Source organism: Chroicocephalus ridibundus, chromosome 5 (genome assembly GCF_963924245.1).
Source record: "Chroicocephalus ridibundus chromosome 5, bChrRid1.1, whole genome shotgun sequence".
NCBI lineage: Eukaryota > Metazoa > Chordata > Aves > Charadriiformes > Laridae > Chroicocephalus > Chroicocephalus ridibundus.
In genome coordinates this window covers 5,011,543-5,083,631 of record NC_086288.1, presented here as the reverse complement: position 1 = coordinate 5,083,631, position 72,089 = coordinate 5,011,543, and the positions used below count along the sequence as shown (strand labels likewise).

The following is a 72,089-nucleotide window of genomic DNA, read 5'->3' as shown; positions in this document are numbered from 1 at the left end:
GGCGAGACAACTTCTGGCCAAACCCAAAATTCTTAATCCCCTGAGAAAGTCTTCATGCATATATCTGATTCAGCGAGGAAGTTAACACCACACACAACGGGATTTGCAAGGTAACCAGGTCAAGCTATCAATTACTTTGTAGAGAGGAACGCAGAAGAAGCAGGAGCACGGCAAAGCTCCAAGTCGCTACGTTTGGGGGAATACCAAACTTTTTTAACAATGTGAGTGGAAGTATCAATGTTTTGTTACCAATATCTACTTTTTCATCTTTAAAGCAGATTCCCAAGTAGTGGCATCTCAAAAACTCACAGAGCTAGACCCAAAAAGGAAAAGCCATGCAACAGAGCGCCGAAATACAGTTTAAGAATGCAACGTGAGAGATAAGAGAACGTCCCCTAGGGACTTATTCAGCTGTAGAGTGGCAACACCCATGAAAGTACAGTTTATGAATAGTCAAATTCAGTCTACACCTTTGAAACTACAGTTTTATTTGCTTTCTTCCAACAGCTGAAAATCCTGGGCAGGGCAGGGCAACTGCAGGGTAACTGAGCTATTCAGAAGTTTGTATTAAAAAACACCAGCCTCCTAAAAATGCTGTAACATTTATAGCTAGAGCATTAGAAGCCTTGCTGAGCTAAACAGAGATTACTTTTCTTTATCACCTCTTTCCTCTGCTGCTTACCTACCCACCTTTAGCGTTAAGGATTTATCTCAGTTATAGCTTAAACCACAGATACCAAACTTGACTTCAGATTTCCCACCAGCAGCTGTTACAGAACACAACAGCCAAAAGACATCAACGTCCTCTCTCTGCTTGGTCCACTGGCCCACGCGGCAGCAGAGGAAGTGACAGGCTCCAACACGGGATACGTGGAGGCTTTGGAAGGAGGCGGGATGATTCCAGTGGCAATTCTGAACGTGCCGAGAATGCGCTCAGCCTTGCAAAGAGGTAGGGTCCAACACTTTGCATATCGTACAGCAGTAGCAAAGTAATTCTTTTTTATGAGAAGGAGCTTTACCAATATTCAAGGTCACCATCAGATGTCAGAAGAAAACGGTAAACTAAATGTCCTTAGTCAAATTTTCAGAGCTGATTAGAAAAGTTAGATTATCTCTTCTTATTCTAAGCCACATTTTAGTCATTTTTAAATAAGATTTTTTTTTTTTTTTTTACGATTTGGAGGACTCCTCACCAAACCCAGATCTATTCCCAGACTAGTACTTCTACGCCAAACTTACTATCCCAAGCCTGTTATTCTTTAAGAGGTATATAAACAAGTTATCAAACTTTGCCTTAAACATATATAATACCTTAAATACAAAGGGACCTGGTCATAAAGACCTTACATGAGAATCTAGTTTGTTGGGGAGAAACAGGGGAAGAGTCGTTTGTTTTAAACTCACCCAGCATGGAAATTGTTTTTAGTTCTAAACAGTCCCCGTTTCGCAAATAATCTTTACTGTGCATATATTCCTTTAGAACATCCAGAGTATTTGAAACTTCAGCACTAGAATCTGTTTTTAGAAAACTTTATGACAGTCATAACAGTCCTGTTAAAGTGAGCGATGGGAGGGAGGTTGAAGAGGTGGCCGGGGATGGAATGTGCTGTCCTCTGGTGCTGCAGTGCCATGGACTTGTGCAAAGCTTTGCAGCAGAATATGAGGAGCTAACTTCACTCAGCGCCCTTGAGAAAGGAAAGAGGAGTAGGGCAGCAGAAGCCCCTGGAATTTTTTTGTTACTTTGGCGTCCAGAGGATCATTTGGACTTTGCCCACCCAGGAATGAGTCCAGATATACGAAGAGACAGACAGCTGTCTGTCTATATAGACGGATATATAAGATATAGTATTGACGTGTCAATATTCTTAGCTGCTTCTCTGCACTACGGAGTTAACTGAAAAACAGTTAAGGCAAGGCCAGAGATGCAGAGCTGTAAAAAAAAAAATAAAAAAAAAATCGCACAGCATAGACCCGAAGAAATCGAAATTTTAAAGACTATTTAACATCTCTACCTCTGATCCTTTGCTGCTGAAATCAACTCTTTGTCTCGACCAAAGGTACTTGTGTTCTTTTTGTGGGCTGAACCCCACTAGAGGAAAACCAGGGAGGCAGCTAGTAAACATCCTGCAAGAAGGGGAATTCGTTGTAATAAGGAAAGAAAAAAAAAGAAAAGAGAGAGGACTGAGAGCATCAGGACCCAAGTTTTGCTGTCATAAAGCCTCTTCATAAACAAAATTCCCCGTAGTATAGCTAACTGGCTGGCACCACCAAAGCAGTCAGTGGTTTAAATGGCTCCACTCCCACCCCCGCCATTTACTTTAGCTTGCACTGAAGTCTCCCTGGTGAGCGCTGAGAAACGAGAAGCATTTGTAATAATTTAAAGTATTTAATCTCACTGTTGTGATTGCTCATCCTCTCGCTTTCTTAGCGTACCTTTCAAAATGAACAAGTTTTGAGGAAGCTGCTAAAGATCTTGTCCATATTCACATTCATTTGCAAGTCTTCTTCAGGGTTGCTAGTTCACAGCTGTTCCATGGAACAATTTTATATGACCAGCTGAATGAGATCACATTAACACTTTTCTAAGGTTAAAAAAAAAAAAAAGAAAAAAGCCTTTTCTCGCGTAATATCACAATGAGATACTGCTATATACCCTCTCTTCTTTCCGAGAGGAGACAGAAGCACCGTCAGTTTGGGGTCTGAGTGTGAAGTGCTTCCTTCAATGAATGTGCAAAATCAGTTCTTTGAACTTCCCAAATTCGTCGTATGTTAAAGAGAAGTCTACTGCATAAGAAGCAACACGAGCATGAAATCACAAAACCAGGCGCCCGAGGCAGCAGTACCACAATACTCTTTATACAAACAACTGCACTAATGAAAACGAAACAATAGTCTTCGTTATCTACAAACAGCCCGGCTAGATAGTGCTTTCTGGGGTTTTCCTAATCATAACAATAATACCTATTATTTCCTATGGATATGAATGAAGTTTCCCCTTTCCTTTACTGATTAATATATTTAACAGAATGTTAAATATTAGTTAAACATTTAGTACTATTGCGATGACCGTAAAACAGATTTGGAAGAATCAATATAAGTAATATTTTATAAAATAAATTGGCAAAAGCAACCAAGAAAACCCACTGCAATTCTCTGTATGACCCTTTTAGTGAAACGATAACAACAATACAGCCAAAGCTGCAAAAGATGCATTTGAAAAAATAAGAAGTCTGACTAAACCCTGACTTTAGAAGAAAGGTTGAGAGCATTCTCTTGAAAGGGAGGAAATCTGTACAGACTCTGACTTTAAAGGAAAGGTTGAGGGCATCCTAGGAGTGCATGTTTGTGACTTGTATTAAAACCCAGTACGTTACCTATTACATCACTCTGTATGCTATTTGGATGCTGTCACCAAACAGAGCAGCATAGCCACATCTTTAAGACCTCAACGATAGAAATGTCAATATTGGGTTTATGTTCATAAATAGAGTTGTGTTCTTAATAACCTTTCATTGAACAGGGATAACCACCAGATACTTACTCTATACAGCCATAGCTAGGGTAAAGTCAAGGATTCTCAAAGTCCTGCTTGGGAGGAACAGTGCTGCGTAAAGGGAAAGTGGGCTTTTAATAGCTCATATGACTGGTTAATGAATGACACTACAATAAGTCTGCTGTTTGTAAAACCTTGAAAAGTGTAACTTCCTGGTATCTAATATGGAGGCCACAGCGCTTCGTGAAGTCAGAGACAAGGTGGAGCTACAGCAAAAGGCTTTTAAGCTAATTAATAAATCCCATTAAAATAGGAAAATATAAAATAGTATAAAATGGGTGGGGTTTTAGATTCGTGTTGCTTATTCTTTAGAGGCCTAGACAATGCATATAACTTCTAGCAACAGGAAGAACAATTAGAATTCTCACTGTAAGTTACTGAAAGAGACAGCTTACAGAGCTCCACAGACAACCGCAACTAAGGAGTCACTTGCATTGCCCTGACATCAGCCCTCTTCATCGAAAGAGCAATGTCATTTGTTCACGCGATAAGCATCACAAAAAAGCGTTTCTCTGTAAATATACAAACTAACTTTTAAAAAAGGACTTGGCAATGATTAAAATACAAAACATATAAAAAAAAAGGTGAAACAAAGCTGTATCTTGATTTCGAACTAGATTAGAAATAGGTTTTCCAAACAGCACTTTAAAGCTCTCATGTAGTCAGCACAATGAACAGCCAGGTTTTCCATACATCCCAGCTGTCTTCGGATGCCTCCAAGCCGTGGAGCAGGCTGATTTACAGCTCTTGACAAACTTTGCAGTTCCACTCTCCTCATCGTTCAGCTGTATCCTCTAGACCTGCCTCCCTGCTCCTGTGCCTCAATCTTCTTTCAACAGGGCGCAAATGAAGTGTTACGGGGGGCTGGAGTGCCCTCTGAGCCTGTCCTGAGGTTCTCAAGGTGGCAGCCACAGCATGCCCTACGCTCAGACTGCTTGAATGTGGTCCCACGTTTCCCCGCCATCCCAGCAACTGCCAAGAAATTCATGATTCTGCCCTTTAAAGATCAAGGGACCAAACTATACAGCTGGACAAACTATTGACTTACGCACAGGTTCAGAAAGGTGAGATACTTTAACCAGAAGTTCCTAGTCCTAGTACTATTTTAACTATGCATAATGGCTAAGTCACACTTCCCGACGCTAATGCATCAATTTAGTATAGCTATGTCAGACAGTCAGATCTTAAAGCATTAAAGCATAACTAACTTGGTCCTGCAATGTCACAGTTCACGAATCATTAACAGAGTCAAAGAACAGCTGAGGTTGGAAGGGACCTCTGGAAGTTATGCTCTGATGCCTTTAGAGGCTACTTTGGTGCTGTCCCAGGCTCTCTCACAGATCTGACACTGACACAGTAGACTTCACAGCCTCTCTGGCCAACATCTGCCACTGCTCAGTCACCCTCAGTAAAAACAAGTGTTTCCTGCTGCTCATAAAAATCATAGAATGGTTTGGGTGGGAAGGGACCTTAAAGACCACCCAGTTCCAACCCCCCTGCCCTGGGCAGGGACACCTCCCACCAGCCCAGGCTGCTCCAAGCCCCCTCCGACCTGGCCTTGAACCCCTCCAGGGATGGGGCAGGCACAGCTTCTCTGGGCAACCTGGGCCAGTGTCTCACCACCCCGAGTACAGAATTCTTCCCAGTATCTCATCTAAATCTCCCCTCTTTCAGTGTAAAACTGTTGCCCCTTGTCCTATTGCTCCACTCCCTGACATCCTGTGTTTCAGTTTGTGCCCATTGCCTCTGGTCCTGGCACTGGGCACCACTAGAAAGAACCTGGTTCTGCCTTTTCTGCACCCTCCCTGCAGGTATTTGTAGACATTGATGAGAACCCTCCTGAGCCTTGTCTTCTCCAGGCTGAATAGCTGCAATACTCTAAGCCTTTCCCTTCCAGGAGAGACGGTGCAGGTTCTTAACCATCTTCGTGGCCCTTCGCTGCACTCTCTCCAGTATGTCCATGTATCTCTCATACTGAAGAGCCCACAGCTGGAGGCGGTGCCCCAGGTGTGGCCTCACCAGTGCTTAACATGTTGGAAAAAGCTGCTACAAGGTTGGAAATCTATAACATGTAAAACAACAAAGGCGACTTTTTTAAAGCGTTCCAGCACAGAGAGGGTTTTCTAATACCATGGAAAATTACCATTGTCTGACTTAGCTTAAAAGAAGATCTTTGACCACATTCCCAACCCAGATTTTAAATACGGTTAAAAGAAATTGTTCCTTAACTGTACAGTTAAGGAGAAGAAGTCCGAGATATAACATTGTAGCATAAAGTTTCTTCCCCATAAAAGAACTTCCAAAATTCTGGATTTTTAGTTTTGGTCATCTTCTATTTTAAACAAATAAATGCCATTTAGTAGTCAGAACATGAGGTAGTTGCATATCTAGAACTATCTTCTAATGTTGAAAGCAGATACTGAAAAGGTCAATTCAATAAAGTTTATGTAGACTTGGATTGTCCGGGTACCTCTACTTGATGTTGCACACTGACAAGAATCACTATTCAACGTGCAGATGGTGATACAATCTCTACTTTTGAACTGAACCGTTTGCATTTTTCTCCTCAATAGCTTTTCTGAATGACACTGCAAAGCTGATGGCACTCCTTCCCAACTCTGCTAAGGAGAACATTTAAAATTAGTAGTTATCTTTTATGCCTCAGAGATGAGCGGTTAAAATGTAGGGAAGAAATAAGTGGTTTTACATTCGTTTCAAAGGCACTAGGTTGAGACAGCAAAAGATCAGGTAATATGAATGAGGTCACAAAAATCTGGCAAAGGAAGAAACCGTAACTATATCTCCTGAGTTCTGACCTGGAGCCTTTTGAACTTAAGGTATGAATTTGTTGATTTTACTGACTATTTACATACATAAAGGCAACGTACACAAAAGTAGGCGGAGCATGCTTTTTTAGCAATAGAGATTATGCATGATAATGTACCTTCTATCAGAAATACATTAATACTTTCCTAAATTATGATTTCATTGCAGTAAGATTTTTTTTTGGGGGGGGGTGGGGGGGGTGGGGGGTGTGTGTGTGTAAGTACAATTCTTACGTGAAATACTTTCAAAGTTATATTGCTGGAGCAGTTACTTCTAAAATAACTTTCTAAAGTTTCTTCATAGACTACAGTTTTGCAGAGAGATGAACCGAAAAGCCAATATAAGACCAGTAAGGTTAATTCAGCCTTGCGAACAGGGTACTTATGACACAGGGTTTTGGTTTCACTTGAAAAATCCCGATACGGATCATATACTTCTCTTACAAAAGATCGCAATGACTAAGCAAACGGCAGCACGCTGGGAAGACAGTCTCTGCTACAGCTAGCCTGATTTATCACGTTACTCTAATTATCTTAACTTACTCATTGTTAGGATCACTTTTCTGTTGTGGAAACTTCAGGCAGCCTCGAGCTTGGCAGACTTTAGTAAGTATGCGAGTACTAACTCCATACATAATTGAACTTCCAAGTCCAATGCTTTTCAAAAACATTTGTAGCAGAGCACAACGTCAATGGATATACACTGGAAATGTGTAATGCTGGGGATTCCCGCTCATATCGTATGAGCATTCATACTAATTTCTTACGAATCAAACCACTTTGCTTTACAGAATGTCTGTAAGATTCTCACAACGAACTATTTTCAGATTTCTCCTAAGTCAGTCAGAGTAAAAAAAATAAAAAATATTACACACTGACTTCTACAATAATCCCAGTAAAATCTTTGTGTGTTGACTTCCTTGTAGCCCAATAATTTGGACGTTGTGCTCACCTATTGTCTTACTTCTATCTACAGAACCGCATTTGCTCAGCTGTTTTATGCTCTTGTGGTGAGGCAAAGCAGCCTTTTACCTGACTCCTCCACCTGGTTAAGGTGGATCTGTAACAACTTTGGTCGACAAGAATGAAAGACAAGAGGTAGAGAGAATGGGCTGATTTGTCCCGATCTTATCATATTTGTTATCAGCGAAGCTCTCTCTAAAGCTCCATTTGATATCAAACGCTGTTAAGGATGACACATATCCCAAAGGATTTAAACTGCCCCCTCCGCCAATATTTTGCTCTGTAACGTTTATTATGTATGCATGTCCAACGTACAACATCTGTTGAGATACATTCACTTATTAACAGGTAAGATATGACTTAATGATGATTCATACTCATCCCACGATAAGCCTTAGCATGCATCTGAGCTTCATTTCACATTTTACAGACATTCAATAAGCAGGAAGATCCCTATCTTATCTATCAGCGGACTACCGCAGAGTTAACAGTTTGACATAATACACACATCGAAATAAAGCCCAGAAGTAATTCTTATCCACCTCAAAATTCGTAAAATTATACAATAAGAGGACAGTGCCAGGATTCAGATAGCACGCTCTCCTAATATATTGCTTTTGGAAAGTGTTCCAGAAGTAATATATTAGAATATATTAGATTACCCTTCATCAGAGGCCCCCAGTTAATCTCTTCTGTCTTTTCAAGATGTATCTCAAAAGACAGACACCAGCCAGCCTCCTGTCGAGGAAGGCAAGGAAGTAGCTATTCTCGCCAGAGAAAACCTACTAGGAAATAATATTTTTTGAAAGCTTCCTATAACTTTTTAGAGATTACTGTGATGGAACCATGATGGTGCGTGGCATTTGTATTTTCATTTTGATGTGTAATCAATATCCCCCTCCCACTCCCCACACTCATACAAAGAATAAATAGTGACTCTCTGATTCCTGCTCTCCAAGCCCTCACAATACCTTGCCACATACACAAATTACTTCTAAAGTATATTCACGAATCCAGTGGTCTACAAGTAGGGAAAAGCTAACGCCTCTTAAACTGATGATACTTTAGTGAGATATGCATCTAGCCTAGATGCACACCAGCACACTGACTTCCACAGGCCTGTCTGGGGGAGAATCCAGCCCCACCGCTGTGAATAGTTTAGGGTAACGTCGATTGCCAAGGCAAATATCAGGCTATGACATGATCCGGGGACTTTTTTGCCTAAGAGTAAGCACATCAAGCATGAAGATTAAGAAGAGAATTATCTTTATCAAGCATTTGTTATTATACCATAAATAAAGAGAAATTAACTATTTGTTCAGATCTTCCTCGGGATTCAAAATGAATTCCTCTCTAGAGCTGACTGGCAGACTGGATGACTTGGAGGGTTATTTAAAACCCAGAGAAAGTTATGCGGTACCCAGCGCCCGATGCCCTTGAATATTGTACAGGAAATCTGAATGCTCAGCATGGCTCACATCACATGAGCTTGTTACTGCAAGATTCCTTACACAAGATCACGTATCAACAACCCTTTCCTTCCCTGACAAGTCTAAGAGGTAATGTTTAAAACTATGGATTATAAACAGAAATTTTGCCCCCGTGCAGAAAGCCAGAGTTAAGCCTGTATTTAAGACTCAGTCCTTTCGGTATCTCACAAAGAAAAAGTCACTATCAATTTCATGGTTCTATGCTTAAATTCTCATCCTAATTTCACCAGAACATTTCAGAGCGAAGGGGAGAGAAAGATTGAACATTTGGGTCCAGATCCATCTCTCAGGTTTTTATATCTATATAGATACATAAAAAAAATACTTACATATACATTTATAATTTGCAACTGACAGAGGAATCATAAATAAGCAAGTTACAATCAAAGACATAAAAGCAAGATGGGTAGAACTGGAAGAAAAGTGAAGAAAAACCAAACCAAGTAAAAAGCATGTGGCACAGAGATATCTTGAGAATAACAAAAAGAAAAATAGCACAGGAATGGAAAAAACCACCCATGGACAACGCACAGCATTTGAGAGTTCTATTTGATAGGTTTCTGAAAAGACATTTCACAGTGTTTCCCACACAGCTGATCTGCCTTGAAGGAGAAGAACGGATGAAGATACTTTCCTCATTTATAGCAAGATATTACCACCAACTCTGACTAAAGTAATTCTGAAAAAGAACGTGAAAAATTATAAAAAACCCAAACCCTTGCATATGCGTATATGAACGCATGCAAGCATCTCATGCCAAAGACATAGTGACCATGGACCCACAACTCATCTGGAGAATTCCATGCTGAAAACACCGTGTGACATATAATCTTACATCAATAAACCCATTTCAGTGTTCTGTTCCTGAAATTACTGCAAGGAGGGAACCGCATTCCCAAAAAAATTTAGCCAGCTCATCCCGCACAAAATACTTAGGTTGAACCCAGTAAAACTTTTAAAATAATATTTGTGTTCTCCCTAAAAATTGCCATGCGCTTCTGAGGCAGCGCCTCATATGGCTAATAGGCTCTTTGGAGCAAGGTATGCAGGTGCTTGCCCAAAGAGCTATGCCAATCAAAGATTTTCACAATTAATTAAGATAGTAATTCTGTTGCTGTGGTGGGCTAAGGCTGTAAGAGAGGTAAGGCTCAGAGGAAGAGGTGAAGTCTTCTATTAGGCAATCCTGTCACCTCTGTGAATTCACAGAGACAGAAGAATACCAGAATAAGATGATCGAGCATGCAAAAAATCTCTTTCCTAACGTGCAGCTTTATAATGGGGCCCTCAGGAGAGTCGTGCCCTGTATGTAAAGAGAAATATTAATCTAGCTAGGCTATGTCCCATCCTCATTAGAATAAATCTACAGACTACTATATGTACGTGTTTTGCAAGTTAGAAAATTAAACGATTTGCATACAATGATACACAGGCGAAGTGTCACCTATCTGATAAGGTATTCAGGGTAAAGAAGCAGAAACTGAAACTACTGCAGGAGCTTACAGCAGAGATATTTTTGTTCCTATATAATTTCTTCCAGCACAAACCCTGATTTCTTGCTTGGCACAGAAGCGTTTCCAGTGCATCATACAGCAGCTAATTTTGGTATTTCTGCAGGTTCATCCGCTTTTGAATGGAAACGTGGAGATATATTGCATAACAGCTCTTTGTCTCTGAAATATCAATAAATGCTATTTTTTTTTTTTTTTAATCAGTCTGAACAAAACCATCACTAAAATCACATTTGGGAAGATCTTTGCCAATAAACCTGCTCTTCTAAAAGCTATCAGCTTAGGTAGTCATATCAGTGGACAGTCAACCTTTCTTTAGCGTAGCTGCATTAGAGTGGAATTGGACTCATGGGAGTGTGTCACATCCTTCCCTTCTAATGGAAGATTAGCAGCATTACAGAAAATAAAGAAAACAACTTAATCTGACAGCCATTACAAAGAACAATCCAGGAAAGGAAAAACAAAAAGAAAGCATCGATACAACTGTGGTTGGGAAATTACGTTATTCATCAACCACCACACCATGGCACAAGCATCAGGTATCGCAAACACTACCTCAGAGATGAAAATCAACTCAGCCATAATAAGAAATTGCACAAAATTAATTGACTGACTTGCAAGTGTACGGAACTGAAGAGAGCAACAGTCTTCACTCCACCTCTACCTTGTTGACACACAAGGCCTTAAATGACTTGCTTTTATTTAGTCTTTAACCTGATCAGAATCTGCAAGTATATGAGACATTAGCTAGAACAAATGATTCCGCTTTACAGGCGGGTTTTTGTCTGGGGTTTTTTTTGGTTTTGTTTGGGTTTTGGTTTATTTTTGGTGGTGCGTAAAGAGCAGAACACCAGTTCCTTGATTTTCAGGGCTAATCTGCATTGCTACAGGCTCCAAATGAGCTCAAACTTGACCAGGTAAATATAACTTCTAAAACCCAAGGGATTAATCTACACCAGGGATTTCAAAGCATTAACTGCAGCTTCCCACCTCATATAGCTGGTATGAAAATTTATTATTTTCCTAGCACATTATTTGATACTGCAACACTACATAACGCAGGCCTTTAGATGCAATTTTTTAAATTTGTGTCATATTTTATCTTCCAACCTTTATCATTCATTTTTTTTCTAATGGTGTGACTATTTACTAAAGGCTTCATCTACTAGGACGCTGCAATTTTTGGAATAGAAATTAGTTTGGGGTTTTGTTTTGGTGGTTTGGTTTTTTTTTTTTGCAAGGCTCACATACTCGCGTTTTACTTGCATTGTTCCTGCCTCAGCAACGTTCTAAGTAGAACACATTTCCACAAGGGGTTCTGCTTACTGTGCTCTCGTCTTTCCTGTTTCAGTCCGTAGATTTTCATTCTAGGTTTCTTTTCGTGGCATATACTGTCATGAAATTGGATGCAACGCGATGCAATTTACATTGCTAATGCCATCAGTCAAATGGTGGTGGTGCTATGCAGTGCATACACAAAATAACTAAACATAGAAAAAAAAAAAGAGATGGTTGTTTTGTCTTTATTATCAATCCTGTCCTCTCTCTATAGTCAAAACAGTTGGTCCCTCTTGCTTAAGCGCGTCTGTGAAAATAAGTTGTCCGTTTAAAAGCATCTTGGCTCTACTGAGTGGAATGTTTTCCTGAAGAGTAAATCACATCACCTACAGCCCCAAGAAACAGAGTTTGTTGTTTTCTGAGCCAAAGTAAATTTCCTGGATAGCTGTACTTTCTGGCAACTGTATGTTAATGATCAAGAACCATCCTCTGAGGACGGTGCTTGGCAGACCATTACTGAAAGGACATGAGAATTAACATAAATGCAGGCAGGCTAAAGTCTATTGCCTAAGTCGGCTGGAATAGAAAGTGTGTCATGTTGTACAGTTCAGCTCTACAATATGCACAATAAATACACAATATAAATTTGAAAAATCTCAACAGAGCTTTATGGTCACTTTTTTTCCCCCCCCATCAGAGCTACACCACAAGTGAAAAGTGTTAATACCCTTCTTGTGAAACAATTGTGATACTATTGTCAGTCCGTAGCTGGAAGTGACAAATCCTCTGTACTAGACAGAGCTCACATGTTTCCAGATTCATAATGAAACCTTCTCCTTCCCATTGCAGGGCTATTTTTGTGTTCATTTCATTTTCAACCCTAATTTCATACGTGCTCACTATGCAACTTAAAATCATTTCAGCAACTCCTGCCTACAGTTCACAGTTCAGCTCAGTGCACGATCACCACATTAATCACCAGGCTTGCACACTGTTTCACAGATGCCTTAAGGTTTGTGTGATAATTCACACCTAATTATAATTCGGAGGCAAGTTTTTGAGGGTTATTTCCAATTAACACTTACAGCGCATCACAGGTTGCAAAAGAATTTCTGAGTCACTATCAGTATCATGTCCTTACTCGTCACATATTGCAAAGACACTGTTTTATTACCTGCTTTGCTGACTTGACCCGAGTTATTCAAGCCCCTTTTGCCTCCGTCCCACCTGTTCTGGCAAGAAAGGAGCGATCCTTTCTGATGGCTAAGCGAAGAATTAAGATCTGATGATAACTCAAAGTTTCATGCTGCAGGGATACACCCTCTTTTATGATTTCAGAAAACTTGATGAGATTTTCATCCCGCAGCAGATACGAACTGGCCTGTTAGTAATGCTCCTCCTGCTATTTATTTTAAAGACAAGTAACTGCACCTTACTCAAACAGAAGGAGGTACCTACAGCTGTCCTTCATCCTTTTCACATTTGTGCCTGGAAGATACATGGCAATACAATTTTACAGTATTATGGCAGAACTCAGCAAAATCTTTATGCCAACAATCAATCCTATGTCTAAATTAAGATATATATGTACATATATATATCTGTGTTATACCTGTGTTGTAGCAAATAGCTGTGGTAAGCGTGAAACTGAGGAGTGTTTTGGCTCCCTACATTTTAGATGTATTGCATGCAGCACGATAATTAGAACACAGCAACTTTTTTCTTTCATTATTGATTCTTGATTATACCAGAAGCGTGGCATCGGTTGGTTCAACACTGAACGCGGGTTAGGCTGAAAACATTTCTAGAGTAAACAATGTTAAAGCTCTTATTTTAAACTTAGTAATTAATGCCATTTTCCTGGGTCAAAAAATTACAGGATTTCAAATGCCTTCCCATTAAAAGAAGCTCAAGCTCATAATTTCTTCTCCAAACGCTCAAAAAAAAGCAGGTCATACCATACTGTAGGACTAGTCTTTCACGATTTATATGTTAAGATGTTGCACTTAAGCATTTGCATACTCACCGATCATCAGAAAACACTTTTTCCTTGATATTTTTAATGGAATTGAAAGACACATCTGGTACTCTATAATATGGTGACGATGAGAAGGGAAGGTAGTGTTATTCTGGGAGGGAGAAAGATTTTCAACAACCCGTTAGTCAGAGGAAGTATTTGATCCAGGCAAGACAGCAAGGTGCAACACCATCTGTTTATCACCGTGGTTGTCAGCGATAATGACATTTAGCTTTTTATAAACATTTCTTCTGTTTTGTTGGAAAAACCCTAATTTTTTGGTATTTAAGTAGTCAAAAGATTGTTCATTTCATAGGGCTGCATGCATTTGTGTTTTGCTCAGTGACCAGAACAAATCAATTATTTGTGCAGGCATTATGATGTTCATACTGTTGAAACCTGCCTGTCATATGAATACAATAAAGCAAGCATTGCCAACCTTGTCGCAAACATGTGCCAGTTATTTCACAAATTCTTTGATGGCTTGTCCTGACTTCTCAATGAAGCCTCCATGCATAAGCACTGTCGTGTTCAGCTGCTTTTAATTCACTGACTTCACATTCGTATTTGCCATGATTTATCATTCACACAGTTCCTTACTTTCTGGTTCTTGGTCATTTCTATCCCTCTATCCTATAGCACTTGTTGTTACAGTAGGTGGCAGAAGCTGTCTCTCCCCTGACCCTGCCATCCGTGTCCTTATTTCACATCCTGCCTCTCAACTGTGCACGCATTGTTCCTTGGAAGCCACCTTCCTGATATGCGTCTTTTTCCTGGGGAGATCGCGATATCCTTGCATCTTATTTACCACTTTATTGTATCAAAAATATACATAAATCACTTTAATCAAAAAAATCCAGAGAGTTGACAGAACAGAAGCTCTCCTCCATCTAGCCCTGCTGCAGACTAAGCTGCCTCTAGAGCAGATTCATGGTTCCATAGGCACAGTACCACCTGTTTATCTGACTATAACACTGCAATCATCTTCTATACTTATCATAGAATCATATAGGTCACTTCTTGGTGACTGTTACATTTGACTTACGTTTCTGGTAGAAATACGCAACACGGAGGTGGGATGCAGCCAATTAGTTTTCAAATCATGGAATCATCTAGGCTAGAAGGGCCCTTTAAGATCACCAAGTCCAACCATCAACCTAACACCACCACTAACCCATGTCCCAGATGTGAACTAGGCTGGGGAAGGAAGCTGGGAAAATGCTCTTGAGCCTTATTTTTAGCAGAGGGAAAAAAAAAAAAAAAGAGAAAAAAAAGACAGAGGTTTACCCCCAGAAAGAAAGCACTGAAGCAGAAACAGAACCCTATTCCTAAATCTCCTTGTGAGTTTTTACCACTAGATGGTGCTTTCAAAAAGAATCAATCAAACAAAAGTCACAATACCAGCAAGGAAAGAAAAAAAGTGCAACAAATCAAACTAAAAGCATACGCCGTACACCGTTAAACCACCAATCCTAAATTTCTGCTGTGGCCACATTGTGGCTCTGTGACAGAGAAAGGAAGCCTTAACACATACTGTCATCACAACAGGGCTGTGACCAACAACAACGTATTAATAAATATTCCTAGCTCTTAATTGCTTCCAACAAACAATACTGGGGCATGGAGAGAAGAAAATAAAGTAGTGCAGCCTCTGGGCAAGCAGATGTCATTTTGCGACCATAGATGTATTACACTCAAAGTGACCTAAAGCCATCTCAGTTACCACCTGTCATATTCTCCTGGAGTATAACACCGGATCACTGGGCTCAGTGGTCTGGGAAAAGAGGAAAAAAGCCTCGGTATTTGTCCTTGTGAACAGACACAAATTGAGAGCGCTTCGCTGGTTGTTTCCATCATTGAGAACCTCATCAAACAAACAACATGAAAAGTTTGGCCATTACCTTTTGTTTAATGTTGCATTTTGTTTTAAGAGACATCTAACATTGCTGTACAGATGTACAACTCGTCTAGCTGGAAGCTCCAAGTCATATTGTTTTGCCTTGCGCTTTAATCAGGTAATGAATAGAACACGGCACAGGAGAAATATATACATTTTAGTTTCAGCCTTTGCACTGTCTTATTGTTTGTTTAAGCCTGTCCAACTGAGACTCCTTGCACTATACGCCCCTGGTTGCATTCCATTTGAAACAAAGGCATATTTCAGGGAAGTACCTCTCACAAAGAGGTATTGATGAACCAGAAATCAGAGTCTGGACAAATGACCATTTTTCTATAAACACAGCTCTATTGTTTCAGCTTTTCTTCTCCCAGAGAATAAATATTTCATTATTCAAAGCGGCGGCTGAAAAGCAAATGACTCCTTCCCCTTCTACCAATAATCTTCCCCCATGGCTCTAGAGAAATGCAACTGAATGGTTTCCACGATTCCTCTCTTGCAATATTTGTATTATTTTTTTTGTAGTCTTATCTTGTCCACAAATAAATTACTGTGGAGTTAAAAAAAAAAAAAAAGAAAGTAGTTTCCTACCCCTCTGTGACTTAGATCCGTGAAAGCCTGAGCCTGTTAAGATGTATACAGTGATTTCTGTGACCATTTGCCCACCACGCAGTAGTTACAGTTTGCTCTTTGCATTTGCATCATCTATACTTAACTTCTGGTCATGCCCTGCTACTACCAATGCCTTCATTTTCACTAATCCTGGGTCATCTTTTTTGATTTTTATTCCATCCCTCAAACTGCCTCCTCTGTAATGAGTCCCATCAGGAGTGCCTTCTCCGCGTTCACAGATATGAAATAAATCAAAGGGAGGAACCACTTCTGTCTTCCCTCCAACCTTTGCAGATTTCAAGATCTGATCCGAGTCAAGAACATGGGATTTAAATTCAGTCTCCAAACACCGTCCTCCCGGGAATCACTGGTTTTGTTCCACATAAACCCCTCTGCACCCAGATTTGCAAAATAAGGGCAACATTAAGCATCAGACCGCTCTTCTGCGGGAGGAGGATTCATGAAGGCTTTCAAATATTCAAATCCAGACATGAAACATTTCTGTAATGGATTTTGGTACACTTCCCTATTCACAGCACACAAAACCAAAAACCTCCGTTGAAAATCATGCATGGGAAAAAAAAACAACCCTCTCATCACAGAGAAAGGAAAAATCACATTAACAGCAAACCGATCAAGCTTTGCTATGCCTTACTGATAAAAAAAACCAACCTTCCAAAACAGCCAGTAGAACTACAGCGTAGAAGGAGAGATTATTCATTAAATGACAGATTTTCTTCCTTAAACATACACTTTTGATTGGCCGGTGTTCAGTCATTCCTACTAAATTAATAGGATAATGGGACAAATGAAAGCGTAACTGGTCACTGCTCCAAACATCTTGATCCTCTTGCACATATTTAACACAGTCCTGGAATGAAACGAAGAAGATTCAATTTCCTTTCCCTTAGCAAAACATTCAATATATAATTCAAGGTTCCCAAGAGGGCTTTAATATAAACCTACACAGTGAGAGACACTTAATAGCTTCACTTAAATCACTGAAGGTTCAGTAAAGGACAAGGCCCTGCAGAAAAAGAGCATTCATATGAGGAGGAAAAAATAGGGAGCGTATCCCTATATGACAGCATCAACGCAGGACTGCAGAGGAGCGAGAAGATTTCTGCACTGAGAAACGGCGCGTCTGCTCTTCCCTCAATCGCAAGTTAGGGCCGACACGTCTCTGTCAGCAATTAGCTATCCACGCTACTATTCCTGCCCAATTTTGATTTCCCTGGTAGCTCATAAGCCCAGATGGGGTTACATGATAATCAGCTGTTTCTAAGCCGAGATGTCAGTGTTGGATAGAAAATAAAATCTTCTCTCATTCCTCATTTCGTTTGAGGCAAAGCAAAACAGAGCTCAGATTTCCTAGTTCTAGATCTGAAAGGACTGCAGATTTAAAAATCTAAGCCTTCACTGCATTCGGATGAATACATCTAGTTCACCGTATTCTCTAAGTAAGGAACAGAAACCGTACGCTTGTGACTCGTTTAGAAGGAAAAATAAGATATAAATTGCATCGTCCTAGCAAGTTTACCAAAAAGAAAACCAAGGTAACTTAGACACAGCATCTGGCTGGGATTCTTGATTATGTGATTACAACAATGTTTAACCGTAAAGTTATAGGAAAGCAAACACAGTTTCAAGAAATCCTGAAGCATGAATTGGTGCAGGAGGTGTAGATTCATGCTTAGTAAAAGCGGTTACTGAAATTCTCCATAGATCATAGGTAGAAGCAGGATACAAGCTAAATAGTTCCATATCGGGACAGCTACGTTTGAGAACGTATTAAGGGAAAGACAACGCAAAGAGAATAAACCGAGAGGATTAATACAAGAAAAGTTTCCCCTCCAGGAGGAGAAAGGAAGAAAAGATACCAGGAAAATAAAAGCAGACAAAATGCTTATTTGAAAAGGAGCGGTAACACATTTCAATAATGCAAAACACTAGTTATTTTCTGCAATGGTTTAAAACAAGTCTTCTAGATCTAGTCTGTATAGAATATCAGCCTCAGCGATATATACATTCTACTTGTTTAAAAATAATTCCCTTGTTCTGTTTAACACTCTTATTTTAATACAGCCTTCAGCCTAATTCATGCTGTTCAGAATTACCTCAAAACTGTTAAATGCATGAAATAAGTTCAAAGGTTAGCACATAGGATATTCATAAAAAAACATGGACAAATATACACGTTACTATTTGAGACCTTTGGCCTGAAAGAAAAATAGCACATATGCCAATAGTGGGGGGGGGAGCAGAATCTCAACAGATTTCCAGTATCTATAGAGATGTTAGGTATATAATTAAAAAAAAATAATAAAATCAATTCTCTTTATAGCTTGTCAGAGTTCTACTTAGCTAAGACTACTCTCTAGTTTTGAGAGAAAAGGAAATGGATTCTTGATCATCTTAGAAGTTTCTTTGATTCTTTAGTGTGCCTCCTCGGTATAAGGGAAGGCAGCTCCACTGAAAACGGTATTAATGAGAGCAGTTTGGAGAGAAAAGGACTTTCAATTTGCTCTCTGTTCCAAAGCAGATCCCCTGCCCTAAATGAATCATTCTATACGTTCAGGCCTCCAAGCTTTCTGGTTGCTTTAAACCCAGGGACAGCATAAAAATAGGTGGAAGAAGAACAGGGAAAAACCTAAAATTTTAGGAAAGGGCGCCAGATACATTCTTAAAAACAGGTAAAGCAGTACAGAATTAATATCTGAACAATTACACGCTGTATTTGTACCAAGTGGTAAAGCCACTTGTACAAAAGGGGCAACATAAAAAAAAATAAAAATCACACAGCAGGTATTTCAAAAGGGGTAGTTACAAAACCCAAGAGACAGCATTAGTTGTGAATGGCTGTGGTCTCTAAAAAAAGATTTTGATAACGTAATTGCGGAATATGGATGCATTTCCTAGATGTGAGTGAAAGAAATAACACCCACTATGATGCCTGGAGCATGCAGATGCGACGAAGAAAGAGGGACTGATATTTGGTGCGAGATGAAAAAAGGGTCCCGCAGCACTGAGAGGAGAGCTTGACAGAACACTTTTATTACCAGGGCTGCTTAAAAGCAAGGAAGATGGCAAATAGTTCGTTAGATGTACAGCAATGCACAAAGATGAAATAGGGACAAGGAAATTCCGTGAAGATGCCTATTACTGTAGAAACTGAAGAATAAAAAAGGAATAACTCTCTGGGAAAGACTACTTCTCAAGACAAAACACAGAAACGTTCTCTGATTTTTAAAATGGTGGATGGTGGCGATTTCAGTATGCCATTCTAAGAGTATATCATAACGTTTGCAGAATGAAACACACAGATATAGAAGTGAGGAATCTGTTTGGAATATCTGACATGAGGATGTGGTGGTGGCTACTCAAACATTGGGAAACAACTTCTTGGTATGCGGTAGGTACATGGAGTGACTTTGGCAGGCTTCTCATCACACCCAATGCAAGACTTGTTACAAGATTAACAGGCATTGCCAGCAAAGGGCCACAGCTATCGCAAGAAATTCAATACTAGAAGTACTGACTTACCAAAGTGCTCCGGAGTTGTTGAGATATGCTCACGGCACTGGAAACACCATATTCTCTCCATGCTCTGTGGACTTGCATCAGTGGCCACACTTTATTACTTTAGCAGGTTTGATTAATCATGCCGTTGGATTATTTTGTTTCATATCAGTTGCTGGAAATCACTGTCCCCTACCTCTCCCAGCTTTGTATGTAAATAAGACAGTGTATTTATATTAAATAATCACCTGGCACTGGAGCTTGAACTCAGGATCTTTGCTCTGTAACCCTCACAAGCATCCTGATAAGGCAGCTGAAGAGTCCTGTTCTTTTTTTCTTTTCCTCTCAGGTGTAAGTCTCTAATCAGCAATAAAGGATTGAAAGGGACCACCTGGGTTGAGACTATTATCCTGCTATTGCAGGAAACTCAGTCTTCCATAGACTTACCAACCTCATCTTAAAAACAACGTACCTTTACAACAAATGGAAGAGGCACAAAAGGTTACAGTTATTATTAGTTTACCAAGTAGAGCGTATAAGCATGCATCTAGAGCACAGTCCGAGGAGACAGAAGCCATGCGTTCAGACACTGAACGAAGGAAGGACATGAATTCTTTTCTACAGACTCTAACACTGTTTAGCCAACTTTTTCAGACTACTGCCTAGGGTTGTCTTTGACTACGAAGACAGAACCACGCTGAGCCCAATACGGCCTGTTCATCTTATCTTACCTCTGACAACAGGAAAGAAAAAAGAAGGAAAAAAAAGAAAACTACCCACCTGCATGAGGCAGAGAGAAAATGCAGAACTCCATTTAAAGGAGATTAATAACTATTTGTTTTGTCAAGGTTTTGCCACTCGGCAATTAAAGCTATGAATACTCTCTTAACAACCATTTGTAAAACAGAAAACCGAACACACACACACCATACCACACCCCTGCCAATTATGCCAGTATTGAATAACCAGTGAGGTCTCAGTTCAATTAACTACTTCCTTGAGTCTCTATTGAGGTTCTGCATGTTAACTCTATTCATTACTCCTGCCTTTCAGGTGAGGTAAGGAGAACAAACAAGATGCACAGAGCTTTTTGGGTTTGGTGTTTTTTTTAGTAGGTGTGGTACAGACTGGGCTCTTATTAGTGAGAAATGTTGCAAGAACCAAATATAATAAAACACCGCTGCAGTAATACATTTGTTTGTTTTGCTGCCCCTTTTTTTTTTTTTAAATTCTTTCAAACAGCAACATGTTTTAGTAGGGTATCCAAGCACTATTAATTCTCTTATTTATGGTCAAACACTACTAACCTTTTCTGCTTATACAGGAAAATTACATAAGCCACAGTTTACTAGCACGTGTGATTTAAGTTACAACTGTATGTGCAAGCCTAATCAGTACTTCCTAAAGTCTCCTATCAAGGAAAGGCAAAACCAAAGTGCATTCAGGCATCTTGCTGGATTGATTTACTTTCTCTGCAGGGAGCTTTTGAACTCTGTACTTGTAACAATACGTAGATAATACAGACTAGAAGAACATTAGTTCATTCTGAAAAGCAACTTGCATTGGTTAGTTATAAAAACCTCCAAGCTTTGCCAAGTATTTAAGAGATCTTTCTTTTTTTTTTTCCTTCTAAAAGGAGACTTCATTGTAGCAGCATTTTGTAATTGCTGCTGCATGTCTAAAAAACTAACCAGGTTAAGCAAACCCCATCAGGTAACAGACTTTTAATACCTTTCGATACTTTAAAATGACAAGACTCATCACCAGTGTCTGTTATGTGTTGCCTTCCTCAAATTTAAAGGGAAAACTTTAGACCTTATATTCTTTTAAGAGAGATAAAGATGGCATTACTTGCACACAGTTTAGAAACGTGCAAAATAACCAGTTACATTTGTAAATAATAAAACATTTTTAAGTACAACTAAAAATACAGTCTTTTAAGCAGGTTAAATCCACAGGGATGGTTTGTGAGTTTATACCAATCAGCTTGGTCAGAGATGTAACAATCACCCAGCATTTGAACCTTCATCTGAATGATACCAATGGCTTTTCAATTTTCAGCTCCAATTTCAACTCCCAAAGAATTAAAGAAAACATCATAACTAAAAAAATAAGTTTATAGATAGAAATAATAATAAATAAAACCTTGTGCGTGATTTTTCATGTGTAGATTTTTTGTATACTGAGTGACTTTTCTTCTGAAATTGAATTTAAAACAAACAATTTTGTCAAAATGCAAACAACAAACATCCATCTTGCTATTTCTACGTTTCTTTTTAAAAGCACGATGAGGAAGCAGCTAGTATATAAATCAAGAAGCAACTTAAGTGTGCAATATCAGAAGAACAATATTAGAACATGAGAATAATACAGAGTTGCACAGGTTTTGAAGTCACTTCAGCGAACCATAGCTAAGTGTAGAAGAAACAAATGAACAAAAACTCACCAGAATAGGCAACATAAAAGCAACCCTACTCAACAAACACCCCATCTAGCACTTCTTGCCTGCTTATTGCATTTCAAACTAATATCTATACTACCTTAAGAGTTTAAAATGCTCAGACATAAACACAGCCTGATTTCCATAGCAGATCTTATAAAGACACACTCACCTCTATTTAGTAACAGAAGAAAAACAAAAAGATTCTTTAAGTTTTCCAACTACAACCCCACATACAGAACTCTGTTGAAATCAACACAGAACTAACAAAAGAGAACTCGATTCGTGAATTCACGTGCTCTCTAGTTGAGAGTTCTCAACGCAAGAAATACCACATGGGTGAACAAAGTCTCTCTAGGCCCCTATTCGGATTCTGAGAGTGGGAAAAGAAAATACCCTTTGGAAAGAGAGAAAGCAACCACTTTCTATAATAAATTCCCCCATTACTCACCTAGGATGCTCGCTTGTTGCATTTGGATGCTTAGAGGGTAAAACCTTACCTTTAAGGATTGTTTATAGAGTTGCTGCCTGTGAAGTTGCTTATTCCCCTTCTTGAACCTGCTGAAACAGCCTGCCTCCCTAACTTCCTGCAGTAATAAACGAAATCAAGGTCAGCTGCGTTTCCAGAAGAGCTTTCTTTAAGCTGTTTTGATACTCACTGCAGTTAGAATCACCTGGTTCTTGGATTACACGACCTAGTGAATAACAGCTGTGTAGCTATCATCTCTGTCTCCTTCAGGGTTTTGCAAATCTTGACCGTATCCTCCCCCAGCTTTTCCCTTTACGCATAGAAGAGTTCCCACTTCTTTTGTCTCTAAGGCTCAATCCCCTTAAACACTTTTAAGCGCTCTTCCCTGTACCTTCTCTAACCACAGTATGTCCTTTATAACAAGGCACAGTGCTGCAGCATTGATGGTTTTAATAGTTTTCTACATGAAAGTGTTCTGAGCCTGTGGTCAACAAACACCCAGGATAAAAACCTCCTCGGAAAGTTACTGTACTGCCAGACAACGAATAATAAGAGAGGAAATCTCACTTAAGTTTGTTTATAAATGAATCCTTCTTCCTTTGTTAAAAGTTTCTGCTCAAGGAAACGGAATATTATGTTTTGTAAGCACACAGACTGCACTGAGGGAACAACTGCAGGTGCATCACAGGTTTCTCCTCTAAGCGAAAATCTAATTGAGATGCCCTGTGTTCTGCTGCCACGCAGATACACATCAGTTAACTATAAATGACCATTTCACACTTACAAGATCCACAAAACACAGCCTGATCACGGAGTAGTTATTTTCTGTTGGGAACCACCATTCATAGCTGTAATACGCAGTTACGGGAGTCACCTACGTAGGTAGAATAAACACCACTTTTATATTAGTGTCAATTACGTGAGATAATAAGGCCAACAGTTGCCTCCAGCAAAGGCAGACTGTTCTGTACACCTTCATGGTGTTTACGGGGATCTGTGAACAAGGTCACAAGAAGTAGCAAGCAGATCTGGAAGAGGTGGTTGTCTGGTAACACTGCAGTTAAATGAGGTAATATACATTTCAGATGATTAGTTCCATCTGGAAAACCGGTAAGGCAATAGAACTAAAAAACCTTATTTAAATAAATTAGTTTGCCTGCTTATGATCTCATACCAATTAACAAGCAAAATTAGCTAACGCTATCTCAGATGAGTTACGAGGAAGGTTATGCTTCTACTTCGTTAGGTAGACACTTGAAGTATGTGCATGTATTGTCAAAGCAATCAAGGCACTAGGAAAAAAACACTTAAAGAACTGTATGTGAACCATCGTGATCCAGAAATCTGGAGAAATTACTCTCTCTTTTGCCAACAAACCAGTGCAAATCAGGAGAAACGCACAAGGGACATAATCTTCAATTTGATTTACATACATTGTCCAATCAACCAGATTCGAAGGAACCCAAATCTGGAATCAATAGTGTGATATTTCTATATTTTTATGAGTACGGTAAAAACTCCAGTGGGCAGAAAACGCAACAGGAAGGAGTGCTCTGTAGCTGCTGCACTCTCGCCTTCATCCAACAGAATCCAGTTCTAAATCCCTCAGAGAAACAAGATGCGTTTCTTGTTCCTAAGTTAGTAAAAATAACTTTGATGACATCGGTGTCCAACTTGAAAGCAAATGAAATAAATTTCTCTCTTGAAAAATAATATTAAGGTGTCCTTTGGACACCTTGGTTATTCAAAACCACTTCTGATGTGTTTATTAGCCCTGTAAAACTTTCATGAAAATTAAAAATGCTTCATATTTGTAGCATTTTGTGACTTTTTATTATTTTATTTGAATCAGATTTCCTTATCACAATTTAGAATTCCAAGATTCCAAAATTTTTGCAACACAGAATTTCTGTGTTACGTTCTGGAATTTACTGGAGAACAAAAGTTCCATGTTTCAGTATTGGGCTGTATACCTTATATAACTTAGATTTATAATAATAGCTCAGTTAATCATTATTACCTTATATTTACTGTCTCCACAGCTGGGTTGCTCTAAGTACGCAGCAAGTAAAAACTACAACAATCAGTTAAACACAAACCCCAACTACTTTGTATTATGCACTTTTTTTTTATTCTGAAAACAACCTACAGTTCACTTGCATCTCTTTAATGATAAAAGAAATATATGAACATCACTATATTGCTTATCAAAATAACAAGCCAGGCAATAAAAGACTGGAGCTGTCATGTACAAGACATGGATATTCCAGAGTAAAATACTACTTTATCTGCCAAGACCCCATAAATTGAGTCTCTGGGAGTGCCCAGTATTTCCAAGAGATATTAAAATGTGACAAGACAAAACTTGGTATTACATATTAATAATTGCATTACACAAGTTAAAAATTCTGACTTCGATTACTTTGCAAAATTATTGTGATATGGAACTTTAGGTTTTACCCCAAACTGCACTGTATCTCCATGCTTAAAACCTACAGTGAAGGCAAGACAAGCAACAGTTAGTACATCTGGAGTCTTCTATACCAGGAAACCATTGAAAAGAAATGGTCAGTCACTATTTGAAGTTGCTTTTCCTGGACTAGTCAAAAAAAAAAAAAAAATCATTACAGGACTAGCTGCCTAGAAAACAGTAAACTGAGATTATACTAACTGAGTGTCCTAGTTTGAAGATACTCTTCCAATCCAAAAGTCAGTCTCTCTGAGAGCAGGTAATGTTGTAACATTAGGTACCGCATTAGGTGCTTCCCTCCAATGAAAAAACATCGTCTTTGAAAGAAATACAAAAATTGTTAAATACAAAATTATATATGTATCTGGAGTTTGAAATAAAAACAATTTTGCAATAGCATGTAACCGTAACAGGCAAAGACAGGTCAATACCACGTACTTGGAGTTGAAATATTTGCACCAAAGAAAGATCCCTGCATCGCATTACAATAAATGAAGAAATCACTTAACTCTGAACACTTCAATAAAGTCTTTTATCTGACCTATGCCCATCTGCTGAAGATAGGAAACTGGGAAGGCAGAACATTGATAAAATCAAGCAACTCTGACTTGCTGACAGGAAAGGTAGAAGGTGTGGGGATGAATAAAAAAGCTCATAAAAGTAATATTCTCTCCTGAGTTACTATTAAATAGCATACAGTAATGAAATTCAAAACACTACCATTGCTGTGAGACATTTTCATTATAATGTTCCATGAAGAGACTGTTAAATCAATTTTTTACCAAGGTCTGATAGGCAATTTTAATAAAATTCCCCAGGTAAGCGCAACAATTGCTACTTTTCAGTATTGCTACTCCCACAGCAAAAACATCTTTATTAAAGCTACTACGCAAGAAACAAAAAAGTTACTCATAAACATTGAGGAGATACCAACGTATCTCGGGGAAGTCTGAACAAAATTTACAGCTTGTTCCAATCTAGCTTTAAGCCCACTCTTAACCTAAGAATGGTTCTGCTCTATTTGGATTTTACTAAACCGGTTACCACTGGAATAAGTAAGTAGGTTAGATATGCAGAGGAGATGAATTTATTCAACTATTAGCTATTGTCTTCAGCTGGCATTACGGTTTGAAATTTATTTTCCCTGGAAGTAACTAAAACTTTCAACACAGTAACACCTAATTTAACGTTAACTAGATGTCAAACGGGGCACGAGATTTGAGAAACTTTAATTGTTTTTTTTTATATGTGAGAAACTGAAGAGCTTTTAAAAGGCTCTATAATGAATATCACGAGAAGTTCTATGCCCCAAATAAATTGGATTAATTTGAATGAAAGTAAAGTTTCATTTTCTTTTGCAAGCCATCTTTACTTGAATGGGGGTCCATTGAAAGCTTATGTTCAGTTTTCTTATCATGCATTTCACTAACTTATCATTCAAATTTCATTAACTTTCTTGTTTTGTCTGACGAAACTTAAACCTTCACGTTTATTAAAGGAGTAACTTAATCTGTCGAATCAGAAAGACTATATGAAACTTCTTTTCCTTTAAATTTCATTACAAAAAATTCGATGAAAGAAGCATTTACCTTGGTGGCTCCATAAAACACTTTTGTAACTTAACACAAACTTGTAACGTAAAGCAAGCAGCGGAAAAGTTTGGATTTTTAAAAGCGTGTGGCAGGCAGGGAGCAAATCTTGTTCTTTCAAAGATTGTTGTTGTCTGTCAGCTGTGAAATAACAATTTTGTTATATAATAAGTGAATTAAAAAAAAAAAAAGTGAATTTAAAAACCCCACACCCCCAAACCACACACACATAAAACCAATTGGAGAATTACCGTTAGTATTTAAGCTTTGTCAGGTGAGGGCTTGGAAGGCTGCTAGTAGGTCTTTCCCAGGAGGATGGAGGGTTAAATCTCTTTTAGCTAGCCTTCCCTGCATAGGAATGAAAGTCTTGAGGAGCTGAGTGCCCTTTCCTGCAGAAGGAGAAGATAAAGGACTGTATGTTACTCAACTACTCGGGAGCAATGTTGTGATTTGGGTTGGTCTGGCTGCTAAAATGAATGACAGATGCTTTACTGACTGAGGTGGCTGAGCAAATTTGGCGCCCAACATAGGGCAACTGCACTTAACTGTAATGAAGGGGAGAAAAGGCTTCAGAGTTTTTGCGTATTTTGGTTTTTAACCAAAGCTAAGTGGCAATGAAGAAGGAGCATGGATGTTGGGGCACGGCTCCACCAAAATGCTCCTCATAGCTGACCATGAGCCTGCCAAGGTAGCCAATGGTCACCCGGGGCGCGTTAAAAAGAGCGTGGCCAGCAGGTTGAGGGAGGTCACCCTTCCCCTCTACTCTGATGAGGCCACATCTGGAGTACTGTGTCCAGTTCTGGGCTCCCCAGCTCAAGAAAGAGAAGGAACTACTGCAGACAGTCCAGGGGAGAGGTATGAAGATGATCAAGGGATAGAGCACCTCTTTCAGAAGGTAAAGCTGAGAGGCCTGGGGCTGTTCAGCCTGGAGAAGACTGAGAGGGGGGTCTCATCAGTGCTGATCAATATTTAAAAGGTGGGTGTCAAAAGGATGGGGCCAGACTCTTTTCAGTGGTGTCCAGTGATGGGACAAGGGGCACAAACAGGAACACGGGAAATTCTGCCTTGAACGGGAGGAAAACCTTCTTAACTTTGAGGGTGGTGGAGCACTGGAAGAGGCTGCCCAGAGAGGCTGCGGGGCCTCCTTCTCTGGAGGCGTTCAAAACCCGCTGGGATGCGTTCCTGCCTAACCTGCTTGAGGTGACCCTGCTTTGGCAGGTGCTCGGGCGAGATGGTCTCCAGAGGTCCCTGCCATTTTGTGATTCCCTTGGGACGGGCCGAGGCGCAGATCCCCGCGGGGGTGCCGGCCTTGTGCCTCGTCCATCCCCGTTCGCTTCGAGCCCGCGGAGGGCAGCGTGCCCGCCCGACCGTGAGGGGCCCGGGGCCCGGCTGAGGGAGCGCCCCGGCCGTCCCCCCTCCTCCGCCGGGCCGGTGCCTCCTGCCGCCGCTCCCGGATTGATTGGCGGAGGGCGGCCCCGGTCCCACCCGCCAGAGGCGGGCACAGGGGACCTGCCCCGCCGTGGAGCTGCCCGGGGAACCGGGGCAGTGCATGGGGCGGGAGGGCGCCCGGCCACCCGGACGGCAGATTGTCCTCGCCGGCCAAGAGCGGGGAGGGGGGGAAAAGGGGTGAGGGCGGCCTTTCCCCGTTTAGCCCAAGGACCCGGGGGGGGGTTCGAGGGCAGCGGCGGTGTATGCGCCCGGCGGCAGCGCGGCGGAGCGGAGCGGGGGCAGCGGGAAGTGATGAGAAGTTGAGGGAGGGACGGAGCGAGGGTGCCCTCTCCTCTCTTCTCCTCGGCCGCCGCCGCAGGTGCAGCAGAGCCTGGGCGGAGGGGACAGGCGGGGCCCGGCGCCGCAGCGGAGGGGCTCCGGCGGGAGCAGGGCCTCAAAGCCGGGGCCGGACACGGAGCCGCGCGAAACCCGGCTCGACTGAAAGGAAGAAGAGCGGCGAGGAGCGGCTCGACCCGGTCTTCGGCTCGTTACCACAGGCAGCGACCGCGGAGAAACGGCCCTGAAGGGAGAGCGGTGAGGGAGCTCGGGGGGCAGCGAGGGTCGGAGGGTCTCTGAGGCGGCGGGTCCCTGCCCGGGCGAGGAGGAGAAGAAGGAAGGTTCTCCTTTGACCTTGCTGCTTTCCCCCCTCCGCTCAGTTTATCTCCCCGCACGCTCGGTTTCCTTCCTCCTCCCTCCCCTAACGCAAGGGGAAGCCCGGGGCTCCTTGCATCACCCCGCGGCGGAGGGTCGGGGAAGGCGAGGGTGCGGTGGGGCGGGAGAGCCATGGCGGGGTTGGTATGCGAGGGGGGAGAGAGCCGTGGGCTGACTAGAAAGAAGCCGCAGGGGAGGCCGTGGCGATGCGGTGTCCCCTGAGCGAGGGGACGGCGTGACCTGGGAGCGTGTGGCGGGAAGCGCCGCGTCCTTGCGGGGGTGCTGAGGGGCGAAAAAAGGACACCTCTTCCCTCACCCTTCCCCTGAGGTGAGCTCGGGGGAGAGGAGGGGTTGCGGGGCGGCGAGAAGCGCGACCCGGCCGGGCACGGCACCTGTGTGGGGAGGGAAGGAGGGGAGGGAGCCGGGCAGTCTCTCTCTCTCTTGGCCGGCCGCCTGAGGTGCCGCAGCGGGGAGTCGGCGCTGGAGGCCCGGCAGGTGCCCGCCCTTGCGCCTTGAGGAAGTTGGGCGGCCGTGTGAGGTGAACGGAGGAGGAGGAGGGAGGGAGGAAGGGGGGCCGCAGCGCTGAGGTGAACTCACTCTCTTCCTCAGCGCTGAGGAGGAGAAGTTCGGGGGATGTAGCAAGCCCTGCCGGGAGGGGGGTGCTGGGGCGGCGGAGGACGTGGGGGGGCAACCGGTTTTGGGTTAATTCAGTCTTGTGTTGCGCTTTGCATGCGCTAATCCGAGGGGTCTCTCGGCCGTCGGTATCGCCGTGAGGGGCTGTCACCCGCAGCCGTCCCAAAGTCGGGCAGCCGCTTGCTTGTGGGTGCCTAGTAAACGGTTTATTTATTTTTTTATTTTTTTTTAATTAACGCGGCTGCGAACTTGAAGCCGCAAGGTGAGGGAGCTCTCTCTGAGTGTTTGCCCTGTTCGCGAATGCGAACTGCGAGTTTTGAGCCAAGCCGCCTTGCCTGTGGAGGGAGAACGTTGCATAATTGCTGCCATTGCCTCCCCGTATGGGTTTAAAAAGGAGGAAAGCGGTGAAGCGTAGACTTCTGAGGGAGAATGTCAATAAAGTTGCGTTATTTAAACATATTAAATGGTATCTTGTCTTTTACGACTTGTTTACATGCTCGTTTTAGGACTGACTGTGGAACAATAGGAAATCATTAAGAAATAGGCAGCCCGTTTTGCGTGCTCATCAGAGTTGCCTGGGGAGGAACAGCAGCGAGGAACTTTTAATAGCAGAGATCCTTGAAGGTCTTCCCCCCCCCAACCCAAACACCTTGAAAGTAGTGTTTTTGTTTTTCATGTTATGACTAGGTGACTTAGTTTTCAGAATAATTCACCTGTTATTACTTGCTTCTTAGACACGTATTCTAAAAATTGTCTCGGTTAGACTTCCTATCTGAAGCTGCCTGCCTGGTTTTCCAAGCAACTGTCACACAAGGTCACTCGTATATTTTAGCTGAGCTTGTTTTATAGCACCAGCACACCATAGTATGCAAGTAACCTTTACTTCACACTTCCTTGTTTTTGTTCTTTTGTTTTGGTCATTGATCCAGGCTGAGTGCTGGATACTGCAGTGGCTGTTGTTTGTTTGTTTGGTTTTTTTTTTTTCAAAACTACTGACTAGTTTGTGCTAGAGTCTTATATTCTTTTGGACGGCTTTCATGCTATTGTGAAAATTTGTCGAAATACAAGGAAATGAGTACTTGGCCTGAAGTGCTTGCATTTTATTTTTGTCTTTTGCACAACATTTGCCACCAAAAGAAGCTTGTTGCAGGAAGCAAGAAAATAGAATTATTTACTTTTTGTCATATGTCTATTAAGTATATAGACTCTAAGGTGAGAATTGTGTTACAGTATTTTGTAAGTGCCCCTTACGTTTTATATTCTTAGAGTGCTGTAAGCAGAGGAGTTGTTCTGAAGCAGGATTTGGATGGAGAAACCTGAAGGACTAACCAGGGCTTGAGGAGAGGGCATCTGAGACAATCCCCACATCCTCATTCTGCACAGGGTGGTGTCACCTGAGCTCTGGAAGGGTCCTCACCTTGCCTGTGCAAATGGAGTGGAGGGCAGCTGATTCACTAACGAAGTGGTAACGAAGCAGTGGAGTGGTTTTGTGTACTGGTGGCAGCTTTAACTTAGTGAATGGCTACTAGCTGTTGTAGTTTGTTGACAGTCACTGCAGCTGTGGCCTGGGTTTAGGCTGTGATTAAAGCAGGACTGGGTCATAACTCCAGATTAGTAGCCTATGATTAATTTAGCCGTTTTAGTTATTGTTCAGAGGAATTGAAGGTACTCAGAACTACCATGGTTAATTGAATCCTAATGCCATATTTATCATATCTAAAACACTTCAGAGGTGCTATCCAAATTAACCCTTTGGAATGATAACTATGTTAAGTCAGTTCACTTGAAGGAAGCGTATTGGGTTGAATGAAGGCCAGGGCTGCTGTGGATCGTGACAGCATGGTCCAATTGGTTTGTAAATAAAAAGTGAGAGAACCTGCCATAATTCTCTGCTGTATATAACTTGCTGCAGATTGACTTGGTTGATTTCTAGTGATGTGCTTTATTTACAGGAATGGGAAAAAAAATCAAATTCATCAGTCTTCCCTATGTGGTAGGTGTGTTACTACACATGCAGACATGGTGTGGGAAGGTACTGTGGTAAGCCTCACAGTCCTTAAAACAATGCCACTGAGCGTAGCTTTGTGTATGGCCTTTTCTGTACCTGTTGAGGCTTGTACAGAGGATGTGTTTTGCTGCAACACTCCTCCTACCACTCAAAAATGTTCTGCAATTAATTATACTAATAACTGTAACAACAATGCCTATACTGACTCGACTATTTTCTAATTGACCTTCCTGACCGTGAACTACATTATTTCTGACTTTAACTGCTGAGTATTTTATTACCCACACCTACTTTCCTTTGTGTTTCCCACTTTGGGTTCTTTCAAGCGCTTCTTCCCACATCACTGTTTTAGTCAGCTTGCTTCCTTTAGAATAGTACCAAGAATTCATCTCGGTTTACTCCATCTTGAGTGAGTCCCTTGTCAGTTCCTTACTAGAAAAATCATGCTACACTATTGAAAGCTATTGAGGTGTTTGTTGTAAGATCATATTCAAGAGATGCTTACTAAATGAAATACCTTTTCTGTCTGGATCCTAACTCTTAACAGAAATGCTTGTATTTCTGTTTCAGTATTATAGAGTAATATTTAGAGGAGAATAGGATTGGTGTGAGAAATGCTGCTACATTAGAAGCAATTGAAATAATTCACCTTCTTTTGTTGGGATTTTTCAAAAAATTTTCAGCATGGATTTATTATTTTTTGTTGTTTTAGAAAGTATCATTGAGCTGAAAACTGATGTTCTGCTATAGCTCAAAGTGTTTGTGAATAGGCATTGTAGAGCGCTCTTCCTGTTTTCCAGGAAGTAAAATACACTAGAACCATTTAATATAATTCTCTGTCCTGAAATGTGTTGCGGTTTTCCCATTTTTTTTCCCCCCAGGACAACTGTGCTTGGAGTAAATTTCCAAGACCTGTGATGTAAGGTTTCTTGAACCCTTTGACAAAATACTTGCAGCGTCTTACGACGCTTGAGATGTATATACCCTAAATGCTCAGTGTGTGAGGCCCTGTTAATACTCCTTGTAAGAAAGAAGTTCTTAAATTGTCTGTAGCTTTCTAAAGAAAAACTCTTAGGAATTGATCATCATTATTTTTTATTGCAACTCCGTTAAAATATTTTTCTTCATAATGTTTAATCATCTAATAGGAGAAGAACTCTCCATGTCTCCTTTTTGCTGTTACGTGGTCACACCATGCTATACTTGAATTAGTTTTTTATTTTGCAAAGTATATGAGAGATTTTGTGCTACAGTTCTTGACTTGGAGCCAGTGTGTTGGAGGGGTGGTGAGTCCTTTCTTTTGGAAGCTTTTGAAATTTTTAGTTTTTAACATAGAATTTTGTGTGTGTTCTTAATTCCTAAATATGGGAAGAGTTAATGACATTACCTGTGTTTTTGTGGAATACCTTCATTGTTGAGCTGTTAAAACAGTACACCTAACGGACTATACCTGGGACGCTTCTTAAGTCCTTGCTAAGTCCTGAACTCTTTGGTCAGTAGATCGTTTTTTAGAGAGAGAATGGCTGCTAGCCCAGTTCAAAAAAGTGGTTTTTATATTGGAAGAAGTGATGTTAAATGGAAAAAATACCACCAAACTTTGCTTTTTTACAAACTGTAAATGTAACAGTTACGATTTAAGAGGTTTGAAAGATGATGTAGATAACTGCTAAGTTATATGGTTCAGAGATGCAAAAAAGTTTAAAACCTGATTTTTTTATGACAATTTCTATTAAGTTCGCAGTTGTTATGCATGTAATCTTATTCGTATAGGGGAACAAGGATAGCTTTCTTAGCTCTATGCTGTTCTTTCCTCCTATGAATGGATGGTTCAGCTTCATGAGAAAAGTAACTTAAGACTATTTTCCCTTCCTACTCAGTAACTGAAGGGAGAGTTAATGGGAAATCTTGTCAGACTCATATTCTGAACTGAGTTGGAAATGAGCCTTGATGCCCTGGTGAAACAGTGTGCTTTTTAAAAACCAAACCAAAAAATTACAAAGGTTGTCTCTCAGTGTATTTGAGGGAAGGTAGTTGTGTGAATATAAAAGGTGGAGGATCTTCTGAGTTCCGTAAATTAATCACTCTATTCCGTTAGAGAGTTGTTTTCACCCATACATCGACACCACTCTTCAAAAAGTTATTTCATACATTTGTTACGTGTGAGGATTGGGTGCATAGCTGTAGCACGGCCTTCAAAATTCTGAAATTCAAGGCCTCAGTTGTGACGATTTTGATTAAAGTGCAGTTACATATGCTGGATTTTGATTCCCCTGCCCCACCACTACTTAGAAGTTATTTGACTTAAGTTGAATAAGGCTTTGTAATTTCATGCCAAGAACACCAGTTGATAAAATGAAGGTATTTAAAAAAAAAATGTAAAAACTTTCATCAGAAGTAAGGTAATTAGCATTAAAAAAACCTATGGCCGGTACTCATGTGTTGTTACTTACTTGCCCTTAATTTTCTTTTCAGGGCATCATTGTTGTTGTCCCAATGTATTGTTTGAAACAAGAAATTCTCAAATTCAGAGAAAAGTCAGGTATTTCCTAGCTTACAGTATGAATGGGATCAAAGAAGCATACCTCTCTGAATGAAATCTGGGTTAGGAATGGGAATTTTGGCCAGAATACTGCTGTAAACGTTAGGATAATTTAAAGGGCATACAGATGCACTTTCTTTTGAAAGTTGTAGCTTTCTTCGGAGGTGAAGCAGGTGGTGTGGCCGAGGAGCCTGCCGCAGCTCTCAAACCCGGCAGCCTGGTGGGATGTGCTTCCTGCAACCTGCAGCGCCTGGAGAGGGAACCTGGTCTTCCGAATGCAGTTGTGTGTCCCTCCTCTTGACTACACCTGTGCTTGAACCAACCGAGAATGCAGATTTAGTTACTAATTTGAATCTGTTTTGTTTCATGGAAAATAATGTTCTCCTTTGGCTCACCACAGTTTGATGAAATATTTTGTGTAAGATGAAACTTAGGAACTAGACATAGAAATAGCAATGCAAATGTAGGAGATGATGTGCCAAATACATGAAGATTTCGTGCTGCTGGAAACTCTCTAATGAAATATTCTTTGAAGTGAGCATTTAATGTGGTTTCTCCCTTCTCACTTTAACAGCTGTTACTGAGAAGTGGTAGTAGTCTACATCGTATCTGTTTCAGATTAATAAGATTTAGTGCTTTTTTTTTTTTAAAAGGGGTAGTTACAGAATGTAGATGCTGTATGCACATAGCTATATGTTTATATTGTAAGTCTGCTTGGGAAGCCAGTTCTGTCAACTTATCATAATGTAAATGGGTGGTAGAAAATATTTTTTTTGATAGCATGGGTGTGCTGAGATGTTAAACTTGGACCTTGGTAGCAGTATCTTTCTCAAGAGCATTCTTAACTAGAAGGTTGCTGCAGGTGAAGACCTTGCAGGTGAGGTTTGGTGTTGGCGGTACTCTCATAAGAAATCAAGCATAAAATGCTTGTGGGGAGCTTTGTTTACATGTTTTTCTTTCTAGCAATCGAAAGTGGAAAATTTCAGGTGTTCTTGTGTAACATGACTCGATAGGTCAGTCTGGTGTTTGGGGCATCCCTGGCTTGTGGAGCCTGAAAGTCTGTAAATGTGCACTGTTGGTGTAAACTTTGTGAGGACTTGCATCAAAACTTGCCCATGGACAATTGATGACTTACCCAGATTTTTCTTTCAAAGTTGAGAATATTGTAAAATAGATCCGAGTCTGGTGTGCAGTGTGTCAAATTTAAGAGTGCAACCTAAAGCTGCCGTATTTCTTTAACCATTCCTAGTGATCAATCTTTAATTACTCTGCTTTGGGATACTTTGGTAATTGTTTTGCTTATTTATCAATTGCTTTCCAGAAGTGGAGGGGGATCTTCTCATCTCGGAGAAAGTGCAATTTCAGTGGGTAGGAGGAGGCATGTGCACATGTAGAAGCCCTCGATGGTCATCTGGATGGTTTGTTGTTGATTTGTTTTGGTTTTTCACCCAGATGATCCTTTGTGAATCATAGAGCTGTGAATCACCTTTATCTTGACCCTCTGCAAGTTTTGGATCTATGTCTCTTTTTTAATATTTGTAAATGAATGGATTATGCTTAAATCAGATTGTCTTTGAAAATCCACGGACCATATCTTTAGACCCTTTCTTTTCTGCAGTTACAATCCAGTCTGAGTCAGCTACAGATACTGGGCATTGGCAGGAAGTTTTGGTATATTTAAAAATCTTTATACAGCTACTGCAAAAAACCCTGAGTCTTTTCTTACCCCTTGCTGGAGTGTAGTCTGCACTTTTAGAAGGTTCCTGAGTTGATACCTGTCCCTTCACACTCTGGTAAGCGATGGGGTCTTGCTCTTAAAAATTAGAATCTAAGGATTAAACTACGTAGAGAGAAAAGACGTTATGTACGCTGCTTTTATCCTTATTCTAACAACTGAATTCTACTAGGAGATAATTCAAAGCAGACACTACAAAATACAAATCTGAAAGCAAATCGCAATACTTTGCTTTAAAAAAATTACCTGTAAATTTCAAAACAGAACCTAGTGATGGGTGGACTGAACAAGCTGAATGTAGTTGGGAGTGTGTGGTGTTGCTGCGTAGTGTCTTGAGCAATTTAATTATTTTAATTGAGCTGAATAAATGCAAAACATTCTTAACTCAAGTATTTTAGTATTTCCCATTGCAGAAACAAACCTGCTATAGTTTCCCTTGTGATTCTCTTTGTGTGGCTTGTTAAAATGTAGTTATTTGCTATAGGATGAAGTCAGAAAACGAACAAAGAAATTCATTCAGTGCTTCTAGGTGTCATGTGATGGCGTGACCAGGGAGAGCTTGTACCAAGCTGAGTCTAGCTGTAGTGAAAGATGAAGCATCCCCCCCAAACAATTTTTACTGGGATTTTAGTTTAACTTTAATATGTGTTTAGAACAAATGTTGTTTTAGATCTTGAGGCTTGTTCATGAGGCATAATTCATGCTTGTGTGGTGGTAGCGTGTATAACTATAGGCTGTGTTTGTTGCACCAACGAATTAAGCTTACTATAAAGTTGTGCTCTGCAGTTTCTTCCAGACCCTTCTTTGGAGAGCCTTTTTTATCAAAGGAGGATGTCACTGATGAAAGTGCTTAAAATCAGGTGGAGTCAGATTTTTTTTTTCTCTTTTTCTTTTCGATTCAGCCAGTATTTTGATGCCAGTGTGAAAGAAAAGGCTTGCTGGGAAACTCTGACCCCTCAGTGGAGGCATCTTTGTCTCCATCAGCTGCTGTGGCACTTGTGCAGGTAGAAAGTTTTCTTCTTTCTGCACTTTACTCCTGTAGCTCTTGACTGTGCAGCATGAAACATTGTGAGAAGTTGTTCTGTTACTGGGCTCTTCTGGGCAGAGCAGTCTCACGCAGCAGTTTGTGAGCCAGTAAATAACATCTTAAACCGCACTGGTGTGTCTAGGAAGTGTGGAGTAACCTGTTGACTTCTCCGTGTTAATACCCCTGCCCCTTGATGTCGCAATATTATTTCTGGTTGCTTGCTTTCTGGTGCAAAATCGCTGCAGCAGGTTGAGAAACATTGCTGTCACTTCTCAGTACTTGGAGGAAATGTCTCCAGATGTTGAGGGGACTCTGTCAGGGACTTGTATGTTCTCCTGTGAGCTCACAGTAGCTGCGAGGAAGATGTATAATTCCCATGTTGTTTTGGATGAACTAGACAAATCTCTCCACAAGGAATATATGTGTCTTGCTTTCAGATAGATGACTCTTTCATTATATGTAGTCAGCATTTCTGTTTCCAAGGTGCTGGGAGTGGAGTAACCGTGGGCAGCAAGGAGAAGACCTGCATAACAGAGTGCGCCAATGCAGAGAAATCTGAGGCGCTTGCCCACTGAGTCAGGTTGCGTTCGGTTGAAGGTATGTAGGTTTTGGAGCAGGCTTTTCATTTCTCAGGTTTCTGCACTGTGCTTCCTTTCTGTCCTAGAGGTCCAAGAGGGCACATCAGTTCTGTTGCAACACCGTGTGTGTAGACGGTCAGCTCTGCTCTGGCGCAGAGGCTGAAGTGATAAGCACAGCCTGACCTGAGCTGCCCTGCTGATGGGTCTCTGTGCTGTCTCTCACCTGCTCCTGGTTCTGGGATACCGGTGCAGCTGCTGAGGTGCTGGGACCGGGAGCCTCTTCTGGTCTTGCTGTATTGCTTGGGACAGCAGCAGAAAGGATGGGGTTTTTCTTCCTGCAGCGCTTCTAGGCCTGCCTAAGCCTTACAGAAGTATTTGCAGTAGCACTTTGGTTTACCAGAACACTGACAGGTAGACTACTGTTTGCAAATGCTAATCCCCACTGCATAAGGTGAAAGACATAGATTATAAGCATCTTAAAATACCCTGTTTGAATTGCCCAGTGCACAGCAGGAAAAAAAGGCAACTTGCTCTTTTTACTTTCATTTGGGTTATTAAAATGTATTCCTGAGGTATGTGGAGTTGTTTTAACTAGCCTGTCTGGTAGATCTGGGAATACTAGTGTTTCATAGGGTGTAAAATCTTTATGAAAGTCACTTTGATGCAGTTAGTTGGACTGAATCTTGAAAGTGGATACTGGTACAATAGTGACATTCAATAAAGTATGTCTCTTTAACTGAATAATGTTTTCTCAGTTCTAGTATATAGATTGTTAGGAAATGTAAACTGTGTGAAGGGGAATGTGCCTTTGCTCTGTTGTAATGTACATCACGTTATGAAAATATTTAATTAGATTTCAGTCCTTTACTAGCAGGTAAGTCTCTTCTTGGCTGATGCTGTCGATATTGCAGTATCATAATCCCGAAGTATGCAGGCCTTGCTATGGTTTAGAAGTGACTTTGTTTAAAAGATTGAGTGTCTTACTGTTAGTGACTTCAGAAGTCTCGGATAAATTTAGAATCCATTCATAGAATAAAGGTAATCTTTGTAAGTTGTTAATCTTCGTAGATATGATCGATCTTTTCAGAAGTTTAGGATTGTTTTCCACAACAATGAAGACTGATTTAAAGGTGTTCTTTTAGAAAGCCAGTGGCAAAGTGCTACCAATAATGTTATACCTCAGTCACTCGCTATAAATTCATTTTAATAGGATGTTATGCCTTGCATAAGAGTTCTATTCCCATGTAATTTTCCTGAGGATCTATCTGCTAGCATGTCCATTGAAAACACTTTGTGTACTAGCTGTAAAACCTGTATTTTGAAAGAGAAGTACCTTGTCTCTTCTACCCTGCTACCTTTTGAGTGAGGCTTTTTAAAATTGTTTTTCCACAACTCTTGAGTACAAAAACTTAGGTAAAATCCATCAGTGTTTGATAAAACATGTTACAGAAGGAAGCTGTTACTAAAAGAGGTTTCATAAATTGCCCATCACTTTGACTCCCTCTTAATAATTCCTTTGCTGTTTGCGTAACTGACACAATAAGTCTCTAACATGATTACAGTGCTGTTGCAATGCCTATAAATCTTCCTCTCTTTTATCAGTAGATGTGTCGTTCTTGTACTCATTGAAATGCTTCAGTCCTTAGACAGAAGGATGTGGTTGTTCAAGAAACTGTACAAAGTAAATGCAAAAGCCTGCCCTTGTTTATGCACACATAACTTCTTCCTAATTATTTCCATTAATTTCTCAGTTTATTCATTTGGTTGAAATAGGAGCCTGTAGTTACAAGCTAGATTCTTACCACTTATCTAAAACACTGCAACACAAAATAGCAATCACAGCGTGCGCTACCTCAGCAATTAGTAACAAGATATGTGATAGGGAAAACTTCAGACTATAAATCTACAGGTTGTGCAATACCTGATTATCAGACTCTTTTCCTGGATAATAGAATGGTTTGCTGCTCCAAGGCTCTGTGCATTCACACATTTCTGATACTTTTGTCAGTTTTACAGCATATGCTTAGTAGCAACTGCTTCCTAATCTTAAACTGCAATTTGCTGCCTGAAGTCACCTTATGGGCCTGATTTACTTTAATGCTCCTAAAGGATTATGGAGTAGGATTTCCTATTACTTATGGAATATGTACAGAACAGCAAGCAGTATTAGAGGTTAAGAACATATTTTTACAATTGCCAGCTCAAAGGGTTTAGGAGTCAAGTTGTACTTCTAGCTTAAAGAACACGGTCTGTCTTACTGTTGTCTGTTATGCCACTAATTAAAATTTTCCTGTGTCTGTGAAAGTCTCATGTTGTGAGATTTGCGGTTAAACATAATTTGGTCAGTGCCTTTCATCTCATAGGTAGCTCTTCCTTAATCTGGTGCTTGGCAAAAAAAAATAATTATATGGACAGGTATTAAAAAATGTTTTTGAGAGGGACTTGAAAAATGACTTCTATTGTTTCAAGAGATGTCTTGGAGGATGTCGCAAATAGAAAGAGCGACCTTTTACCTGTTCATTCTTCCCTGATCTTGAATTGATGCACTGCATTCATGCTTGTGTGTATGTATGTATTTTTGTCTTTAGTATCAGCTGCTTGCCTGTGGCTGACACAGCTAAGATTTGGTTTGGGTGCATGTATTTTTATCACCGAATCATCCTGCAATCGGTGTTAGAGGACCTTTTATTTGTCTTGGAATATTTTCTTCCTCTTTCAGCTTTTATACTTACCTGTAAGTGCTTTTTGTTAGCCATTCCTTGCTATCTTAGGCTTGATAAAATGCTTTGCTTACAGGGCCTTTGGTCATGCAACTTGCGTTGTAGGGCTTGGTTCTGTATTTGTTTAACTGAAATGTTTACAAGCCTGTGAAGGTTGGATACCATGCTTTATCTGTAAAACCATGTTTAATAACAGCTAAAGCAAACAGATTTGCGCATAAAATAAGTTAACATTAATGGGATTTTGAGTGGGCAGGGCAGAACTGGGGCTTCAGTAAATCAGGTAACAATCCAAGATCCGTCCCTGTTTCTTTCTCTTCTGTAATACTTCCTTTTTATGAAGAGTAGTAGTAAACTATAGCCAGTAGCTGCTTATGTGATTTTTCAGAGGGAGTTTGTAGTGCTCTCAGTAAGAAGTTGTGTTTCAGTCACAACCTAGCGCAGCATTTTTCTTACCGTACTTCCAACCATGTGTCCCTTCTTACAGCTACAATACATACTATCTCCAAAGAACTAAACACACTATATATGTTTGCCTGTGGTAGATGCTGCTGTTGGGCATGGTAAGGTGGGATTGGCTCCTGAGGTGATGCTGCATTGCTTATGGCCCTGGTTTTTGACCTCGAATGGAGATAGGAGCTGGTGGGATAATGGATGTTGAGCTGCTTTTGGTGAAAGAAAAGCAATCAGCTCAGCAGCAGCTTGGCCCGAAGCCTGCCGCAGGCGGTTGCGGTACATAACTGATAACTGGTCTCCCTATGCGGAAACTGCATCAGACTTGCAACTTGTATTAAGTGTTTTGTTGCTGACAAAACTCTTTTGTCCCAACTCTTTTCTGCCTTTTGTTCCAATTGGCGCAGATCACTGATATGAAATTTGGGAGAGTTTACAGCTCTAAAAAGCAGGGTTTGTATTTTCCCTTCTAAAATACTGAGTTTTGTGTAATGAACTGTTAGTAAAGAGAGAGGACAATCCTGTGAGCCAGATTAAATGATAAATCTGTGTGTTATCAGAACTCTAGTGGCAGTTTGCAGTATGCACAGTTTGCTGAAATGCATACAAATCTCAGAATTCCCCCCCCCGCTTTTTTGCTCCTGTGGTGCACATCATTATTAGCTTTCTGTTCGGGTGTAGTCATTTCGGTGCTAATCACCCATGCTTTGCAGAGGTGGAAGTCTAGTTGGTAAGCCTGCTCTTTTTAATGTGTACTGGTGTCTGTTAAATTGTAATGAGTAACTTGAGCTCTTTGGGTAAGGTGAGAGTGATCAGCAGCTAGAAGATTGCTCCTTTGCTGTCAGTATGGTGCTGCTCTTTAGTACGAAGGGCACCTTTCTAGGCAGAGGTCCCCGTCTTCTGACCAAACTACAAAGGTAAACTCAACAAAATTTAGCCAATCTAAAGAAAAGCTGAAAGGAAGGGAATGACTTGGAAGAGCTAATAGTGTGACTGAGCTCAGTCTCTGTAAAACCTTGTCTTCCGCTTTAGAAGTCAGGAGTGTCATGTGTTACTAGTGAATAAAAAGGACTCTCTTTATATTGTTGCAGTATGTGTAAGTGGGTAAGAACTGTTTACTTTTTTTGAGTAGTGTTAAGTATTTGTGTAGTTTGAATTCAAGCTGTGCTGCATACAGAGGTGTCTGAGAGCCTCTTTTGCCTCTAGATCTCACTACAATGGAGGAAAACACTGATGATGGGAATGCTGACTTGAAAATGGTTATTTCTGTGAGAATCAAAAATAGTAGGTAGGCAGCTGGTAGTATAAAACGGGGGAAAAAAATGAAACGTGTCTGTAAATTTTAATTACAATGTGATTAGCAGACTAAGGATTGGCAGTAAATCCGATCTCCAGTATGTATTTCAGTACTGTGACTGACTTACATAAATTATTAATGGGAATTATTTCAAAACTATTTGTAAGATTTAAATATAACTCTAGTATTAGTTCAGTTTTATAATATTAATTTAAACATTAAAGACTTTTCAGTGTACTTTATATAAACATAAATGCCATTCAGTTTCTTTCCACATTGCCCAGTTTTCAAGTATCAGGCATTTGTGAACAATGGCGGGGGGAAGGATCCTCCCCCTTATTTTTTGACTCTGAAAGTCACCAATTTCTGTATGGTCATGCTTCTTGTTCTAGATCCTCCTTGGCCTTTCTGGGTGAATGGAAAAAGATACTTCTAAATCCTGATTATTTTTTTTTTTAAAGAACTGTTTTGATCAGCTAAAAACATCCCTCCAGCAGTCTTCTGTAGATGCGCTTGGTTTTCTGTAACACTTCAAAACTCGTACTTTCTCTTTCACTTGGGAAAAAAAACCAACCTGCATGTAGGTCATAACTGCATGAGAAGCTGTTGGAATAGGTTTAATGTTTAACCTTTTGGTATTCCTTTAATCGTTAACTTTTTCTCACTGCACTCCAATAGATGAACTCTTTACAGATGGCAGTTGGTTTCGCTCGTATAAAGCCGCTCCATGTGTCTTTTGTCCTCCATACCAGTTCTAGTTTTTAGGGCTTTTTATCTGAAAGGAGTAATGACTTCAATTTGGTGATAATTTGGTGGGCTGTTTTTTGGGTTTTTTTTGGTTTGGCTTTTTTTTAAATCTTAGAAATTTTTAGATTTTTTTTCACCTCTGTTATAAATGGATCTTACATACCAGCTCAGGCACACAAACCATCTTATTTAATGGAGGTAAATCCTAAGCAGAAGGACTTAGGGTAGAGGTACAAAAAAGCTTTATATTAACTATCTTGGAAAAATGTGTCATCCTCTGGCTTTGGGCTTTCTTTCCTTTTTTCTGTCAGGACATTTGACATGCTCCTGGTATTCATAAACAGAAAGCAGTTGCATTGGATGTTGATACTTTTTTATTTGTTTTGGCAAATGATGTATTCTGGGAATTTACTGCTGGAGTATGACTGGAAGTTACTGGGGAAAAGTCCCTGTGCTCTGGTTTTGATTAACTCGCTTCCAGCTGAGCACCACCTCATAATCTTCCTGACCCCTGGAAAGCCCCTTTTACCTATGTGCTGCTTACTAATTTTGGAGGTGAGCCGAATCATATATTCCCAAGCCTCCGCAGCTCTCATTCCTGACATGCTGGAGGAGCTCATTGCTGAGGATGGTTGGAGCGAAGGAGCATCTGGAGCTGAGCTTGTGTAGTTGTGTGTTGCTGCCCTGTTGATGGCACTGAGCACCTCCCTCTTCCCTCCCAGATTGCCAAATGGGAATTATGCTCATGATTACAAAGTGCTGTTACATATTGCCCTTGTTCTTGCTAAATACAAACCTTCCAAGCTCCCTGCTTCTGTCTGACCAGGGGATGAAATGATGAGGTTTCATCCTGCAGGTTCCTCCCAGAAGTTCAATAGCAGGTCAAAGCCATTTTTCCCAGTAAAAATGTCACGTAATCAACATTTCTCTAATGGCATCATGTATTTAATATCTTTATGGCTTGGCAGGCGTGGTACGTATTTTCCTGTCCCAGTGGAAGACGCTTTCATTGAAAAGGGGAGTTGCATAATAGTTTTTTCAGAAGCAATTTATTTTTTTTATCAGTTCTGAAGTTACTGCAAGCTACAGATTCCTGCAGAAGCATCGTGTGTCATCTCTTGACACTGATACACCTCAAAGGAGAAAAACTAATGCTTGGTAAAGTGCTTGTAGTTATATTGGCAGACTTTCATGTTAGATAGGTAGAGCTTTATAGTACCTTCATAAAGAGTAAAATAATCCAATGCAATTCCCATTTTGGACATTTCTGCTCAGCGAGGGTGGGGATAGGAAGAAGTGGGGTGGTACTGTTGCTATCCCAGGGAAGTACAGGTGTAGTTGCTATGGCTTTTGGTGGCATGCGTATAACCCCAGCTGTGGAAAATACACCTTGGGGCTAAGGCTTGTATCTTCCTGTGCTGTGCTCTGGGCCTGTATCGGGTCAGGAGATAAGAGTACAGCCGGCATGCCTGCATCTGGCAACCTGTTGGATCCTGACTAGATCCTGACTAGCCCTTAGGCTCCAGGAACCTTTGATTTATACTGCTGATAGAAACATTAACTGTTTCTGAGTTTCCCAATCCTACACCTCCATTCATGGTTTTGTACTATGGCTATTGTTGACAGGAGTAGTAACTTAATACCATGGGAATGCTTCTAGCATGGGGTGATGTAATCAATGTTTTTTTTCCAAGTTTGGTCATTTTTTTTTTTAGTAATTCATTGACAAACCGTTATTTACTTATTTTTTTTTTTAAAACCACACTTACCTAATGAGTGTTATCCTCCAGTGGGGCCCTGTTGAAGGTAGCTTCAGCGTGGCTTGTTGGTACCAATATTGAACACTACACTGAGCCTGGGTACTTCTGTGCTTGTACAGCCCTCTGCTGCAGTTTGAAACCTGCAAGTTTATGGATGGGAGCGAAGCATTCCCAGAATGCTTTGTCAGCCTGTGAATGTGGTGGTGGTGTGGAGACCTCAATAAATTCTCCGTATTTCAGTTCCTCACTACCTGCCCATGGGTACTGTAAGGTTTCGCTGTGCATCTCTGTGCTGTGGGCTTTGTCTTGGTAAAGAAAAAAAAAGAAAAACAAACAAAACTGGCAAAACCCATGTGTCTCTGCCTGAATGAAATTTTTTGTGCACGCACTACCGCTGGTGATAATTAATTTAAAATTAGGTAAAGATCTCTAAGTGATGGTCGGTAATCTCCTCCTAGGCAGTGGCTATCACTACCTGAAGTCAAGTGTGGAGGAGTCTTCAAATCCAGTAAGAAAACTTTTCATGTGAGAAACTTGATAGCTGATGTCCCTTGTGGTGATTTTTTTTTTTCCAGCTTTACTCGGGCTTGGTGCATGCTTTAAGTGTTTTGAAGTCAAGCCACTTGCAGCAGCTGGAGTAGGAGAAATTCGGGGTGTCTTTCAGAAAGCTCAATATTATATAGTAGCAATACAAATATTAGATGCTCTGTTGGTGAGCTGGTAACCCACCTAACATTTAAAAAAAAAAAAGCTAAAAATGTCCTGAGCAATCTGTTGTAGGAGGGTTATAAGACTGCGCTGTAAGGAGATAATGAGGACTAAGTAGCAGTGTTATGTTTCTGTTGTGCTTGTTTACAAAGGACACTGCAACAGACTTGGGTTTCCACATGGATTGGTTTGGCATGAGAAAAGAGTAGACTTGTTTGGTTTGGCTTGCACTTGTTCCTCTGTCCTAGGAGGGCTGAAGTGGCTGAGGAGCTTTCTGACATGCCCTCCATGCTTCTAATGCACTTTGCTTTCATCTGGTCCTTAAAATATTTTATAGGCTTTACTCACCAAAACATGGGGTTGTGGGCCTGTGGGTATTTTCCCTTTCCCTGGCAACCTGCTGCTGTCCAGGAACTCTGTGTTTAGGGTGGCAGTGGGGTTTTCGGCATAGGCTAAAGTTCGTGCTTGAGTGTGTGCTTAAGTGCTGATTTTAAGTAGGTTCAGAAACAAGTACTTCTAAAAGTGCTTCAGTGGAAGTTGCGATGTTCACATGTGTAATACTAACTCCTGCTATTTCACCTGTTCTCATACAGAAAGTGTCATTTTTGAAAGCTCAAAGTTGGTTCTTATTCAGAGGTAGCATCTTCCTGCCAGATTTTGACCTTCTGCACCGATATGTCTGAGTGTTGATACTAAAGACAAATGTCGCATGAATTTGCATGTCCTTTTAGGAGGAAAAAAAATTCTTATCTTCTCTATTCCCATTGGCTTATATGAAAACAAAATGGCAGAAAATGTTACCCTTAAATTAGAACAGAGAGTTGCAAATTGAAGGAGGATGGCTTGAAAGCTGGGGGTAACTGGTGGACAAGACCTTGTAGTAGAAATGCTCCTAACCGTAATAACGGTAGCGTGAAGTGTGGCAAGCTCAAACTCCAAAATTAAAACGGACATATTAGAAGTTCCAGTTGAGGGGGCAAGACTGAATTGTATTTATAAGAGTCATCTTACGTCCTATGCACTGAAAATCACCAGGGCGTCCTTTGGGTCTCATGTGAATAAATATGGGATTTTAGCCTTTGGGTCTTTGAACTTAGCATCTTTCTTATTGTTGTGTGTGTGTGTATATATATATTTTACAATGACAATAATGCAGCTGTGCTTTTAAATATAATCCCGAATGTAGCAGGATCTAGCTTTCAGACCTGACTTCAAGACCTTAGAGCTGTTGGATGGCATAAGTAATTCGGAAGCGGTGCACATGGCATCTCTGTGGAGGCTGTGTCATTGTCTCAGTTGGTTTTCCTGCCATTTAATGCAGGTGCCGTATTGGTATCTGTGTTGGAAGAAGTCTCTTGTCTACCCTTAATGCCAGGTGGGAGGGGGGGAAAAGGCAGATCTCGCTGGAAACCGGGCATTACCAGATGCACTCTGAAGCTGAGTGGCTCTCTTGTTCCCTGTGACCGCGGCAAAGATGCCTTTCAAACAGGGAGATCTGGTTAGCTTTCATGGGGCAGCCACGTAATAACTCCTTTAAATTCCCAGGTAGCATACAAACCTGTTTTCTGTTGATGTAATGCTTTTATTTTTCATTTCAGCTATGAAGCCGTACGCTCCAGCTTTCATTCTCCTATGGAGTGCTGTCGGGATAGCGAGGGCTGCCAAAATCGTTGTTGTGCCGCCAATTATGTTTGAAAGCCATCTTTATATTTTCAAGACTCTGGCCTCAGCCTTGCATGACCAAGGTCACCAGACAGTGTTTCTCCTCTCTGAGGGCAGAGAGATTCCTCCATCTAATCACTATAGACTTCAGCGCTACCCAGGGATCTTTAACAGCAGCACCTCGGATGATTTTCTCCAGTCCAAGATGAGGAGTATCTTCTCTGGGAGACTGACAGCCCTTGAACTGTTCGATATCCTGGACCATTATTCCAAGAACTGCGACATGATTGTTGGCAACCGAAACCTCATGCGCGCCCTGAAACAGGAAAAATTTGACCTGCTCCTGGTCGATCCCAATGAGATGTGTGGATTTGTTATAGCTCATCTTTTAGGGGTTAAATATGCCGTCTTCTCCACTGGCCTCTGGTATCCAGCAGAAGTGGGTGCTCCAGCTCCCCTGTCTTATGTTCCAGAATTTAACTCGCTGCTCACAGATCACATGAACCTATTTGAGAGGATTAAAAATACTGTTGTTTATCTTATTTCAAGATTTGGAGTCAGTTTTTTGGTTCTGCCAAAATACGAAAGGATAATGCAGAAACACAAGGTTCTGCCAGAACGGTCTATGTATGACTTGGTTCATGGATCCAGCCTGTGGATGCTTTGTACTGATGTAGCACTGGAGTTTCCGAGACCTACGCTACCCAATGTTGTTTATGTGGGAGGAATCCTAACCAAACCGGCCAGCCCTCTGCCAGAAGTAAGGTTTGCTGAGCTTTACAGTAATTCCTGTGGTATCTAGTTGAGCTCACATGATAAATGACGGTTTTTAAGCTGTGAATTCCAAATGGGATCCAGTGGCTTTTGTTGTTGCTTGGTGAAATAGACCCTTGAAGTCACTGGAAGTAGCTTGGGGTGATGGTGAGGGGAACTAGCAGACACAAACTTGTCAAAATGAGTCTTTTGTGGTTGCAGGAAGTATTTTGCTTTTCAGTAAGGTGCTTAATGGTATGGTAGAGGAAAAAACAGTGCATGCTCTCTTGGAAACTACATCTGTAGCTTCTAACCAAGCGTGGGCTAACAGGGGAAGAAGGGAGAATGGATGAATACTGCTTATGCTTAAAGAACCCCTTTGATAGGTTATACTATCTAATTTCATGGTAGTAGTGTTTTTATGGAGACTTTGCTTCCCTTGTTTTGATAGGTAAAAATGTCTTTAAAAGTGGGTGTATGTAAGCACAAAGAGACTGGGCTAAGAAATGGAGATGTCGTGAGTTGACATAAATGGCACTACTGCTGCACTCGAATATGAATTTTTACTGTATGCTTACTCGCCATCAGGTACTGAATGTCAGACTGAAATAGTGGTAGTGACTGGATTGATTCCAGAAATCCTGGCTGCACAGATTAATAATTAAGTTTGATTACTTCAGTGTGCCATGTGATCTTTGATAGCTGATACCCCAGAATGCCTTGTTCAGCAACACAATAGCGAGTGATGGACAGAGAGAAATTTCACGGAAAACCATGTCCTTTACGCTTCTATTTATGTATGCATAAACAAATAGAAGCATCCATTAATAATCATCTTCAATTCAAGATCTGACTGGGTGATAAATAGGTAGACCTGCAGTGCTCAACAATTTCCTTCTAAAAGTGTCTTGTTCAGCCTTTGCTTTTTGCGTGAAAACTGTCAGGCTTGCTTTTCACCTGTTTTACCCTGAAAATTGGTAAGGCTGAGGGTTTTTTTTTTGCTGTTTCTTTTTTTTTTTTATTCTTTGCACTGTTGGTACTGTCTTGACTTCACAGTACCTCTTTTTTTTTTACTGACTCAGAAAATATCAGATAATTCTCATCTGGGCTGCAGGATGTGGAGTGGTGAGCCCAATTCCCTCGTCTTTTTTTTTTCTTCCCCTGTTCAATGTTAAATGTATCTGAGCTGAATGAGAGGAGGCACTTCAATTGCACTCTGAAAATAGTAGTGATTAGATCCCAGCTTATACTGTTGTCTGTTCTCCAAGGTGTCATCAGAGATGACTGTAACAGTGCTGTTTCTATCTGGTGGTTCTTGTGTGTACATTAATGTGTTCGTGTTTAGAAAGCGTCAGGCTGCACAGATATTCTGAGAAAGCAGACTAAAGGTAACATGTGCTGTCTAAAAGTCCAGCCGTATTCTCTCCAGGAAAAACATCCTGGCTCGACTGAGTTTCAGCACTTCATTTTCCAAACCGATATTTTCTTTTTCTGTAATAAGAAAAATGTCTTTGACAAATTTGAGCACTACATCAACATTGTCTTTTTTTTTTTAGCTCTGTAGATTGGTCTTTAGGGTAAAAAAAAAAAAATTGTCCTCAAAAGCAGATAGCACTTTCTTTGCTATAAAATAGAGTGGAAGAAAATGAAAGGAGCAGTTTTCTTTCAGTGTTTTGCTATAGGATTATGTGTGTGTATAGATACAGAGATATATGTTTATACGCACATATATATCTGGAGCCTTTTGAGAATATATTTCTGTGTACTTTCTAAATTTAATCTGGAACCACAGATTTCAACCTGTTACAATCTCTTATGATGCAAGAAGGTGGAACAATAAGTAAAATGTTTAACATAGCCAGACTGACAGTGACCTTGAAATACCTGTAGATAGAGTACATGCTGGCAAATACTTATTACTGGGGGGGGGGGGGGAACCACCATGTAATTATGTGTGAACCGAGACATTATTTACATTCTTTTCAGTTTTATTGGGCAATTCATTCTTACAATGTTCTAAGTGCAAGATTTGATTGAATGCGAGAGACAAAGTGATTGTGTTCATCTCTTATCATATAATTTGTCCATGCCTAAACTGTTACGCATAATCCACTGTGGTATGTATTGTAGCTAAATCATTGGGCAATCAGTTTGTTTTTACTGAAGATTTAGATAGAATTCTAACTGTCGCCTTATCCTGGCAGATTAAAGTTGGATAGCTGATGCTGCGACTGCTTTCAGCTGTTGTTGCATCTCTAAGGCAGGAGCCTTTGCTAACTTATTTTCTGCAGCTTTTAGTACCTGGTGCATTAAGGTAAGCCAGAAGCAGAGCTGGTTCACATTTCTGGGCTGGAAACGGTGATGCTGGAAATGGTGATGCTTCAGGAGCTGTCTCGTAAACGGAAGTGATGTTCCTGCCCAGAGATGATCATCAGAGGAGAGGGGTATGTGGCTGGACATAACAGCTTTAGCAGGCAACTTTAAGCTGCTATTACAAGCTATGCAAGTCTCTTACATTCTCCAAAACTGCTTAGAAGTAGCCTAGTCCACTTTTTCTGTTAGGCAAGTGCTAGGGAAAAAAAAAATCCGTGTTGTTTTTCTTCAGGTCCAAAATACCTGCTCAACATACAATACTCAGGCACCTCAGCAGTGGCACTGCTGCCTCGTCCGAAGTGAGAGTTTGTTATTTTTTGGGGGGGGGGGGGGCAGTGAAAAAGAAAAAAAAAGTAGTTTATTTAACCAAATCTGAATTCCTACACATAACTGAAAAGCTCTGTTTTTCTGTTAATAATTAACATAATCAAAAAAGAAAAAGCAGAGAGTAATAATGAAACAATTGAAGAGGAGACAAAGGTCAAGGCCTTTCAAACTGTTACAGGATGGCTGTTCAGTTTTAGGGGATGTGGTTGCTCAGAGTCTGCACCTGTGTTTTTCCTAAACTTTCTTTAAAGAAAAGTTAGAAAAACACAGCTTTAATAGTGTGTAGCACAGGGTGCTGAATATCCATGTCATAATGGTGCATCTGTGAGGGGATGGTTTCCAGAGCTCTTGCTTTCCTCTGTCTCTGTCCCAGTTGCATTAATGACTTTGTTTCGGGGCAGTGGAAGGGTTTGTAAATCCCTCCAGTCATCCCCACTTACTGCATGCGGGCAGAGTATTTTTGGTGCAGGTAAATTAGGTTTATTTCAGAGGATGTCAGGATGGAAGCTTTTTCTCCTGTGAACTGAATGTCTGGTAAGAGACATAAGGGTCTGTAGCAGCATTTGGCCTTTAAGTGATGTGCTTTGGGGGAGGGGGGTGTGTGTGCTCGGCTCGGGGACCACAGTGGATGTAGCCAAAGTCAAGCTGCCGGAGCCTGCACAGTGCATCCGCAGAGCCTCTGCCGTGCTGGCGGGGTGCTCGGGTAGGGGCAGGCTGCAGTCCCTGCAGGGACCGTATGTTAGCCGTGCATCTTGTGCGTCACCCGTGAAGGGAACTGGCCTTAGCGAGGCGTATCTTGGTAAGATCAGAAACCAGCATAGCCGATCGTGCAGTTAGGTCTTGTGGCGTGCATGATTTTTAGCTGCTGCTGAGCTCTACAGCAATTCCGCCTGCAGCACGCAGCACCCGGCTGTGGTACACAAACTGCAAATGTGTCTTCAGGACGCAGCCTGCCCAGATGCCTTGGGAAGCCTTTGCCAGGCTCCCATCCTCCTCTCTTTTTTTTTTTTTTTGTTTTGCTGTCCCTCTAAGGCAGTGACCTGATGTTGGTCTGCGCTTGGCGCAGTGTCCCTCGGCGTGGTCGCAGTGATCAGCCTGATGAGAAGCGGGAGCCAAGAGCCAGCCAGGAGAGCAGTGGGTCCTTTGGAGGTCACCGCTCTGCCTGGCTCCCTGCAGCACCTTGCAGCATGGCACGGGCAGCTGGGAGTTTTCTTCTCGGCGTAGCGGGGTTAGTCTTGCCCTTTACAGAGAGGCAATATGTCAGTGACTAAAATTACCGAGGATGGCTCCTCTGATCCTTGCTGCAGGTGGATGAAGCTGAGCATAACTTGTGTCACTGTGCTTCATCATGGTGGTCACTGCTTTGCAAAGCTCAGCATCGGCAATAGGCACTGCACAGTTAGGAGTCGTCTTCTGTGGTAGCTAGCCTGCTGTTTTCAGTGTGTGGATTTAGAAGACGCTTCTTGCATAGTGTGCTGTGTGAAAGACAAGGAGATGGTTAATGGCGCTGTTGAAAGACAAGGAGATGGTTAATGTGGCTGCACTCATTACCCATAAGTGAATAAAATCTTGCATGCATGTGAGAGAGAGTCCAGGGTTTGTATAGTTAATTCCAAAAAGAGTATGTTCTGAATTGCATAGAGGACAGTGCAAGCAGAATTAGCCTTAAAAGAGGAAAAGCTAGAGACAGATTGAATATCAAGTCTTTAAGGTCATTGCTGACTTAAACTATGAAGTGTATGGTGTCGCTGGCAGTATTTTCCAGATAACTGGCAGTCTGTTAGGAAAGTAAAAGGCTTCTCTGCCTCTCTTGTATTAATCTTCTCCAGAGGGATCTTGCGAAGCTGAATGAAGCTGGCTTTTTAAAGTAACACACGCTTTAAGGAACAATGGGGAAACCTCTGCTATGGCATTTATATCTTGTGACTAGGTTGATAGGTAGGTAGGTATTAATCAGCCTGATAAGATACGTCCTTGAATCAGGGTAGAAATGTGACGGGTGCCACAAGCAGCTGCCTCGGGAAATACCTGGTCCCTAGCGAGGAGAGGGCAGAGGGCACTGGAAATGAGCAGGCGTCTTCCCTGCAAGAAAAGCAGCTGAACAGTTTCAAAAAGACTCCTTTCCATCAACGAGTCAGTGATAAGGTGTGTTTGGACATGGACTGGATCCTGCAGTTTGGACACAGTTCTAATTGAGAGAATCTGTGTTGCTTTTAGGAAAAAAAAAATAGTATATTGCAGACTAAAATGATGCAACCCTGTAGTTTTTAAGTTGAGCTGCTTCTTTTTCACATCTACGCAGTTTCTGAAGTTTCATAAATATTTCTGTGTAATGCAATGCTTTTTTTCAATGTTGATCTTGAGGTGGCACTCCAGACTGAATGCCACTTGTCCTTGACAGGGAAAGAGAAACAAATGACAATTCATTTTTATTTTTTTTAATTCTTCTTTACCTGAGTAAACTAAACTTATGCTACAAAGAGGGTGTTCACGTTTCAGAAGTAGAAGCTGTCCTTTCAGCCCTAGCTGTCAACAAATAGTAATTACAGTAACCTACTCACTCCTCCCTGTGGATCTCTTATCTGATCTTGTTGTTATACAGATCTAGATCAAGGTAACAAATTGGTGGCTTTGAAAATCTTCTCTAAAAAGTTGAGGTTTTTTCCGAGTCTTGCTGACAGTGGTATGTTTACTAGGCATGTTTTAGTTGATCTTTATTATCTTTTAAATTACGTAGAGCAATAAAGAGACGTTTTATTCCAAGGAGTAAAGGATTCTAAAGATCAGATTTTCCTCCTTCATTCAAATTCCGGGACAGCGTCTATAAGCTCTTGCAGACTGTAGCAGTAGATTTTTGTACGTGGTACAGCACTGTCACTTTATTTTTTTTTTTTTAAAGTCTGGGGCGTAGCTCTTAAAGAGCTACTTTTGTCTGTAAATTTCTGGTGATGTAAAGCAATTCTAGAGCTGTTTTAAAATGTGTGTGGTTGTCACCTGGGGAGGCAAAAAGTCTTTTGAGGGTGATAGAGAATATGGGGCACTCTGTAAATTCGGTGCTGAACCATGTGATCATGGATTTTGGCTCTGAAATATATTTCCACATAAAGCTTCTTCCCCCCCGCCCCAACAATCGATCTTTTGCTACGCAAGAGCCTGAGCTATTCAGGTACCTGCAGTCATAAAACTGCTGTTGTTTCCACTCTCAGATACGCCGGTACGGCTAGGTTGATGAACTATGTCTATTCCTCTATTCTACTGCGTTTTAAATTTGGGAAGATGCATGATTGAGCACCTACCTGTATAGTGTAAGAGACTGGGCAAAGGGTGCAGGGCTGATCTCAGAAATTGGTTAAGTAGCTCCAGTAAAACGTGGTTGGGAAGGTGGACCCTCCAAGTACATGTGCCAAATATAAGGTGGCGTCCAGTGATCTGATGAACAAATACCAAAGTTCTTCAGCAAGCCTGTGCTGTCCATCAAAAAGCATGTGTTTACTTGGTTCAGGGATAGTAGTACAAAGTGGTTATTTCTCCAGCTGAGATGGTTGTGTGTATCGGGAATGGGAAATGCGAGGTTCGGACCTCGGGTGTTGCATGGGTCAAATCATTGAAGTTATTTTACTATGTTTCTTTATTTACAAAAAATCAAACAGGTTAACGTAACTGACTATTATAAACAGGTTTTCTGTTTTAAAATATCGTAATTCATAGTTTTTGTACTGAAATGCACAAATCAACAAGATTTGTTTACTTGGGTAATGGGCAGTGCTTTCAAGTGTCTCTTTCGAGTTCTGAAGACTGACCTGCATGTAGGACAAATAACGAGCTGGTGTTTTTCCATGGCTGCTTCTCTAGCAGGCTGTAGGATAATTTCTAACATTTTGCGGAGAAACAGAAGATAGGAACTTATTTCCAAAGGCATACTTTTTTCCTCTCTAGTATTTGGAACGTGCTTGAGTTTGAACCCCATGTTTATATAGTTTGGGACATTGGCACATAGACAAAGCTGGCATTTAAGAGCAGCAAGCCTAATTATTAATATTACTGATTTGTAAAAAAACGATCTTTGTAATCAAGCCAGCTTCTCTTTTCGTGTGTCCTAGTTGCTTAAAGGTTATTCAGGTGAAGTGGATAACTGGTGTTTGGCTAATAACCTGCTTGGGCATTAATATATGCTGCGGCTGGGTTAGTGTTAGCCAGCACCCCTTTTTTGGGGTGGCGAGGTGTCCGTGGCAGGGCTCTCCAGGAGAGGATGGAGGCTTCTGAGGAAGAACCAAACACGATGGATGGGGAGGAGAAGGGACGGTCCCATGCCTGGCTCCCTGCCCTGGCGTTAGTGGCTGAGAGCAGGTGGAACGTAACCTCTCCTGTGGTGTGGCTTCAAGCACCTCTTACCTGACCTTCACAAGAGTGCTGGGAAAATCAGGAATGTATCTTCAGCTTCTCTGCCTAAAAAACCATCTGTCTTCCAATAATGCTGTTCTCGTTAAAAGCTTGCCTTCCAGAGAATCATACCTCCAGGGAGTCAGTTCATCTTTGGCTGAAACCTGGCGTACAGTAATTTTTTTCAATGCTCCCCGTAAGAGGGGGAAACCAGGGAATTGCTCACCGAATGCTGCTGCAAGTGCTTGGTCGGCCTTCATGCTTTTCGCACAAAGGTGGAGGGGGAGACAAACACACACGTAGATGGGGCTCTCCTAAGAGTTTGTGAGTGCGATCCTGGTCCCCCGAACTAAGTGTAGGAGCAGAAGAGGAGAGTGGGGAGGTCTTATTGAAGGATTTGAGATCTTAATACTTAAACACAGGCTCGGAAGCCAGCTGGTCCTAAGCTTATTAAAGAAGGGGTGATGACTCATGGCCTGTTTAAAATATGTAAATATTATATAAACATATGTAAATATTACGTGTGTATATCTCTGTGTGTATACAGACATACAAATACATGTGTGGGTGTGTGTTTATATATATTTAAACCTTAAAGAAAGGGAGAAGGGAGGAGGTAACCTCCAGGGAGAAAGAGAAGCTATTTCATCTGAAAAGGAAATGAAGAACTTGCCATTATTAAATCCAAGCTGCAGGCTAGAATTATATCTTCCACCATCCACAGAGCACAGGTGTCATACTGGAACAATGAAACACTAAATTTCTCACCTAAACTAGCTTATAATGTGGATTTATGGATGGGGCTATATGTCAGTACCTGTAATGCGGAGGTCTGGGGTTTAAATTCAGCTGCTTTTCAATTTGCTTCTTACTGTAATCACTGCAACTTAATTTGACCCATTGCTCTGTAAACGGAGTAAGTAAAAACAGTTTTGATACTTAACACTGTCTTTTTTTTAACTGTTACTTGTGCAGCTTTTCTACTACACATGCAGCTACTGAAACTGTAGGAGGATTGGCAAAACCTTAGCTTGCATTTATGTTTAATAATCACAGACTTTTCTGTGTATGCCTGAAATGTGATGGGGCTTCGTGCTTAGGCATGAATGCTTTTTTTTATTAATTTATTTTTTAGCAGAATATTTCCTCTGGGGTAACGTCAACAAGGCTTTTAATCTGAATCTTGGATTTGAGTCTGCCTCTGCTGCACCCGCTACTCTATGCGGTGATTTTAATCACCTCTCTTGAAGGGCAAACTTCTTATTTTCGCCTACCTTCCATTCATTTGAAAGGCAAGGTTGCTTTCCCAGGGTGCTTGCCAAAGGTCCAGTGAGTAATGGATTTTTGATGGAGAACGTTGCATCAGGGAAGTACTTGCGCGGCAGTTTTCAGGTTGACCTCTAGTTTTAGGTAGACCATGTTCTGGGAGGCTTCATTGGATACGCCTGTAACTCTAGAGAGGGCTGAGACACAGGAGGGAAAGACAAAGGCTTGCGGTACTGTATTTCTTGCCTGCACTTTTGAGTCTGAATTTCATTTCTTTTTAAAGTTAATTGGATTTAAACATTCTGTTGGTGTTGGATGTTAAATGGGAAAAGGCAATAGAGGTCAGGGGCAAGAAAATGCAACATTTTAGACATCGAAAAACTTTATAAGGCTTTAGAGACTTTTTTCCCTCCCCAATGCATTTTGATAAGCCAAACATGCATTATATATACCAAATAATTAGTGAGGAACATAAAAGGAAAAAGTCTGAGATCCAACAGGCCTGAATCTGTGTCTAATGCTATTGAGGAAGCACTTTATCAACAGCTTTGTTAGGTTGGTATGTGATGGTAGTGCTTGGGGTCCCAGTGGAAAACAGTTCAGATCCTAGAGTTTGTTTGCCAACTGAGAGTGTTATCACAGCTTTAACCAGCAAGAAAATAGAGGAATTTAGCCGTAATCTGAGTATGCTTTTTTGGTGTCTACAAAGCATTGTTTTTGGAATTATCTTACTCTATGCTAATATGAACTATGAAATATGAAAAAATGTGAATATTAACTGTGTGGACTGTGTGTATAGTAGATGTCATTAATAGAATGAGATTTAGCAGCATCTTAATAGTACATAATGCAGGTCAGCCAACATCAGTATATCTAGGGAAGACCAGATATAAACTTACTGATACTTTACAAATACCCTACCTTTTTCTGTTTAATTTTTACAAGTTTGACTTCAGACAGCAGAATAAATGGAGAGTAGAGGGGAGAGACCAGAAAAAAAAAAAGTAGTTACAAGGGTGCAACAGAGGAGGCTGGTGGCTGACAGCAAGTTGTACCCGAGGAAAGCAGACAATTAACTTGCAATTAATCCAGAGGGAAATGGTGGGGTGGGGAAGCATCTTGTCCTGGTTGGGAGCAGCGTGGCTGCTGTTAACTGAGCTGGCTGAGCCCGATGATATGAAAAGGAGCAAACCCTGGTACAATGGGACAAGCACGTTTGCCTTGTGGCCATGGCTTCTTAAAAGGCAGGAATTTAGTGGAAAAATAACCTTCAGAGTGTGACAGGCGTGCCAGCTGATGCGGGGACGTTTGGCTGAGGCAGCAGAAAGCAGCTGGATGTGTCGAGCCAGGGAGGTGCCAGCCGTCCTCTGCTCGGTGCGGTCGGCTGCTGTCCTGTGTCCTTTGCTTGTCACAGCAAACAAAAAACCCAACTATTTTCTAAACTGATTTACAAATTCATGGCAAGTAAATACAAACAGTGTACTTTGCTGAAAGCGGCGGCATTTCTCTGGGTTTGCTGTAGACTGACGTATTATTTTTACATAACTTTCAGATCAGATGATAGGACTCCATTTGTTCAGTGATATTAAAGGTCATGTAACAGCATCTGTATGATCTTTAACTGCCTTTGCTGAAACGTTGTTTTTTCAGTAAAATTTGAAATGAAGTTTAAAAATGTATTAATACAGCACTTAAATATTTCACTTGAGAGAAGCACTATTTGGAAGATGACAGAAAAATTAGGACACAAATAAAAACGGTCTGTGTACCTTTCTGTTTACTTATCAGTGAGTATCTCCTTTCTGAAGATCACTTCATGTGGCTTCTTCTTTATTTATTTTGAAATAGATCTGGTTTTGTCTCCTCTAAGCAGCATTTTGTCGTAGAAGTTGCATAGTATGCCTGTGCTCTCAACTGGGGAATGGTGGTTTGCAACCATATTCAAAGAACAGGCATTTGTGCTATTACACACTTGAATCGAGCAGCTGAACAGGGAAAGCTTCGGATATTAAACCCGGTTATGTTTGTATTTGTGTACTTTGTTTATGTGAAACAAAGCTCAGTATTAGGCACCACTGGTTACTGCCAGCTGGGTCCTCACTCTATAGTCACAGCTGTGCATTTAGCATCTAAGCCTGCTAAGAATAGCTAATTAGAAAAATCAAACTGAACAAAGCTCACATAGTAGGGTCGGCACAATAGCATTTCTGTCTGAGAATTGTCAAAAGATTTATTTTATTTTTATTCCTCCCCCTGCCCGCTTCGTGCCTATAGTACAGCATAGATCAATAAGTGCTTATTCTCCCCGTGCAAGCCCAGGGAGAACCTCAGTAAAAGACCAGTAGATGCTCAAAAACCTTCACTCTTCAGTAATGTAGTGGCAACAGAAATGGTTACTCATAGGCAACCAAACTTTTTTTCTGATCACTTAACTCAAGTGAAAATGGTAATTAACTAATGTATGTGTCAGGTGATGGTTTGTTGGGGATGTATATAAAGTTATAATGGGATGAATACCAAAATTCTGGTCCAAAACCTAGCTCACAATTCAGTTCAGGAACTGAACTTGTGCTATAGTAGACTTCACAGGTTGCCGGCTTTCACACGGGGTAACGTCATCCGCAGTCATGCTGTGCTTGGTGAGGAGACGAGGGTGGGCAAGAAGATGGTGATGTGTCCAGCTGTAGGGGCTCAGATTTGTCTGAGCTGAGGTTGAGCTTCCGCACTGACTGTTGAGAAGACAGCCTCCCTCACTCAAGTCATTTTTATGAATACCTCTCCAATCCCAGGCTTTTCTGTTATGTGTCTTAAAATTGCTGGAAAATTATGGTGTGCATCTCTGTATCCAGCTTAATACTTCATTAATGTCAGCTTGCCTTGTGTGAATGTAAAAACAATAGTTACATTTTTAATGCTGCTTCTACTACTAGTTATGTGAGTGCCTGATCTAAGTTGTTTTTTTTTTTTTTCAGAAATTCTATTAAAAATTTTACTTTCATGTTCATCAAGGTTTGGGGGTTACAGTTGAGGTTTAATTCCTAGTTTGGAAGAGCTGCTGGTTAGTTTGTCAAGTTGGCAGGGTAGCCTCAGCAAAGCAGTGTTGTCTGCTGGTTATGCTAGGACTTCAAGTAATTGAGGCAAGAGTTCGTCTTTCTACACAACAAAACCTGAGAATATGTATATTTGGGGGGGAAAAAAGCAATCAGGTGCTCTGTTACAGTCACTGAAAGAGAGAACCATTTAAAGAAGTGCTTGTCTTCATATGTAAAGCTCGAAATAACTGCAGAAGTTAAGGGTGTTTCCTTCTCAATTTTGTGTTCAGTTGAAGTTTGAAGAAGGGTGTGAAGAATGCTCAATAATGCGGCTTGTCATGTAGTAACCCCCCCTCTTCAAACCTTTACTGTAGGTTTAGACCTCAAAAGTTGTAATTTTGAATATTAAGTATCCTTAATAAAAAAAAAAATCCCTGCACTGAATTTACAGTGAACTTGAACATCATTTAAACTGGGCAAAAGGAGATCACTTTCCTGCTGTGAGCGATTAGCTGTAAAATGCTGCCTGAACAGGGAAAGCTGCTTTTAATGAAGGCGGCTCTAATGACTCATCCTGACTCAGTGCATTTTCATACGGTGCGTAATTAGATCAGGAAGACAGAATGCGCTGGAGGTCAAAAGTGTAAGTGGGTTTAAGAAAAAGCAAGGGGTGAATTTCTAGGGGATGAGCTTAAGTGACGGTGAAACTCTTGTAGCGTACAGTGTTGGAGTGGTGGTTTCACTGAGACTGGTACTTGGGGTGTTAGGGCTAGTATGGCCTTAATGAGTGGAAAGGTAGGAAGGTGAGTAAAGGCTATACTGGCCAGATATGCTGAAACTGTAGGCGAACAAAATTGTCCTCTGGCGTCAGTGTGCTTTCTGCCACGGTTTGGGTTTTGCGAGAGCTGCTCAAAGCTTGTATTTTGCACTGCTCATCCTGCATCACAGCCGCCGCGGTGCGCTTCCTAAAGTACACATTAGGAATGTATATGCACGAATTAAGTGATGTACATAGCCACAGTAATAATGTTGATGAAGTATTTAGTCTCTTTCACGTGCCAAGGTCATAGCCTGCTTTTTAACTACTGTGCGTATCACTTTTATACCTTGTGTGCTGTGTAAAGAACAGGGAAAGTACAAGAAAATACTCAGCCTTTGTGCCGTGGACCAGCTAATTGTACCAGGATGGACGTTCAGGTCTATCTTGCAACCAAAGACCTGTGAATGCCACTCATTTGGATTCAATTTCACTAGATCTTCAGTTTAGAAACTCTGTACTAAAGTCAGGAGAAATAATTACAAGACGTTAAAGGAACCTGAGAATAATGGACTCTTCCAGGTCACAAACTTGGGGAGCATTACAAGGAGGCAGTGTAAGTCCCACATTCTTAACTTCTTTAATTTTTTTTACCCAATTCTTACATTTTTAGCAATGCTTAGCGATCCCATTTACTTAAGGCTGTGTTATGCTAGGAATGACACAGATGTATGCAAGTCTGCAGTTCACTTTCTGCAGCCCATGCATGGTAGTGATCTCCAGCAGCCCTCTGGGGAAGCAGATTGGAAAGGGGCTGCAGATCAGAAGGCAGGCAAGTGATTCCTCTTACTACCAGCGTGATGGAAAGCTTGAGTAAAATTAGGACTAACTGGGGCGGGGGTGGTGGTGGGGAGAACTTTTTGGTTGATGTCAAAATACAACAAGCTGAGTTGAAGCTTTTCTGGATGTTCTTGAGGTTGGCACAGGACAGTTTTGACCCTGACTGTGTTGAGGAAAACATAATTGTATTCTTTCTAATTTAGCATCCTAAAAGAAACCCCGAAGACAACTTCAGGTCTCTTTTTTGCTTCTGATGTGGGTTGGCCTGGCATCATCCAGCTCTGGTCTGGAAGCCCACGGTAGCCATGTAGGCTGTTGTTCTGTCTGAGCCAGGTCCCTGCCTTCTGCGCTTGTGTTAATGATGTTGTATCTCTCGGATCAGAGTTGATTTACACCTGACCAACTCGGAGAATGGCAAACCTCGTTTCTTTTATCTCTTCCTTGTGTGAACCTGTCTGTAGGGGAAGCATGCCTGATTTCTGAAATGTAATTAAAATCTTTGTGTGCAAAGTTCTGTTGCTTGGATTCCAGTTCGAGGGCTTATGAGTGTGGATTTGTGTGATTCCACGCTTAAAAAGTGGGTCAGGAGAGGGAGCGCTTAGATAATAAGCTTCAGTTTAAACAAAATAAAACAGTTTGTATTCCGTTTATTTTTATTTTTTTGTGTAATCCCATTTAATATGGTAGACAAATTCCATCTTTTGAGCCTGATGGCAGGATCTTGTCTTGCCTGTCAAGACCTAAGTTTGCCTTTGTACACGTTGTGTTCCGCTGAAGCAGTGGAATTACCTTCAAAGGGATGGGTTAGAAAGGTTTGGCTATGAAATCAGCCATAGTAATGTGAAGCAGGTTGCTTTGCTATTGCACAACGATGAAATGCAAAAGCCTGTTTGTAGGGTGACTAATTCCATGGTACCTAGTAAATTTCCTTTCTTTTTTTTCCCCTATGTAAAATTCTAAGTACATAGTAGCTCTTTGTTATTATACAAGGGTATTCTTGAATGGTATCTTAGAAATTCCATTCTAAGGAAGTATTTTATACCTCCGCTGTTTATGAATAGTGATGTTTAATTCTTACTGTGTGGGTACATCGGAGTTGTGAAGTCCCACAGAATTTCTAATTAAGCAGAGCAGTCTTGCCAGGAGTCCTTTGTTCATCCTCCTGCCGACTTTACTTAGATTCCCGCTCATCAGCATGGATCATGTTTGAGCTTGGAGGAGATGATGCTTGAATATCAGTCATCTCTTCTGAACCTCTCTTCTCTCCAGGGCTGTATCCCATGGGATTCTTCCAAGCAGGTCTCTGCAGAGGATAGATTCAGTTCTCGTGAAGTTCAGGAGATGCCGCTGTTGTCTTCCTTGTCCACTTGGTATCCTGAACTTCTCTATCTCCTGGTCACTGCAGCCAAGGCCGCCCCTGAGCTTTGTATCCTAGACAAGGTCTTCCTTGTTTGTATGTATGAGGTCCAACAGAGTGTCTCCCCTTGTTGGCTTCTTGAGCACCTGTGTCATGGAGATGTCATCAAGGCGGCATTCCAGAAACCTCCAGGTTTCTGCCCCTCCAGCAGGTATGAGGGTGGGTGGGTGCCCTGTGAAGACCAGAGCCTGTGAATGTTGGGCTTCTTCCAGGTGCCAGAAGAAAACCACCTTGTCACAGGTGATGCGAGCTCTCAGAATATAACTCGATCAAATGTCACAAATGGGCAGAGAGCTGTCGTTTACAGCATGGCAATTGATTGCTTTTCAGAATGGTTTGTCCTAGAGCGAACAAAAGGTTATTTTTCTATTTAGCTTTAAACAACAGGTAGGAAATAGTTTAAGATGTAACTAGTTGAACCACTAAGTAAAAGTGACTATAATATAATTACATTTGCAGCATGCCTTAGGTCCTTAAGTAAAATTCAAGGACAATCTTTAAATAAATCACATAACCACTTGGAAACTTCTATGTCAGAAGTTCAGCCTATATTAAATGATTCAGCTTCGAGGCGGGTCGCGGGCGCTTCCCCTCATTTCCCTTTCCCCCTTGTTCCCATACAGATGGGGGGGAGGACAGGGAGAGAAGGAAAAGAAAGTGCACGGGAAAAAGGATGAAGACAAATGAAAACGTGTGGATTGTACAGAAGATGGAAGTCCCTTTTTCACTGCATAGCAGAAATAAGCGTACAACCCCCGGTGTAATGGGCAGGTTTTCATTACGCCTGCTGGTTTTTGTGGTAGCTTTTGTGGTTTTGTGCCGAAGTGCGATAGCACAGCATTACTCTATTATTGTCTGGCCTGCTGTTTATTACCAGGACAAGAGGTGCGTTGTGGACATGGCTCTTAATTTTCCTTTTGCTTATTTCCTATTGAGCAGGCTTGTGCTCAAATTTGGTGAGACCAGAATTAAACCGTATCCTGGGAAATATAAGTTATTCCTTGGCACTGAGAGATCTATATGTGAGTGGTACAACTTATTTTTTTTTTAGTTTCCACTGCCAACAGTTGAGTTGGAAATAATTAGAGTAATATCAGAGTAATTACAGGAGGAGGATGAGCTTAAGGATGTGAAGGCCTTTGTTGCACTTGTGAATATTTAATAAAATACTGGTAACTCGCTGTGGAAGAGGCACACAGTTAGGTCTAAGATATAGTGTGTATATATAGGCCCAAGAAATAGGGACATCCACCCTGTACTTGCCATACAGGTGCAATGTTATTCCTGGCTCCTTGAAATACTGAAGCAGTAGAAACTGAAGGTGTTTTTTGAAGCTCTGGCTTCTTTTGAAGTCCTCTCACTTTCTTTAAGGCTAGAAATCACACAGTTAAGTCCCAAACTTCACTCGTGTATTTCCTGTGCTGTACTTCCAGGCTGGTGCTACGAGATAGATCTATTTATATTTTGGTGAGTTAAAATGTAACGCGTTAACTTGTGAATGTGTGTCAACTGATTAGTTAGGAAAGGACAAATCGTCTTACGAAACTGGTTGTTAATACAGAAGCTAAACCAAACCCGGAAGAATTTTGCTGTTCACAGCCTGTACCATGGATTCTGAATCATCGAGTCGTCGTACTCAGTGACTTTTAAAATGCTTATGACTTTGGAAACTTGGCTCGTGAAGTAACAGAGGGACCAACAACTGTTCTTCCTAAGTGATGTTTATTTAATCTGTTTCTGCCACTTACCTATGCTTCTACAGTGCTCAGTGTCGATTTTTCCTTTAACAGGATCTCCAAACATGGGTGAATGGTGCTAACGAAAATGGCTTTGTCCTCGTCTCGTTTGGAGCTGGAGTGAAGTACCTGTCAGAAGATATAGCAAATAAGTTAGCACATGCTCTGGCGAGGCTGCCTCAGAGAGTTATTTGGAGGTAAGTGCAACGATAGATGTACTCGCGGTGATTTGAAGCACGCTCATTTCCTATTGTGCCATCTTCATCTAGAGTTGCAGAAGCTGAAACTGAGACGGTCTGGGTGGCACGGAGGACCTGGCTCTTTTGAAAGATGCTCTCTGTGGAAATGTCACAGTCCCCTGGTAATAAGGAGGAACAATGATTCTTTTGTGGTAGAATAAGGCATAGGTTATACTCCTATGCTGAGTTTATATGCTAGAAGCATTGGGGACAGAGAAAAGAGTCGTGAGGTTATAACACTGGTGACATACTGTCATCATTTCTGATAAAGCAAGCCACCCTGGGGAGTAAGAGTGACATCCTGCTGATTTAATCCTAGGGTTTCTTTCTTCTTTATTCTTTTTTAGCTTTCTTCTTTTTCCTCTTTTTCCTCTCTTTTTTTCTCTTTCCTCTCTTTTTTGGACGACTCCTCTTTTATCTGTAAACATAGACTTTCGTAATTGTTCTTTTGTTCTATCTTTTTGTTCTATCAGTTTGTACTTTGAGCCTGTATTTTATGAGCTAAACTTTTTCCAGCAACCTCAGGTGAGCAAAACATTGCTATTGGATTTCGGGCAGTTGAGCAAGTAAGAAAAAAACCAAAACCCCTTGTCTCGGTCTGATCCCAAACTTTTCATCAATAGCTTCTTGCCTCAGAAGCTGAGCTGTCAGCCTTTCCCCTCCTGGTATTAGTAACTCCTTTTAAATTAAGACGGTGTCAGTTATCAAGAGCGATGTGAAACTGGCCAACTGAAAGGCAGTGCCTTGTGTTGACGGTAGGGATTATTATTTGTGTGCTGATGGGATGTTCTTGGTGGAGTTGAACCAGCTGAGCTTTCAGTAAAGCAGTGGAGTCGGAGCCGTAGAGAGTTATAAAACCTCCTGCCGGTCGCAGTGGGAAGAGTTATTCATGCTTTGAGAAGGGACTATGTTGCCATTATGTTGATAGAAAACATTGCATTTCAAGCCATGTTGCAAGGAGATTGAATGATAAAAAAACACAAAGTTGGAAGTTATTAAATATTTACAATGTTTTGGTTGAGCCTGTTTTGTTTTCTTGTAACAGTGAGTAAACAGGATCCCTGTGTAACCGAAGATCTGCTTAGGGCTCATGGATCATTTGATTTGATTCTCTGGTTTGAGTTTATTGATTTTTGGAGGTCGTGATAAGTCATCTTCAATCTGATTTTATTGTTTTAGGTTTTCAGGAAACAAACCAAGGAATTTAGGCAATAATACGAAGCTTATAGAATGGTTACCACAAAATGACCTCCTTGGTGAGTATCTGTTTTGATCGGGCATTCATTATTCTCACTTGAATTCAGGTTGCTCTTCCAACAATATTCTACTGTCCTTCTAAATGAAGGATCACTTCTGTAATGGATGTCATAGAACAAGAATATAGAATTCATCAGAATTTCAAGATGATGAAATCAAACACCTTTCTGATGTTAATTATTTTTCCCTGGCACTATGTTTTTTTCCTTAAGTTAATTGTGTGGAGAAAGACATAATTGTTCCAAAGACTATTTGGCTTAATAAATGTGAAAATTTTTTCACAAGTGTCTTATATGCCACGGGAGCGACACAGTCAAGGAAAAAAAAATTATTGAAGATAAATAAGTAGGAATTTTCTTGAATCTGCTATTTTAGGGAACTGACAACTGTAACTGTTGATTTTCTCTCTTATGAAAAAGCATGGAATGGTGTTCCCTGGTCTCTTAATGGAAAAGTTGTAAAACTGAGCATCCAAAAGTTGTTCATGTTGCATCAAAACTACTGTGCATACTGTTGTGCGTGTGTATATATATACACACACACGTTTATTTTTCTCTAAAGACAGTTATAACAGAGCTTGGGCATGTGTTACAAGCTGATAATAAACTTTTTCTGCAACCTGACTTACTCTGGGTTCTCGGGTGCAGAGATGAAACTTGGTGTTCTTTCATCTCTTGGTAAAGACTATGTTAGAGTCTATGTATTTTATTTTTTTTTACCCTTCCTTCCCTGTGGAAAGGTAGCTGAGTACATTGCAGCTCTGAGGGGGCCACAGAATATTTCTGGTTGTCTCTGGGGTACCTGGGTGTTTGTATTTGCAAAACGGCGCCGGTGCTGTGGTGGGTGCTGATGATGGCGTTAAGCATGCGTGTGCGTCTGTGTGTGCATGTCGGCTGGAGTATTTATCATAATGCAGTGATTGGGCAAATGACTTTTTAAAGCCGGTAGATTTGTTTTGGTTACTAAATTGCTCGGAGGCAGTCTCCTTTTTCCCATTACGCGAGGTTGTTAGCATTATTGTCAGATCTCGCTAGCCTGAAGTAAGGCATGTGAAGCTTTAGAGAGAACGTAACCTCAGTTGTCCTGTCATTAAATAGCTTGTATTTCGTATGAATAATGAGGAAAAACGCTCTCTCCCTGCCTCATTTGTACTGCTAAACTGGTTAGAGTCACCACCTGCAGCTACTCAGGAGTAAACAATGTATATTAATTACTCCATTAGTAATTTTACACGACTCGCATGCATGAGAATTTGCCTTTGCATTGGCCGTTCCCTCTCAGTGTCTAAGGAAACCACTTAATGCATGTGAGACTTCAGCAGAGTGGGTTTAAGGAGGAGAACTTCAAAACAAGTTGCATTCATCTTTGTCTTCCTGAATTGCAGCTACAGAATCATGGTGACAAATGTGTTGTACCCAGTTGCTTCAAAATTTACATTAAGGAAATGTAAATAATGTAAATGTTTTTTTTTTAATCTTCATGCCTCTTCTGTTTTCAGGTCACCCTAACATTAAAGCTTTTCTTAGTCATGGAGGTTTGAACAGCATTTTTGAAACCATGTACCACGGTGTCCCGGTGGTGGGGATTCCCCTTTTTGGAGACCATTATGATACTATGACTCGTGTGCAGGCCAAAGGCATGGGAATATTGTTGAACTGGAAGACCGTCACTGAGAGCGAATTGTATGAAGCCCTAGTAAAAGTTATCAATGATCCCAGGTATGGAACGAGTGATTATTTCTTTGCTTTTAGTTTAAATCTTTGGTATGAGATAAATATCCATATACGGAACTTTTGTGCAAGGGGAAGAACTGCATGTTGGGGTTTATTTGTGTGCACATCGGGGCAAGTCTTTGGGTGGTTGTCCCATTTCACAAGGTTTCTCAAGCGATGAGGTTTCTGTGTAGGTGCGAGGCTTGTTGCTCAGCGCACCAAAACTCAGTTGTCTCATTTGCTTTTTGTAACAGTTGCCATGTGAAGGGCAGAAAGGTTATAGAAACAAACCTCTCTTGACTTATTCCTTGTTGCAAACCAATGTCTCTTTTTTTTTTTTGTGTGTTTCTTGATTGCTCTGTATTTAGCAGTCTGCCTGTTTTGCTGCCTAAGGGGCCTGGAGCAGAATACACCTGTACAGTTGTAGGGTGGCGTGTCTGGATTGTAGCTAAAAACATGGATGTATTCAAAAGTAACTTTTTCTGAAGTCCCATGATTTGATTTAAAAAAAATAAATATACATCTTCCTGTTCTGGCCAGTAATAACCTCTCTTAGGGTCAGGAAGGTCATTTTGTTTTTGTTGCAGTGATAATATTCTGAAAAATTATTAAGAATATGAGGACTCCAATCTGTTCTTTGTAATTTTTTTTCTTACTCAGGTGGAATAAGTAAAAGCCCATGCATTGGGTTTCATGACTCTTTACTTCCAACAAACAAATGTGCTCAGGGATATTAAAGTACAAGGAGAGTCGCTTTAGAAGGTTGTTCTGAACCAGGTTTAAACATCTGTGATGTTCAGACCATCTTCAGGTTAAAAATAACGACGGGTTCCCTGGTTGTAACCATAGTTTTGGAGCGTGGCGCTGATAGTGCTTCTTGCTTTCATGAGAGCAGAGTCTTTAAAGCGGCGCTTGCCTTGGGAAAGGAGAAACCTGCAAGGAGTGAGAAGGGGGAATGTCACTAAAGAGATCTTGATAACATGAGTTGCATCACCTTTCCGTTATGCAATTATCCTTAGTAGGAAGGCAAGTCCTGCGTAAATAACCTGTTGACCCTGCAGCTGTGGTGAGGGGAGAGAGAAGGAACTCAACATTAGTGGCTCCTGGGAGGACAGCCCGCTTGGGGGGGGCGAGGGGGGAAGTGTTAGGCTGAACTCTGGACCCAAGCAGAAATAGTCTATTGCACAATCACAGCCAAGTTTCTCACTTTATTCTGTGTTTCTCTAGTAATTCAGTTGCACAATGACATAAACGAGCGGTGTGTTAGACAGGGTATGTTCCTGCTTTACAGCAGGAAAGGCAAATGCTTCTCACTCAGTAGGCTTTGTTTTGGATTAGATAAGATTCCCCTCTGGCAGCAGGTCAGATTGGCTCTTCATAGTTTTGCTGGAGGGTGGATTTCTGCCTTTAGTCGCAGGTGCGTCCACTTTTCTACTCATTCTTCATCAACAAGCTGTAAGGGCTGATGTAAAGATAGATTATCTGCTCTGTCTAGCCCTCAGTGTGCTGGTGCTCGTGAGGGTCCTGCAGTAATACGCTGTTTGATCTGAAGAGGCTTAAGTGTATTTACGTGTTTGCAGGCTTGCTTTGCTCAGAGCGATGATGACAATTTCTCTTTTTCTTCCCCGTTCTTTCTTTTTCTTCCCCGCAGCTACCGGCAGCGGGCCCAGAGGCTGTCTGAGATTCACAAAGACCAACCTGGTCATCCTGTTAACCGGACTGTATACTGGATTAATTACATCCTCCGTCACAACGGAGCCCAACATCTACGTGCCGCTGTTTACAGCATCTCTTTTTATCAGTATTTCTTACTGGATATTGCCTTTGTTGTACTAGTAGGTGCTGCCTTACTTTATTATATTTTGGCCAGGATAACAAAATTTATCCGCAAACAAAGCAAACATCTTTGGTCAAGTGACGAACATAGAGCTGTTAATGGACACTACCAGAACGGGATACCGAATGGCAAGTATAGAAGAAATGGCCACATTAAGCATGAAAAAAAGGTGAAATGAGCCAACTGCCCCATGTAAAGTAGTAATGAATCAGATCAGTAATCGAATTTTATCGCTGTAACTTAGTCTAACAACTACTTAAAACCTCAATAAGCAGTTCTAACACTCCCCTTCAGTATGTAATATTATGTGACAAAATCCTACGGAACTAAGAAAAGTCTTTTAAAAAAAAAAGGCAAGCACAACCTAAAATGGAAAATATTTTGTTCTTAATACTGATGCAGAGAGGTTATTTTGGCACTGAAGTTTTTAGAAGCCTTAATTCTCTGAAGTTATTCAATGATCATATTTATGAATTTTCAGTTTTTAAAAGCTAAATGTGTGTGTCCCAAATGAGGAGAGGTTTCTTTTTATTTGCAGAGGTTTTTTCCTTTTATTTTTTTATTATTTTAATATATCCATCTTTTAGCTGAGAGAACTTTAGTGCAAGTTCTGTTTCCTTTGTTGAAGGTTCAACATGTTGTGTAAGAATGCTGTTTTTAAAAAAAAAACCCAACATAATTTTTCCCAGTCTTTGTGCAAGAAATAGCAAGTTGTGAACTGAGAACACAGACATTAAAAGAAAAATTATCTTAAAATAAGCACTGAAGAAAAACGGCAAAAATATATACTCATTTTACTGATAAGCTGCATGACTCTTCTGCTCACTACCAGTACTTTGGAGAAAAGGGTCTTGAGCAAGTCTACAATATGTCTTAATTTCTAATTTATACAAAATTTTATTTGTTGCCTTTCTCTGCATACATAACTTATGCCGTAAAAATATTAGGGACTTCTGTTTCAGTTTAAAATGTGGCTGTGTGGGAAGTAGATTTGCATAATTAAGAAAAATAAATGAAACAAACAACAACGACAAAAAAGAAAACCTAGCCCTGTGCTTAATGCAGAAGGTTTTGTAATGGCCCAGAGCTGTGCGGCATCAAACCACTATTTGGGGTTTGTTTAAAAAAAACCCAAACAGCAAATGCCCCTCCACCCCCAAGCTGAATGTCTTTCCTATTAATTCTCATTATTATTAAGTTCTTTCTAAATCGCAGTGTTGTAGGTGTTCTCTTTCAATGGTTGTATCTGGAAAAAAAATAATACTACCTTCTCTTAGTCTGGGCCACGCAATCCATGTTCCACGTAGTTGCCAATACGAATTCTCAGATGCGGGATGGGAGGCTGCTCTCCGGGTTGGGGGACCAGCCGCTCCTTCCCGGGTCCCACGGGAGGAGTGGGGTGAAGCCTGGCCACCTGAGTGGGAGGTTTGCAGAGGTGGTTGTCCCCCCCTCCTCCTCCTTCCCCTGCTGTTGTCCCTCCCCGCAACAATCTCTTTCAATCATTGTCGCCGACACGGGACGCTGCCACCGAGGGCGGGGATGCAGGGTGCTGGGTGTAAAAAATCACAACCGCCCTGCTCAACCAGAGTTGGCAACTATGAGTTTATTTCCATGTCATTCTGTTTACTTGGAATTTGCACTACACATGTTGTGAGTGTATGCTTTATTTATTTGTAGTTTGAAATCCCATGCCTGAAAGAGAAAGGAGAGAAACCCATTTTACCTAGTGTTGTTCACTAACATGGGAAGAGTTGTGATGATTACAGGATGCTGAGATCATCTTCATACACAGTGATGCGATATTTCACTATCATTCCATCAGGAGCCTCTATCCTATAGCAATAAATAACAGTACAGATATGTTTCTAATATACAGTACAGCTACTTGTACTGCTTTCTGAATACTTGAAGAAAATGGTATTATAAATAAGCCTATTAGCTATACCTTTTTACAATCTTGCAGTTTGCGGCGACTAAAGGAGCACACAGAGGCGATGAATGGTGGGATGGTAATAAGACTTCGAGTGTATGAATGACTTGGTTTAAATGTGGGTTTTTTGGCATTGAAGAAGGTACAAAAGCACTGACCGGATGATTAAGCATAATTTAATCTCCACTGTGATAAAACTTAAGCAATAAACATGGATTTAATAGAGAAATTCTGTTGTTGGAAGTATGTTTTTGTTCAAATGAATGCTGTTTATTTTGAAGTACCCAGTGTGTGTGAGTATATATAAATGTGGATGCTTATTAGGATACACCAATTTTTTCTTCTTGGTATGTACCGTGATGCATGATACGTATTTGAAATGAAAAATTATTATGTTTTGTGAATGTAGATCTATCTCCCGTAGGAGCGTTGAATCAATTGCCAGGTGGAATGCTTAACCAGACTTCTTTGTTAAGGCAGGCTTTTTTTTTTTTTAAAGTTTATGTGAACATTCCTGGTAAAGTGTGTGTTGTCTCTTTCTGTACGTGTTAAGTTATACACATTTCCTGGAAAGCAAAACTAAAAGTTTTTTCACAGGGATGTTAGATGAGACGATTGATTCCTGAATAGTCTCTGTAGATATAAAGAAGCTGCAGTTCAGTTGTAAAAAGAGGAAGTTGCTGCATTATTAATTGTATTGCCAAACTTCTAGGTGGGTCTGATCCACCTGATCTATAGAAATACCTCTTGTGTTCAAAGTTACTTTCTTGTAAGTTCAAACACGATCTGATATTTGCCTTATTTTTCATTTCAGCCCCCTGCAGTGATAGAGGAACTTGTATTAGACAAAGTGGCTGGAAAACATGGTGTGTGGGGGTGTGTTTCCACAAAACATGCCTGACAGGAGAGTGAAATTGGGTCAAAATTTAGCTCTTGCGGTAGGTTTTGGTATTCTGCTTTCTGATTTCCTTTGACTAGCTCAAAGATTCAAGAAGAAAGCAGCCGTAAGAACAAGACAGTTTAATTATCACCTGCAGAAATAGGAGATAGCTATCAAGTATTTAGAGTTTAAGGAAATCGGTCAATGTGCTAACGGTTTTCTCTTACTCCCCAGATCACTTGGAAAATCAGTTTTTAATGCTATTCTGTGCTAACATCTTTTTGATGTTCTCGAAAGATACCACTTTTCATGAAGTTGAGCATGTTCTGATTTTACTCTATGGCATGGTAAGTATGCAGTATTTGCTGTAGTCAGTCTGATCCGTACACCAGTAGCGAAGAGACACAATTAAAATGCTGGTGCATACATTTAAGCAAAAATTTTAGCCCTGTTATTTCCTGGGTGCGATGTCTTCCTCCTTAATTTGTGTGGGTACCTATAAGTGGCTTTATTTGTGCATGAAATCTAATGTGCGCAGCTGTATTAGTAAGAAACAGAAGGTGGCCATTTGATTCCTTCTGAAGCTGAGTCGAGCTTCGCTTCCTTTGGTGACTTTTCAGAAGACCTTGGCAACTTTAATAAACTTTTGGGGCTTCTTGGTGTCTTGACAAATGACTCTCTTCTTCCTTGCTGTACAACACTACAGAGGTGTGATTC

The 72,089-nt window shown here is 40.9% G+C and overlaps 1 protein-coding gene across 3 annotated transcripts; it reads left to right on the top strand.

The window, feature by feature from the left end:
- The first annotated feature begins 28,211 nt into the window (after nucleotides 1–28,211).
- Nucleotides 28,212–71,215, top strand: UGT8 (UDP glycosyltransferase 8). 3 transcript variants are annotated; one of them, XM_063336752.1, is made up of 6 exons: nucleotides 28,212–28,652; nucleotides 46,573–47,396; nucleotides 63,572–63,714; nucleotides 64,936–65,012; nucleotides 66,512–66,731; nucleotides 68,377–71,211. In XM_063336752.1, the coding sequence occupies exons 2-6, from the start codon at nucleotides 46,575–46,577 to the stop codon at nucleotides 68,738–68,740; spliced, it is 1,626 nt and encodes a 541-aa protein (XP_063192822.1). In that variant the 5' UTR covers nucleotides 28,212–28,652; nucleotides 46,573–46,574; the 3' UTR covers nucleotides 68,741–71,211. The 3 variants fall into 3 exon arrangements, with proteins under 3 accessions (XP_063192822.1, XP_063192824.1, XP_063192825.1); XM_063336754.1 differs by lacking the exon at nucleotides 28,212–28,652 and adding an exon at nucleotides 28,974–29,097 and having other exon boundaries at nucleotides 68,377–71,215; XM_063336755.1 differs by lacking the exon at nucleotides 28,212–28,652 and adding an exon at nucleotides 29,207–29,307 and having other exon boundaries at nucleotides 68,377–71,215.
- The last annotated feature ends 874 nt before the right edge of the window (nucleotides 71,216–72,089 follow it).

Excerpts from the sequence above, each read along its gene's own strand:
- UGT8 (XM_063336754.1), top strand. The coding sequence starts at position 46,575 with ATGAAGCCGTACGCTCCAGCTTTCATTCTCCTATGGAGTGCTGTCGGG. Across the intron at positions 63,715-64,935 it reads CCTCAGAGAGTTATTTGGAG|GTTTTCAGGAAACAAACCAA; the intron begins GTAAGTGCAACG and ends TTATTGTTTTAG. Across the intron at positions 65,013-66,511 it reads ACCACAAAATGACCTCCTTG|GTCACCCTAACATTAAAGCT; the intron begins GTGAGTATCTGT and ends TTCTGTTTTCAG.